Consider the following 72,089-nt stretch of genomic DNA (forward strand, 5'->3'; position numbering starts at 1 on the left):
TAATATAGTGATATTAATATAATACATATGTATTAATTACAATTTATTTTCCACAATAATACATTAGTAATTGTAACCTGGATATGTTTAAGCTTGAAGACCCCATGTCAACAACCCCTGTCCTAAAATGTAAAAGGTATTTTTTTGGTTTATACTGTGAAAAATGAATATTACAAATTGATATAAAATATTTATATATAAAAAAAGATGTAGATTTAGAAGTTATAGTATTATTGACGGTAGTGGTGCTGTGTTTTCACATTTATTGCCTGTGTTTTCACATTAACTCCCATTTTAATCTACAGTATAAGTTCAATTCAAGTTTATTTGTATAGCTCTTTTCACAATAATTGTTGGTTCATAATTTGGGTTCCAAGCAGCTTTATAAAAGTGTGCAATATTCTAGTTAATTCAATTCAACTAGTTAATATTGTGATATATTAGTGGTGTAACGGATCACAAATCTCACGGTTCGGATCACACTACGGTTTTTGAGTCACGGATCGGACTGTTTTTCAGATCAGCAAAAAGGATTAGACAAATGTCATTTGCTTTCCATTTATACAAAAATATTACTGCAAAAAGCATCGGTTTTAACAAACACTTAGAACTTGTCATTTTAATAAAAATAAAAATAAATATTCAATACGAAAAATGATCTCTGCTACTGTTGTTGATAATGCTAAATATAGATATCGAACTTGTACAACATATTATATTTATTTTCAGTTAATGATTCACCAATTCTCACACACATCTTCATGTTTCATTATAGGTTTATCATCTTTGAAAACTTATTTAGTAACATAATTTTGATGGCTGTATGTCGCCATCTATTGGTTACACAATGTAATTACTAAAACATTAATTAGCGTCAAGTTTCATTAAATGATGATTTTAATCTTTACCATAAACATCAGTGTTTATATCTGAACTATAAACTACTTCCGTCATCATTATATTTTACAGGGAAGCCAAAATGCTTTCATACATGTGATTTGAATGACGCGGGAGGCGATCTCTCTGCAATTGTTAAAAATGTTGGATTAACCTATGAATAAAAAAAAGTTATTAATCCGCGGGTCATGTGCGTTCCGAACTGCGCGTTGTGAACCGTTACACCCCTAATATATATATATATATATATATATATATATATATATATATATATATATTGCATTTCCCAGAAACCATTTCCAGTTTGAAAAGCCGTTTTAGCAAACAAACATTCAAAAGTTTGAAAGTTTTTGTGAAAGCTGTAATGTTTGTATAATGCTGCAACAATTTTAAATGTTTTAATTTTATTACAATATATTTTAAGATGCCATTTATTCCTATTATTACCTCAGTTTTATTTGTCACATTATCCTTCAGAAATCATTCCACAATTTGATGCTGAAAAAGATTATTATTATTATTATTATTATTATTATTATTATTATTATTATTATTATTATTATTATTTAATGTTGTAAACAGTTGCTGGTTCATATTTTTGTGATAACTAAATAAGCAAAAAAAAATAAATAATCAAAACACCCAAATATTTAAATGGTTTGATTTGTGTTATTGTAGCACAGTACATATTACTGAAAAATAAATAAATATAGCAGTAAATTAAGTAAATTAAGTAAAAAATTAAGTATACACACACACACAGAGAGTTAAAGTCAGAATTATTAGCCCCTCTTTAAATTTTTTTCTTTTTAAAATATTTCACAAATGATGTTTAAAAGAGCAAGGAAATTTTCACAGTATGTCTGATAATATTTTTTCTTCTCGAGAAAGTCTTGTTTGTTTTAATTCAAATAGAATAAAAGCAGTTTTAAATTTTTTAAAACCCATTTTAAGCTCAATATTATTAGCCCCTGTAAGCTATATTTCTTTTCCACTGTCTACAGAACAAACCATGATTATACAAGAACTTACCTAATTACCCTAACCTGCCTAGTTAACCTAATTAACCTAGTTAAGCCTTTAAATGTCACTTTAAGCTGTATAGAAGTGTCTTGAAAAATATCTAGTCAATTATTATTTACTGTCATCATGACAAAGATAAAATACATTTTAAAATGATTAGAAATGAGTTATTAAAACTATTATGATTAGAAATGTGTTGAAAAATCTTCTCTCCATTAAACAGAAATTGGGGTAAAAAATAAACAGGGGGGCTAATAATTTTAACTTCATCTTTATATTATTTTATTCAAATTTTAATTCTTTTTCAAATATTTCCAAAGTAATTTTTAACAGAGTAAGGCTATTTTACTATTATATTTGACCTCTGAAGAAAGTCTGATTTCTAACAATATGCTAGAAATATACATATAAAATTTTTAAAACGCATAAAAGGTCGATATTATTTGCCCCCTTAAATTATTGTTTTTTTTTTGGTTGGTTACAGAACAATTAGTGTAGTTAATCTAGTTAAGCCTTTAAATCGCACTTCAAGTTGAATGCTTGTAAAATGAACTACGTTAAGCCTTTAAATGTATCCTGACAGGCCTAGTAGAAAAATATTATGTAGTCATCATGGCCAAGCCAAAAATACTGATTAGAAATGAGTTATTAAAGCTGTTATAGTTAAAATGTTGAGTAAAATCTGTTAAAAGAGCACTCTGGGAATATTTAAAGGACAATTGAAAGTCAAATAATATAGTCTTCAGCTGTACACATGACGAAACTCTGAAGAACATAAAAGCATTTGACTCAAACAAAAGGAGTGTCAGCGGCGACGACAAACAAAGTTTTTCCATTCAGCTGGTAAAAACCTGGGAAATTCCACTCTGTGATGCCAGATCAGGGCTTTTGTTTGTTTGTGCGAACAATCCCAACCCATGTTAACCTTCCCGGAATATCCAGGGGATTTTACAGTCCTTTCGGTGCTTTCTCTTTACTCCTAAAGGTCTAAAACTGCACCTCGGGGTCCGTAAGCGTCTACAATATCTCCATCGTCCATCTCCATTTTGAGCGCATGTGGACAGTCGTATCCGTCTTGCAGTTCGTCCAGCTCATCGTCTAAAACAACGCTGCCCGCAGATGTGCTTTTAGTGTCTGTGTCAGTGTTTTCCAGATCTGTAGATCCAAAGGGCTGCTCCAGGTCATTGCTGTCCTCCAATAACAGTGCTTGTTGTTTGGGTTTGGGGTCAGCTGGCTCTATCAGGACACTACTGAACATGTTCTCCAGCTTGGGCTCCAATGGTTTGCGATTGGACGATTTCATGTCCTCCTGAAAATCAGAAAGAGGTTTGCTAAAGTCAGTGTTCCGTGTGCTGGAATGCTGCTTTCACAACAGATCTTATTACAGCCTCTGTCTAGCAAACAGAACGTTTTGTTAACCCTTTATTTAGCCACAGAAAGTTCAGATGCAAAAACCTCAAAGTGCCATCTGAAATTTCCATCAAAAATGAACATTTTTTCAGCCTCTTTTGTTTATGTTGAGATATATTGATAAAGGACTTCTTCTTTGCGATAAAAGTGATATTACTGAACATTTGCATCTGAACTCTTCATATATATATATATATATATATATATATATATATATATATATATATATATACACATATATATATATATATATATATATATATATATATATATATATATATATATATATACACATATATAAATACATATATATATATATATATATATATATATATATATATATATATATATATATATATATATATATATATATATATACATATACATATACATATACATATATAAATACATAAATATATATATATATATAAATACATAAATATATACATATATAAATACATAAATATATACATATATAAATACATACATATACATATATACATACATATACATACATGCATACATACATACACACATACATATATATATATATATATATATATATATATATATACTCACACACACACACAGTGGGGAAATAAGTATTGAAAACGTCACCCTTTTTCTCAGAAAACATTTCTAAAGGTGCTGTTGACTTGAAATTTTCCCTGTATGTTGGTAACAACCAAAGAAATACATGTATACAAAGAAAACAAATCTAGTTAGTTTACAAATGAAATTGTGTATTTAAATTAAAAGACACAGAAAAAAAAATAATGAACACATGAAGAAAAGAAGGTGTAGAAAGACATAGAAAGTCCAGACAGCAGCTGAAATCTCTTGGTAGTTTGTCAGCAACCCTCTGCCCTTCCTCAGTGAAAAGTAATATTAGCTGTGTCATTCCAACATCTACATTAGCAGGAGGGTGAAAATGAAAACAGGGTGGACATTTCAGCAAGACAATGATCCAAAACACAGCCAAGGAAACTCTCAAATGCTTTCAGAGAAAGAAAATCAAGCTGTGGAATGGCCCAGCCAATCACCTGACTTAAATCCGATTGAAAATACAAAATAAAGCTCACATTTGATAGATGAGACCCACAGAACCATCAAGATTTTTACACTCTGTTGAAGTCTGTGAGAAACTCACACATGAGCAAAGCATGTGACTTCATTCTCCATATGAGAGGCCTTTTATTTTATGTTTGGGTTTTTACTAAAATCTGATTCAATTTCATGTCAACAGCTCCTTTAGAAATATTATTCCCAGGAAAAAACATGACTTGTTCATACTTATACTTGTTCAATACTTATTTCCCCCACTGTATGTACTAGGTAAACTAACTAGCTATCCTTGCAATACTTGACAATACACACTATAAAACACTGGGTTGTAATGACCCAGTATTGGGTCAAATATGGACTGCTTAAATGCCAGTTAATAAAAAAAACCTAACTGTTGGGTTTGTCCATACTTGACCCAACATGGACGCAATCAAACTGGAGAGTATTTTGACATACAGCATAGTACTGTGACCCGCATTAAGTGGGAATGCTTTACTTGCTTATACGTATTTTTGCATATAAACACACAGCAACTCACCAGGAACGATGGAAATGCAGAGGAAGCTTTTTTCTTAATTTCTGCATTGCATTTCTTCACGAGCAGCAAAATGATGCTGGTAATGACCAGCAGCGTCACACAGACTCCCAGCAGAGAATACAGTAACACTGTGATTGGAGGATCTGTGTGGAGGAACCATGAACATCACTCGGTTATATACAGTTGAGTCAAAATGATTCACCCTCCTGTAATTGTTTTTCTTTTTCAAATTTTTACTAATTGATGTTTAGCAGAGCAAGGCATTCGTCAGTATTTGCTATAATATTTTTTCATCTGGAGAAAGTCTTCTTTGTTTTATTTTGACAAGAATAAAAGCAGTTTTAAATTTTTTAAAAAACATTTTAAGGTCAAAATTATTAGCCACCTTTAAGCTTTTTTTTTTTTTTTGGTTTTACTCTAAACTTTATCTGAAATAAACCTATGAGATGATTCAGTTGTCGTGTGATAATTAGTCACGCGATTCAATGAAGGCTGTTAAATCTTCTATTTATAATATATATATAAATAAACTTCCACGTCCACTTTATAGTTAACGCAAATTTCTAATCAGCCAATCACATGGCTGCAACTCAATGCATTTAGGCATGTAGACATGGTCAAGACTATCTGCTGCAGTTCAAGCCGAGCATCAGAATGGAGAGGAAAGGTGATTTAAGTAACTTTGAAAGTGGCATGGTTGTTGGTTCCAGACAGGCTGGTCTGAGTATTTCAGAAACTGCTGATCTACTGGGATTTTCACGCACAACCATCTCTAGAAGATTGGAATAACGTTGTCTGGTCTGATGAGTCTCGATTTCTGCTGTGACATTCAGATGGTAGAGTCAGAATGTGGTGTCAACAACATGAAAGCATGGACCATCCTGCCTTGTCAACAGTTCAGGCTGGTGGTGGTGGTGTAATGGTGTGGGGGATATTCTCTTGGCATACTTTGGGCTCATTAGTACCAATTGAGCATCGTGTCAACGCCACAGCCTACCTGAGTATTGTTGCTGACCATGTCCATCCCTTTATGACCACAGTGTACCCATCTTCTGATGGCTACTTCCAGCAGGATAACGCACCATGTCATAAAGCATGAATCATCTCAGGTGGTTTCTTGAACATGACAATGAGTTCACTGTACTCAAATGGCCTCCACAGTCCCCAGAGCTCAATCCAATAGAGCACATATATATATATATATATGTGTGTGTGTGTGTGTGCCTGTGTGTGCTTATCTGTCACAAACACATTCTTGAGTGTTTGGCGTCATCTTGTGACTGAATAATAATTATAATAAAAATAATTAGTAGGTTAGTGAAGGCTGCTTCATCTCTTATAAGTAGTTGCTTCTTTTTTCAGACTTTCATGAGTTTTATTGTGGACTGACATATATAATGGTGATGACTTTAGTTATTGTATCCTAGGATTTATTTGTATTTTAGCAGCTTGATCAACTCTGAGTTTATATCTGTAATTATCTAGCTACAAATCAGATAAAGTTCGATCCGTATTTGTTGGCATTCACATTTGCGAATACATTACGATTGGAAAAACATTGCTCTCCTGTTTGCCGGAGACTATGTCAAACAGACGCACAAACCTTCAAGGGTGGAAGCACTTGTACACAATTAAATATTACAGAAAACGTTATAAATCATAGCGATAGACATTTAAACTTCATGGAAATGTACTTACAGTCTCTTAATTCTCCTGTGTAACAGCTGCTTGTGTTATTGAGGCGTATCTGTCCAATTTCTCCCTCCAGATAAACGCAGTAAACGTCTTGGATCTCAGAAAAGTTCATGTACACCTCGCAAGTTCTGTTGTTTATATTACAGATGAAGTATTTAGGAATCTGTGAAGAAAATAAACAAACCGTTCAACAAAACTCACTGGAGTTACAGTGATTGGGCTTCAGTTGAGAATATAAATGTCATTGTTCATGAACGCTCTTACAATTAAAATCATTGAATGTTTGGGAAAAAGATTTTAGTTGCTTTTATTGATGTTTGTACTACTTTTGGATATTTGTTTTATTATTAAATAGGGAGAAAATAGCCTTCAAAAGTTCTTAGCAATGCACATTACTTATCAAAAATTGAGTTTTGACATTTACAGTAAGAAAATAAAACAATGTTATCATGGAGACACAATCTTTACTTCATTTTCTAATAATTGTTCATTACTCAATGTATTTTTACTGATTTCCTAAAATATAACCGTGCAACATTTTGTGCTCCAGGGTCTTATTTTGTTTATATATTTAAACTTTTCATTTATTTGTTTGTTAGTTGAGCAGAGTTAAAATAAGCGTCAGTACTTTATTTCAGTTCTGATTTCAACTACTGTTCAATTTAGATTTTTCTCTTTGTGGAATTTCTATTTTATTTCAGCTTACGAACATGTTTTCTGAACAATAATTTTAGTCTTAATTCACTTTTTATTCATTAAAAAAACCTTGGTTTGAAGTCAGTAATATTTATTTTTTACTTTTTAATAGTGTTTTATATATTAAAATGTATTTTATTCTGTGCTTCTATTTTAGGTGTGACTTTTTAACATTCTGTAAAGGGTCTACAGATAAAAAAAAAGCCATTCTTGGCTAATTCTAGCACATTTTACAGTAATGTTTATTCATGTGCTTTGACCCTGTAAACAAATAAACTAAACTAAAATATTTTTTTCTTTGAAAGAATTGAATTCTTTCATTTAACAAAGATAAATTGATTAAATGTGAAAGCAAAGACAATTCTATTTAAAATAAATGCTGCTTTTTATTAATTTCTTGGGAAAAATATATATGAAAGTCATATTAAACTGTAATAATATTTGCCAATATTACAGTTTTATTCTGAATTGTAGTAAAATTTCTTTAACCAAAAAAATCCACATAGTTTTTTATAGAGATTTTTATACTACAATATTTTCATGAATGATTTGATTTTGATAAGCTAAAATTTGCTTTTGAAAATGATAAGCAATTTGAACACTCGAAGCCTTGGAAAACGGTGTATCAAAGATGGGCATGGGACAATAACTGGTTTCAAGGTTTACCGTGGTTCCGAAAATTCGACGTTTTAATACCGCTAAAATGTTTTGTTATACCGTTCCCAAGGTATATGTAAGGTTTTTAATATAATTTATTTAGCCTGACATGTTTACTGTTCCAAAATATTTTTTTTATGTTATGTTTCTTAAAATAAAATTTTGTTCAATGGGCAAATGTATTTTTTTGTTTTGTTTTACCCAGACATTGACAAAAAGAGCAGTAATCACAATACTGTGAGACCGTGAAACCGTGGTATTTTTATCCAAGGTTATCATACCGTCAAAAACTTATAGCGGCCCATGCCTAATCAAAGGTCCAACTGGCTACTTTTACACAACTTAACTGTATTTTTAAAAAATAATTCAAGAGTTCACACTTAGCTGATGATTGATTATAAAGCTTGTTTGGCATGCTGTCCAGGGAGAGAGCCCTGAGCTCAGAAGATCCTCGAGCCCGGGGCTCCCTCCCATTTGAGCTCAGGTAGATCTCAAGAACTCCCCTTATTTATGGAAAATTAGGGATTGCTATGGAGAGACTGCTGATTAGGAGCTCATCTATGGTGCTAGTTTATTTTGGTCAATTCAATGTCACATGTCTTTGGACCGTGGGAGGAACCCAGGGAACCCACACGAGCACAGGGAGAACATGTAAACTCCACACAGAAAAGTCAGCTGGCCAGGTAAGGGCTTGAACCAGTGACATTCTTGCTGTGAGGCAACAGTGGTAACCACAGGGCCGCTGTGCCACCCTATTAAGGAAAAGGGGGGAGGAGTAGGGGTGGAAGGGGGGATTCTTCAAGACGATGTTAACTGAGTTAAGATAACTGGTTATTTATAGTGAGTTAGGAATCGTCTGATTGGTGAATCATGCGGGACCAGCTGTGATCAATCATAAGCACTTGATCCTCTCGAAATTAGTTTATCAATGAACTTCCCATGAAAAAACAAATCTTTGTTACAGTCAGACGCTGAAGTAACCTTTATCGTTTCTGTTGTGATAAAGTATGTCAGATGTTCAGTGGAGTTGCGCAGTGCTGGTGAGTTGCTGTACAGATGCAGAGGGTTGATGAACCGGACACGAAGTTTATTGTTTCTTGGAGAAAGTTCAACTTCTGGGAAATCCAAACGACCTGAAAACACAACAGGTCACATTCAGTTGAAGTCAGAATTATACTCCTGTATATTTTCATCCGCAATTTCTGTTTAACAGAAAGATTTTTTCAACACCTTTCTAAACATAATAGTTTTAATAACTCTTTTAGTTTAATAACTCATTTCTAATAACTGATTTCTTTTATCTTTGCCATGATGACAGTAAATAATATTACACTAGATATTTTTCAAGATACTAGTATACAGCTTAAAGTCACATTTAAAGGCTTAACTACAGTCGTGGCCAAAAGTTCTGAGAATTACATAAATATTGGATATTGGAAAAGTTGCTGCTTAAGTTTTCATAATAGCAATTTGTATATACTCCAGAATGTTATGGAGAGTGATCAGATGAATTGCATAGTCCTTCTTTGGCATGAAAATCAACTTAATCCTGAAAAAAACTTCCCATTGCTGTCGTTAAAGGACTTGCTGAGATCATTTCTGTAATCGTCTTGTTAAAGCTGCGGTCAAACTGGGATTTTCCTCCCATTGACTTCTATTCATACGCACGCGAATGCGTCAGACCGGAAACGCAGGGTCATGCGTTAAGTTTCGCAGTTCGCTGCAGTGCAAAGTTCAAGCTTGGTGAACTCTGACCTGCGAAATCGCATCACTTGACTGCGTGAGATTAATCGAGGATCAAAACAGGACCTCTCTGGACAGAAATTTAAAACATGGAGCAATCGCTCGCTTTTTTAATGTCTAAACATCTTGTTTAATCCTGCCCCTTTTCGCAGCGCCGCACGACAGAATTTCGCACACACAAACTCTGGTGTGACCGCAGCTTAACTCGGGTGAGAATGTTGACGAGCACAAGGCTGGAGATCATTATGTCAGGCTGATTGGGTTAGAATGGCAGACTTCACATGTTAAATATAGGGTGATGCTTGAAATCATTGTTCTTCCATTCTGCAAAAACAAAACATGTGCAGCCATCATTGCGTTGCATAAAAATGGCTTCACAGGCAAGGATAGTGTGGCTACTAAGATTGCACCTAAATCAACAATTTATAGGATCATTAAGAACTTCAGGGAAAAAGGTTCAATTCTTGTTAAGAAGACTTCAGGGCGTTTAAGAAAGTCCAGCAAGCACTAGGATCGTCTCCTAAAGAGGATTCAGCTGAGGGATCAGAGTGCCACCAGTGCAAAGCTTGCTCAGGAATGGCAGTAGGCACGTGTGAGCGCATCTGCACGCACAGTGATGCGAAGACTTTTAAAAGATGGCCTGGTGTCAAGAAGGGCAGTAAAGAAGCCACTTCTCTCCAAAAAAAAACATCAGGCACAGATTGATCTTCTGCAAAATTACGGCGAATGGACTGCTGAGGACTGCGGCAAAGTCATATTCTCCATTGAAGCCCCTTTCTAATTATTTGGGGCATCTGGGAAAAGGCTTGTCTGGAGAAGAAAAGGTGAGCGCTACCATCAGACCTGTGTCATGTCAACAGTAAAGCATCCTGAGACCCATCCAGCGCTACCATTCTCCTGAGGTTGCTTCTCATCCACTGGAGTGGGCTCACTCACAATTTTGCCCAAAAACACAGCCATGAATAAAGAATGGTACCAAAACACCCTCCGACAGCAACTTCTTCCAACAATCCAACAACAGTTTGGTGTAGAACAATGCATTTTCCAGCACAATGCCATAAGGCAAAAGTGATCTCTAAGTGGCTCGGGGATCAAAACGTTAAAATTTTGGGGCATGGCCTGGATACTCCCCAGATCTTAATCCCATTGAGAACTTGTGGTCAATCCTCAAGAGGAAGGTGGAAAAACAAAAACCTACTAATTCTGACAAACTTCAAGAAGTGATTATGAAAGAATGGGTTGCTATCAGTCAGGATTTGGCCCAGAAGTTGATTGAAAGCATGCCCAGTCGAATTGAAGAGGTCCTCAAAAAGAAGGGCCAACACTGCAAATACTGACTCTTTGCAGAAATGTCATGTAATTGTCGATAAAAGCCTTTGAAACGTATGAAGTGCTTGTAATTATATTTCAGTACATCACAGAAACAACTGAAACAATAATCTAAAAGCAGTTAACCAGCAAACTTTGTGAAGACTAATATTTGTGTCATTCTCAAAACGTTTGGCCACGACTGTAGGTTAATTAGGCAAGTTAGAGTAATTAGACAAGTCATCGCCAATCTCAAAAATATATAGCTTAAGGGGGCTAATAATATTGACCTTAAAATGGTTTTAAAAAAATAAAACAATTAAGACTTTCTCCAGATGAAGAAATGTTACAGGAAATGCTGTGAAAAATTCCTTGCTCTGTTAAACATCATTTGGGAAATAATTAAAAAAGAAGCAACAGGAAGGCGAATAATTTTGACTTCAGCTGTATACTGAAGATGTTTGCGATGATAGATGATCATGTAAAATACAGACTAAACTAACACTTACACTTAATTTTGCTGCTTCCATATTGATTGAAGGTGAACTGAACCGACGAGGATGGCCCTAACTTACGTCCCCTCCATACTGCCGTCACAGTCACATTATAGTTATTATACGCTGGTCGAGACAGCATACTGGATATGTTTAGAAATCGATTTTGTGTCTCTGCATGGTTCCTGGAACACAAATAAAACAAAGTATAGCTCATGACAGCTGAAACACTGATTACATACACAACTTAATGGCTTGACTGCTATTCAGACCCTCCAGGACTTCAACAATCGCTGAATTTAATGTCGCAAAATTTTGTGGAGCTCACAACTAGTTTAAATTATCGTTGATTTCCCGCATATTTTAGGCAGTCAGGGTGCTGTTCATGTTCCCGCCACACCATTAAGCGACATCGATGTAGTTTTACATTCAAAAATATGTCTCAGTGGTTAGCACTGTCACTTTTTTCAATGTGTGATCTGCGCCATGTTACGTTATCGAAACATGCACGTCCTGCTTGAGCGTAGCATTAGGCACAAGAGGTCATCAGTCGCTAAACTTCTATAAATTGTATATTATGGCTGAACAATATTGGAAAGATCTAGCATTGTGTTGTTTTGTTGTTCTGCGATAAATATTGCGATATGAATACAACTTCACCTGACGACTTGAACATCTCTATTTGGAAAAAATTGATCATTTTAGACTGTTAGGGATGATCATTGTATCTGCATAAAATCTAACAAACAATCTACTAGTATAGACAAACGCACTAAAGAAAACGTTACAATTGAAACAAACGTTTTATCGTTTTCCGCGTCTAACTGTATTCAGGTACAGCAATTGAATAATACAAACTTAAATAATTCAATAAAATTCAATCAAATAAAATGAATGGTTATTACAGTTACTAATAATACACAGGCCTCAAAAACAAATGATAATACAGACTCTATCGCAAATCCTGCCATGTGACTATTGCGTATTGCGAACGATCACATTAGGCGATATCGATGCTGAAACGATGTATTGTGCAGTCCTATTGTATATATGTATATATCGTTATAAACAGCAATTTCTCTCTCTATCGCTCGCTTTCTCACACACACAGAGCACAAGAACCGTTAAACGACACGAACGACTTAGCATTTATATTCAATATATATAAATATAAATATGCAAATACGGCATGCTTTGGGGGTAAACTCTAGCTTTTCTCTGGGTTTCCTCTATGCACATTACAGCGATCAATGATTGCTGAGGTCAAAAAATTAGTAATGGTCGGCACAACAGCCAAGTGGTTAGCGCGCTGACATATGGTGCAGTAGCACTTCAGGGCGTCCTGAGTTCGAATCCCACCTCGAGGACATTTCCCACCCCCCTCTCTCCCATTTCACTTCCTGTCGAAATATTTTCCTATCAACATAATAAACGCAAAAAGGCCAAAAAATTAATAAAAAAAAACTAAAACATTAGTAATGAATCAAGATGTGAAAATTGGGTAAATTTTCAAAGCAAAACATTAAAAGAAATAGCAAAATATTTGCCACAAATTTGCAAAAACTCACCACAAAAATCCCTTTTTTTTTTCTAAATCCTGGAGGGACTGGATATTATTCAGGTCCACCCTATTCAAATGCAATCACTCGATTGAATGGCCGTTATCAGCTAATAGATATGGGTCAGCAGAGGCCTTCTGTGCCTACTAGTAGGCTCAGAAGACTGTTATCATCCATCCACATCAGCTATACTAATAGAGAAGACTCCAGATCCAGATCAGTTTTGGCATTACTGTGTTGATTGGGTTTAGGGTTGGGGTAGGGCTAGACCAGGCATGGGCAAACTCGATCCTCGAGGGCCGGTGTCCCTGCAGAGTTTTGCTCCAACACTAATCAAACACACCTGAACACTCTAATTAGTGTCTTCAAGATCACTAGAAAGCTACAAGCAGGTGATTTTGATTAGGGTTGGTGCAAAACTATGCAGGGACACCGGCCTTCCAGGATCGAGTTTGCCTATCCCTGGGCTAGACTTTAATTAAATACAATTCATGGGAAATTCTATAAATAATTCTTGTTAACTTCCGGCCGCAGCCATATGCGATCTATAGCTGATTAACCATGTGGATGGTTGATAACAGCCTTCTGAGCCTACCGGTAGCCTACCCTACAGGCCCATATCTGATAACCACTTATAACGCCTATTCAATCAAGCGATAACATTCAAATTAGCATTTAAAAATGAGCATTTAAATACAATGATTTACCTTTGTTTCAAATGATCATTGACCTCCACCAGGAATCTCACGTCGTGTCTGCTGTCAGGATAGTCCCATCGTATCTCAACTCCATAGTTGTCGCACAGAACAAACACATTAGCCGGAGAAAGATGACTAAACGATGACTGACTCACAGCTGAAACTAAAAGAAAACCATGTTTGCTCATTATTTATGACCACCTGATTTTCTTGTATATTACATGTCTTATAATGCTTCATGAAACAATGCTCATCATTTGCATTTAATCAGTCGGAGACTTTTATTCAAAGCGACTCACAAATGAGGACAACAGAAGAAATCGAAGCAGTAACAACACAAAAAAGGAAATACAATGGCATTTTTAGATCTGTTACATGCTGGAAAGAGCCAGGTGGTGTTTAGAGATCGACTGACATTGGATTTTGCTTATACCTTACATTCATTTCTATCGATTTAGACTGGCCAATTCAAAACTAGATTAAAGACCTATCTGTTCAGTAAAGCATACACTCAGTGCACCACTTAGCGGGCTTCCACACAGATTCTGCATCTTGTTGATATACACTATGAACAGGTGCTACGCTAATTATTTTCTTTATTCTCCATTTCCTCCTGGGCATACTCTTCCCGAGGCCCTCAGACTATGCATAGTCACTGACTCGATCCAAGACCAACGACGAGATGATCCCAAGGTTTCCATATCATGGACCAGGCCGTATCCTGAGCAGCTACTGTGGTGGTCATGGAAGAGTGGAGAACATGAGACTGATTCCTGTGACGCTCCAGAGACAGACGAGTCTTCGCTGAGGCCAGCTTCCAGCCTCCGCTGCTGAGACTGCAGCTCTGCACAAGACGTTTGGCCAGCGGAGAAATTAAAACGATCGTGCCCAACTGAGCCTGGTTTCTCTCAAGGTTTTTTTTCTTCACTTCCGCCATTAGTGAAGTTTTTTTCCCTCTCGGCTGTCGCCACTGGCTTGCATGGTTCAGGATCTGTAGAGCTGCGCATCGTTGGATTTGCTCTTCAATATTTGGACTCTCAGTAGTGATTATTAAACCACACTGAACTGAGCTAAACTGAACTGAACTTAAAGACTGAAAACTGAACTACACTGTTCCTATTTACTATGATCTTTTATGTGAAGCTGCTTTGACACAATCTACATTGTATAAGCGCTATACAAATAAAGGTGAATTGAATTGAATTGGCCAGTCAACTCCATCAGAAAATGACCCTCTACATTGTTTAATAGTTCTGAAATCTTTATAATTAAAACAACATATTTATTTAAGGCTTTTAAAGGGATTATTTTCAGGTGGCTCTTCCCAGTGCTCTCATTCTCTCTCCGGGCCCTTATGATAATTAACCATGAATTAAGAGTCATCTCGATTTCCTTCTTCTCCCGCCGGCTCTTTCACTGAAACACCCACACACACACATTATCCATTAATCTATTCAACTTATGCCAGTTTCAGTGTGCTGCTGTGTAAAATGTCAACCATTAATCTGATCCTTTTAACATTTTGCACACAGTAAATTAATTCAGATGTGTTTATAGAAGCTAAGGATGTTTTAAAAACTCTAGCAGAGACCATTTACTCCGCTGTTTTTATTTTGGTTAGTTTATTTTAATGTATAATTAAACTATTAACTAAGACAATTAGCTAAATAAACAACTCATTATCTGCTTATTAATAGTTAGTAAGCTAGCTGTTTTGGTATTTGGTAAATTTAGTGATGTAAAATAAGATCATACTTAATAAATGTTAATAAACAGTTAAAGAGTTAAATCATGTCTTGATAATAGACGGGCAGTAAGTGGATAATAATAATATACAGTGGCAGTGCATCGGGAAAGTATTGATAGCGCTTCACTTTTTCCACATTTGTTTATGTTACAGCCTTATTCCAAAATGGATTAAATTAATTTATTTCCTCAACATTTTACACACAATCCCCCATAATGACAATGTGAAAAAAGATTTTTTTTAATTGTTGCAAATTTATTAAAAATAAAAAAGCTGAAAAATCACATGTACATCAGTATTCACAGCCTTTGGTCAATACTTTGTTGATGCACCTTTGGCAGCAATTACAGCCTCAAGTCTGTTTGAATATGATGCCACAAGCTTGGCACACCTGTCTTTGGGAATTTTTGCCTATTCCTCTTTGCACTACCTCTCAAGCTCTATCAGGTTGGATGGGAAGCGACGGTATACAGCTTTTTTGATTTTCAGATCACTCCAGAGATGTTCAATAGGATTTAGGTCTGGGCTCTGGCTGGGCCACTTAAGGACATTCACAGAGTTGTTGTAAAGCCACTCTATTGGTATTTTAGCTGTGTGCTTTGGGTCATTGTCCTGCTGGAACATGAGCCGTCACCCAGTCAGAGGTCAAGAGCACTCTGAAGCAGGTTTTCATTCAGGATGTCTCTGTACATTGCTGCATTCATCTTTCCCTCTATCCTGACTAGTCTTCCAGTTCCTGCTGCTAAAAAACATCCCCACAGCATGATGGTATTAGCCTGGTGATGAGCGGTGCCTGGTTTTCTCCCAACGTAACGCCTGGCAACCACTCCAAAGAGTTCAATTTGAGTCTCATCAGACCAGAGAATTCAGTTGGCCACTGGCCACTCTACCATAGAGGCCTGATTGGTGGATTGCTGCACAGATGGTTGTCCTTCTGTAAGGTTCTCCTCTCTCAACAGAAGAACACTGGAGCTCAGACATCAGACCATCAGGTTATTGATCACCTCCCTGACTAAGGCCCTTCTCCCCCGATCACTCAGCTTAGATGGCCGGCCAGCTCTAGCAAGGGTCCTGGTGGTTCCAAACATCTTCCACTTACGGATGATGGAGGCCACTGTGCTCATTAGAACTTTCAGAGCAGCAGAAATTTTTTTGTAACCTTCCCCAGCCTTGTGACAGGAGACAATCCTGTCTCGGAGGTCTACAGACAATCCCTTGGTCTTCATGCTTGGTTTGTGCTTTGACATGCACTATCAACCCTGGAACCTTATATAGACATCATGCCTTTTCAAATCATCACCAATCAACTAAATTTACCACAGGTAATTGTAATAATTATTTGAAAATATATATATAATATTCTACAACGTGACCTTGTTTTCTCAACAAAATAGTCCTATTTTTTCCTAGAAACACTGATCTCAAACATTTATTAACTTGCATATATATATATATATATATATATATATATATATATATATATATATATATATATATATATATATATATATATATATATATATTGCATAAAAGTCCTGTAATCGTGGTTTTATATGTATGTATGTATATATATATATATATATATATATATATATATATATATATATATATATATATACTGTATGTATATGTATGTATGTATATGTATATGTATGTATGTGTATGTATCTATATAGATCTGTTTTAAGTTTCAGCAGACATGTGTGTCCTGGTTTCCAGCATTTGGTGTCGGTGTTGCTGTTGGTTATAAAGAGAATTTTAACTATTTTAGTCGTTAAAACTTCTTGTTTCTGTGTAATAATTTCTGAATTTACAAGCAGTTTCTCTGTAAAAATAGTTTTAATGGAAACCTTAAACCACTTCTGTGTTCTCTGTATAGTGTGTATAAATATTTTCATGAATGATTTTGTGTGTGTGTGTGTGTGATCAGTGAAGCAACAAGGCAGTAATTGTCTGATGGGCTGCTCTTGTGTATTTTTTAGGGTGAAGCAATCAGACTCGTTTTCCCAGTTTTGATTGTTGACCAAATGCTCATCACTGAAAAGATATGCGACAGGAACCCAAACCCACACTTGTACAGTTATGCTTACAAGGACTTCCCATAGACAAACAGATTTTATACTCCGGGGTCCCACTAGGGTTGCACGGTTTACCGGTACTATGGTAGTATCGCGATACTATGGCTCCAAAAATGTTCACACGTTTGTACAACAATAGACCATTTTATTTTAATAATATATATATATTATATTAATTTATTTTAATAGTCTGTGGAGCCCTTTAAAATTACAAAACTGTGTAGAATTTGCGCCTTTTATTGCAAGTTTTCTAATGCTTCAGTTCGAACGCTTCATCTGAATCGGTTCATTTCTGTTCCTGTTAATATGATTTAGTAGCTACAACAATTATGACAATCTCTTAAAGTCTCACAAAGTGAAATTTTGAATTGCTTTGGGTTGTTACCTGATAAGACTGAAAACAAATAGATGAAAAACCCAAAATAGCAGTAGGAAACATTGAAACAATTTTTGACCACGTCATATAGCCTAATCTTGTTGGAAAATGCTCTGCTGTAACATTTCATTCAGTATAATTTGTATCTTTATTTTAATGTATTTTTTGTTGGTCAGTTATCTACAAAATAAACAAAAAGAATGACTAAATTTTAGGTGAAGGGAGGTGCAAATAATACTTTTTTGGTCTTAAGGGAATTATGAATTACATTACATTTAAAGTAGGCCTATTATAACATAAAATATAGTATTTCTGACTATTTTATTTATAAATTGAGTTATGAATTACAGTATCGCAATACTACTTGGTATCATGATACTTCAGCTGGTATAGTATTGTAAGATTAATTAATAGTATCGTGACAACACTAGTTCCCACTCTTTCATGGACACCAAATTCAAGGACTTTTTAAGTCACTAATATTTTAAATTGAGCAGCTTTGCAATTTACACCTCTATATATAACACCATGAAAGTCCTTCCTGTACTGAATTTCACTTACACTTAATATTTACATTAAAATGTCAAAATGATGATAATATTAATGTCATTTTCAAAAATGCTGACCGTTTTGAACAACCATTTTAAAGCCATGTTCAAAGAACTTTAATACAATTAGTTGAATTAAATACTGGTAATATTGAATTCTGGTTTCTGATCAAATATTAAAGGTGCAGTATGTAGGTTTTTGACTCATCTGAAGCATAAAAATACCATACTATGTTTGCAGATATTTAAGAAACATTCTTATTTGTCTGAAAAACAATGCTGAAGTCAGATATTCTGCTTTGGAAATGTGAGGCTGTCTTTGTTTTGGTTCTTTTAACCCACCAAATGCCACTTTAGCCTATTATATTTTAGTACCCCGCGTGCCTGAATGGAAAACCGCATATTTAATTCATTCATTCATTCAATAAGGAAGGCACTCAAAGTATGTTTCAAACTGAAATGCCACCTCTAGTGGACAGTAATAGCCCTGAAATGAGACACAGATTCAGAGTATTAATTAGCAAATAATATAAATCTTACGAACGTAAACATTAAGTGAGCAGGTTACACATTGTAACCCCATGTATTAAAAACACGTTACGTGACAAGTTTGCAATGGCTGTTTGCACCAGACAACACCACAGAAATTAAATACAGCCATTCAGAAGCACATAATAGTGTACTTACTGCACTCCAACAAAAATGTAAGCTTTATAATCTAATTAATACATATTAAACCTCTTTAACATTATTAAATATAGATGCTGAATCACTCATATGTGTTGGTTTGCACTGAGTCACAGCTCTGAAGTTCAATTTCAAATGGTTTATTTTATTTTTAAGATCTGAGGTGAACTATCTGCTGCTGCTTTCAGTAGTATGGCAATAAATGTCATGTAAACTGGCATTCAAACTCACATTATTAGCATTTAACACTAAAAAAGGACATAAGATGTACCAGAGGTAAAAAACAATCCAGTTTATCCTGTTGTTCAGCTTCAAGAAATAGAAGCCGTTTCTAAAATATAAGTTTCAGGTGTTGGTTACGACAAAAACTCCATTTAATATGGAAAATATTCCTTCTATCACGTGCCGTTGCTTTTATTTAGAACACGCTTTAAATCAGCCTTTAGACTCGATAGTTAGGCACACTTCTGTTGATGTCGTCAATCTAGCAGCCTGCACTTGTGTGTGTCTTGAACCAGGCGTGCAATACCTAGTTCAACCACAGGGTGTCAAACTTACACACTGCACCTTTAAAGCTGCCTTTCTACAGCACACGCCATTTGGACACGACTGTCTGAGTACGCCCCCTTGTGGCAGTCGCACCGAATTTTCAGATTTGTCGCGCACTATGGGAGAGCTGATTCTCTTGGTGTCCGAAACAAAGTGCAAAAAGAGCCTTTATTCTCTGTGCGTTCACCATTGTTGAATGAATGAATACTAGAAACTCATAGACTACAAAAAAAAAAATCCTATTTCTCATCTTGTGCACGTGGACCTGTTTGGACAACACTGGAATACATCACATTCAGTCAGCTGGTCGCATACGGTCTAGTTGCAAGAGTTCAAATATTTCAACGTATCCGCAGCTCAAATCGGATCCGAATGTTCCACATACAGGATGATCAGAACTCCACGCAGCTCCCGGACTACTGTCTATTGGAAATGAATGACTTCAGGGAAAAGTAGACTTAAGTATTGATAAAATGTGTTATTTGACTCAGTTCACGTATAAGATTTATACAGTATGTAAGATTTTTAAATGAAGAATTTCTTCATTTTTTTGTTCACTTTTTGAAAGCAGTACAGTACAATTGTTGAAAAAAACACCATAAACTTTAAATTCAAGCACTTCCAAGGACCTATGCTTGTTTTTAAGTACATTCCAGGCCTTGAATTCATGTCTGAAATTCAATTTTAAGAAGCGTGGGAACCTTGTATACTGGACACTGAAAAGTGATTCATTGGATTTACTCAATTCTTTGAGGTAAACGGTTGCAAACACTTTATAAGGGCAGAATTTTAACAAATTAAATGTAGTAATGTTCAACTTAAATTCTTTGTATAAATTCAGTCCATATTATTTGTTTGTGACCGCTTACCTTAAATTTTTTTTAGTAAATCCAATGAATCACTTTTCAGTGTACACAGTTTCCCTAAACCCAACTCGGAAACCATCAGCATCGTTTAAAAATACTTAATTATATGTGATTTTTGACTTATTTTCATCATTTGGACCAAATAATGTCTCCACAAAGTTAAAATTGACCGGTTTTGTTATACTTTGTGAGCACATTTGGTCCCCGCAATGTAAGGAATACAAGTACACACACACACCTTTCACCACTGATGTTATTTTCTGAGAAATCTGAGTAACAATAGAAAACTCCCCTGTTGTGTCAATCTCAGGCAACATGTAAAGCAATGCCAACAGATTTTAACTTCCTCAAAACCTCTTCTGAGAACTGCAGTCCAACAGGCTCCTTCTCGAAAGCCATGTTGAAATGAGCTCATATTACAACATTTAAAGAAAAATTAACGACCGACCGAGCCATTGCACTACAGTACATGCAAGCTTTAATAGGGTTGAATTTGGTTATAATTGAGTTATGACTGAAATAAGACCTCGGTGTGCACCAGAATCAACTAAATCTAAATACTTCACCATTAAAGCCTCGAATTAATCACATCAGCAACTTCTAATCATGTTCATTTATTTACTTTGATTAGATAAGTCTGCTTGGATATTCTTGAACTTTAACCTGTTTTATATGGATTTGGTCATTAATTATAGCACATGACTGAGCTTTTCGATAAATCACACTTTATTTTTAAACTATGAATGGCAGGTATTTGTGCAATGTGAATGACTGGACTGACAAAGATGTGTTGGCCTTGACACACCTGCTTTTAGGAGTAATCTCAGGTGTTTGTGCATTAAATCTAGCACCGCAGAAGGCCTTTGGACCGCACAATCACATAAAACTGCACTTTTACTACTATCAAGTTAAACTATGTCGTAAAAACACCTCAGGAGTCAAAGAGCTAGAGAAGATTTGCAAATGGGGTTTTCCATTGATGATTGGGAAACTGGAAAAATAGATCACACAAAAAACAACAAACACATATAATATAATATAATATAATATAATATAATATAATATAATATAATATAATATAATATTCATTCATTCTTTTTTGTCTTGGTCCCTTTATTAATCAGGGGTCATCACAGCAGAATGAACCGCCAACTTATCCAGAATATGTTTTATGCAGCGGATGCTCTTCCAGCTACAGCCCATCTCTGGGAAATAATATAATATAATATAATATATATATATATATATATATATATATATATATATATATATATATATATATATATATATATATATATATATATAACATTTAGTTTCACTGCATTCACTGTATATTATGTGTTTGAGTCAAATTTTAGTATTTGATTTATTTCATAAAGGTCTAATAACATTTTAAATGTATATTTCAAACAAAATATAGTCATTTTGAGCATTTTTTCCTTCAACAACATGAAAAATCGACATATTTTCATTCATCGTGACTTAATATCAGTGAATCAAGGTCAAGTATATAAGCTTTACAATATAAACATAATACAATGATTAATTGTATGTTTTATTGCTGGTTTTTATTATAAACATCATTATTAATACTGAAGAATCGTTTAAAATGTATTACTTAAATGTCAAACAAACAATAATTCAAGCTGACTATAAAAGAACTATATTAATAGGCTACTTTAGTATTAATTTGTATTAATTAATATAAAAAACATATGTTGATATATAACTGAAAAAGGTATCCTTACAATACAAATACAATACAATTTTTTATTAGTTTTTTTTTCCTGCTGGCTTATATTATTAACATCATTAATAATTAAGAATCGTTTAAAATGTATTATTTAAATATCAAACAAACAATAATTCAAGCCGACTATAAAAGTACTTTCTTAACAGGTTAATTTAGTATTAATTTGTATTAATTAATATTATTTACTGCATATATATAATTTTTAAAAGTAGCATATTAATTAAAACTAAATCGCCTTACCTTTTGAGGCGGACCTCGGGATAAAGACCAAGACGATGAGACAGATCAATATCCGCATTATTCCCACAGAGTTTGAATCCAAAATTCACATATTAAATATCTAAGTAAAAAAGGGCCAATCCAGTCGAAATCCTTTCTTCACGACTAAGTAAATCCCATTTTGAGGTCTGTGCGGTTACGAGAAGATCAACAGCGATGTCATTCGTAGGAAGTTCTTCTCGGAAATGACGTGTTTTTTGTCGCGCTCGCCTCAGGCGCAACTGAGGTGTTTACCTGTAAATGCACAGGTAACTATAAACTCCCACATTCACTCTCTTCCACTGAGCCTTTTAATGGACTTTTCAATAACCTCAGGTGAGTTCATTACAGTTATGAATCAGAATCCAGAGTCCACATTTAGACAGGACGGAGCAGGTTCATTCGTATTAAAAACAGAAACGGTTTAACCTTTGTTTAATGTAATTTAAGACAAGGCAAGTTCACATTTCACACACAACCGACATTCAAAGTGTATTACATATATACAAAATAAAAGAAAACAGAAAATACAAGTATAAAGTACTAAAAGGCCATTCTCAAATGAAAAATATAATTATTTATAAAGTTTGTTGACTGTATATGTTATAGTATTTACAACTCTTTGTTAATGAATGCTACATTATAGCTATCTATTATTGGTAAACTGTACTAAACACTGTAGTATACTTTAATTTAAAGTAAATGTGGTGTATTGTTGTATAAAGTACCCTAAGGTTGTATAAAAAACAGTGTTGGGTCATTTGTTTATATTGCTATACTTGTTATTATAGTCTACTATTATTGCAACTATAGGATTACCACATCAGATTAATTAAAATTCTTTACATGTACTTATCATATTTCAAAAACACTAAAGTGTTTATTTACTTTAGTATTTTATCATGTGGGTATTTCAGGATTCAGTTTACATGAGGTGATGCCCTCTAGTGTTAAAGTCACTGTAACATCTGCTTTACAGTAGAAACGGATCAGTGAGGTGAGAAAAATCTAAAGTGGAGCTGCTACACAACTGTTTTGGTCCCAAGTTGCCTTATTACTTTTCGAAGTGAACTATAAATGTATCAGTATGACTGATAAAATGGTTTTATTTATGGGTTGCAACCCTAGATTATCGAAAATGGACAAAATAACCAATCATTATATTATTTGGAAAGTACCACATTCACAAAACAAAATGTATGCTGACTGTACCAAACTGCAAACTCTTTTTCATTGATCTTAACTTTTTTATGATTCCCTGACTTCATTTACATTTACATTTAGTCATTTAGCAGACGCTTTTGTCCAAAGCGACTTACAAATGAGGACAAGGAAGCAATTTACACATCTATAAGAGCAGCAGTGAACAAGTGCAATAGACAAGTTTCAGGTGTGTAAAGTCTAAGAAGCAAAGCATTAGTAAATTTCTTTTTTTTTTTTTTTTTTTAGGAGAGAGAGTACAGACTTCAATACAGAGTAATTCTAAAGCTCTTAAGACATGCTGAAAAAAATACCTAATGATTATTTTCTGTTGTTAATTCTATTGTATAGTTTATGTATAACTACACTTTCAGAAATGAAGATACGCGAGCTGTCACTGGGCCGGTACCTTTTCAAAAGGTACACATTTGTACTTAAAGGGTCCATTTTGGTACCTCAAAAGTATAAATTAGTACCTAAAAAATTTAAGAGGAACACTTTTGTACTTTGTAGGTACTAATATGTACCCTTGAATTAATAATATGGACCTTTTAGGTACAAATTTGTACCTTTTGAAAAGGTACCACCCCAGTGACAGCTCATTATTTCTTGCACATGACCACACAGAACAAAATTGTTGGCATCCAAAGACTTGTAGCCCTTTAACTTCTCTCTTGTAAAAGTTTCAATGAGATAGTTGTTTATTTCGGGCTGGATGCTTGGCCATTTCATCTTATCAATATACATTGGGAGGGTGCTATCGCAAATGGACCTGTCAGACGAACGGCGCTCACATTAAGGTTAATTTTGCAAAATAACTGTGATTACAAGCTGTTATAATACGCTGAAAGCATTTTGTAAATAATTTATATAATATGTAATCAATATAACTTATTTCTAATACAAACTCTGAATCTCATCAGATGTCATTCCCTCACTGTAAATGCTAGCGCTCTCAGCATTTACAGTGAGTATTTACAAATGCTAGTGTTTTTCTCCAACCTCGCTGCGCGCACAGTAATTTGTCAATACCGTATCTATGTAATATGCAGGGTGTGAATTACAGGAGTGTTTGGTTGGGATTGACCCCCCTATTAAACACGTAATGCCAAATTAACGCCCCGATGGACATCGGAAACAAGATGTATGGGGGTCAGCACTTTAGTAGTGAGAAACAGTTTTCTCTGATCTGTATCTTTAATAATAATATTAATAATTAAAATGATAAATAATATAAAAATATTATTTAGGCCATCCCTATAACGATTCATACCATTGGGAATGGATAATCGCGCCAATCAATCTATGCAAAAAAAAATACATTCAACAGTCTGAAACCTGAAACCAGCAGATCTAGATCACCAATAGACACAGTGTTCACAAGACGCTTTTCTTGTAGAACAGGTCTTTACATAAAACTTAGAAGTAAAGCTAAACTAGACGAACAGTTAGGAGAGTTGGCCTACACTACAGTAACTGAAGTAGCTAATCAGAGGTTACTGTAGGTAAGAATATGTTAAATATCACTCAAAACACTGAAAACTTAAATACATTTTATTAATAAATTAGATGTAATTTAAGTAGATAGAAACATTTGATTCACTGAAGCATGCTTTATACAAACCAATATTACAATGTAAAAATTGTCAATGTAAAGCTACTCAATCTGGCCAACACCAATCACCAACACCTATCACCAGCAATCCATCTCAATACAACTTTTAACAAATCTCTGTTAATAAATAATACTAATAGCTCATTTAATAGCTTCAAATAACATTTGTTTAAAGTTCTATGTGTATTTATAGACCTTATGTGGCGAGGACACTGACCTGGACAGACTTTTATGCATATATTTAGTTTATTAGTTTTTAAAGAATTGTTTTTTTTTTTAAGACAAGTTATGTTTAAAATATAGCATGTATACAACTTGCTTGTTTTGACACATTTAAAATATGTGGCTAAAAAAATAACTATTTAAAGAGTTTTTAAATTGAACCGATGCATAACATTTTCATTTAAAATGTCTTATTTATATGAGGCTATATGATTTTGTAGACCAGGGGTTCTCAAACTAGGTCCTGGAGGTGTGCTGCAGATTTTAACTTGCCTCAACACAATTGAATAAAAGCATATTTATACAGAGCCTAAGAGCTTGATTAGCCAACCCAGGTGTGTCTGATTGGGGTTGGAGCTAAAATCTGCAGGACACCAGACCTACAGGACCAAGATCGAGAACCACAGCTCTAGACCGAACTTATGTATTTCTTTATGCAAATACCACAGCAATAAATTACAAAAATTATGCTTAAAACTGGATTAAGACATAATGTTTTGCCAATTTCCAAAAGGTTGTCATCCTTAAAATAAGAGTATAAGACCGTCCTCATAATGGTCTTCATAATGGTCTTATTATCTCTTGGTGAAACATGCAGAAACCCTCTAAATACATTTGTAAGGATGTAATTAGTAATTAACTACTACTTTTTTTTAAGTAACTTACCCATGACTGATTGTAAAGCATAATTTTTGGGTGCCAGTTTTTTGTAGACTTTAAAGTGAACGTATGCATTTTAACTTACAAAACTATTTAAAATGCCTTATTTAAATGAGTTTATTCGATTTTTTAGACTGGTATTATGCATTTCCTCATGCAAATACCACAGCAATATATTCCAAAAATTATATTTAAAACGGGATTGGGACATAATGTTTTGCCAATTATGAAATGTTGTCATCCTCAAAATAAGAGTATAAGACTGTCCTCATAATGGTTTTAAAAGGTCTTAAAACATCTTAAATTTCACTTGGTGAAACCTACATTACGCTGTAAATACATTCTAAGGCAGTGTTTCCCAACCCTGTTCCTGGAGGCACACCAACAGAACATATTTTGGATGTCTCCCTTATCTCACCCATTCACTTCAGGTTTCGGAGTCTCTTCTAATGTTCTGGTGAGTTGATTCAGGTGTGTTGGATTAGGGAGAGCTTGAAAATGTGTACTGTTGGTGTGCCTTCAGGAACAGGGTTGGGAAACACTGCTCTAAGGGATGTAATAATATGTTATACAATAAGTATTATACAATACAATAAGTAACTTACCCAACACTGATTATAAAGTTTAATTTGTGAGTGCCAGTTTTTTGTAGACTTTGAGTTAAACAAATGTATTTAGAATTACACAACGATTTAAAATGTCTAAATGTTTATATGATTTTTCAGACTGGTATTATTGGTAGTATTTCCTCATGCAAATACCACAGCAATATATTGCAAAATTATGTTTAAAACTGGACTGAGACATAATATTATGCCAATTTCTGAAATGTCGTCATCCTCAAAATAAGAGTATAAGACTGTCCTCATAATGGTTTTAAAAGGTCTTAAAAAATCTTAAATTTCACTTGGTGAAACCTACAGAACGCTGTAAATACATTCTAAGGGATGTAATAATTAGTAATTAACTACTACTTACAATACAATAAGTAACTTACCCAACACCGATTATAAAGTTTAATTTGTGAGTGCCAGTTTTTTGTAGACTTTGAGTTGAACAAATGTATTTATTTATACACAATGATTTAAAATGTCTAAATGTTTATATGATTTTTTTAGACTGGTATTATTGGTAGTATTTCTTCATGCAAATACCACAGCAATATATTGCAAAATGATGTTTAAAACTGGATTGAGACATAATATTATGCCAATTTCTGAAATGTCGTCATCCTCAAAATAAGGATCCTCAAAATCCTCATTATGAGTCCTCATAATGGTCTTAAAAGCTCTTAAGAAATCTTAAATTTCACTTGCTGAAACCTACAGAACCCTGTAAATACATTCTAAGGGATGTAATAATTAGTAATTAACTACTACTTACAATACAATAAGTAACTTACCCAACACTGATTATAAAGTTTAATTTGTGAGCGCCAGTTTTTTGTAGACTTTGAGTTGAACAAATGTATTTATTTATACACAATGATTTAAAATGTCTAAATGTTTATATGATTTTTTTAGACTGGTATTATTGGTAGTATTTCTTCATGCAAATACAACAGCAATATATTGCAAAATGATGTTTAAAACTGGATTGAGACTTAATATTATGCCAGTTTCTAAAATGTCGTCATCCTCAAAATAAGGATCCTCAAAATCCTCATTTTGAGTCCTCATAATGGTCTTAAAAGCTCTTAAGAAATCTTAAATTTCACTTGCTGAAACCGGCAGAAACCCTCTAAATACATTTTAAGGATGTAATTAACTACTACTTTTTTGAAGTAACTTACCCAAGACTGATTCTAAAGCATAATTTGTGGGTGCCAGTTTTTTTATAGACTTTAAATTGAGCCGATGCATTTTAACTTACAAAACTATTTGGCAAACATTATGTGTCAATCCAGTTTTAAACATCAATTTTGGAATATATTGCTGAGGTATCTGCATGAATAAATGCATATCAGGTCAGTCTAAAAACACCATATAACCTCCTATGAATAAGACATCTTAAATAGTTTTGAAGTGAGTGCATGAATGCATCAGGTTCAGTGTCTGATTTATGAGTTTATATGATGTTTTATCCTGAACTCATATGTGTTTCTTCATGCCGATTCCTCAGCAATATATTTCAAAAATGATGTTTAAAGCTGGATTGGGACATAATGTTTTCCCAATTCTGAGATGTCGTCATCCTCAAATAAGCGTCTCAGCACAACATGTCAAAACTGTGCGCTAAAAGCGAGGCTGAGGCTCATCTCCGACTTTAACCTGTAATGCAGTATGTTCTGGCATCGGCGCGAGCTGTAGATCAGACATGGAGAGAGATTACTGTAGAACTGACCCTTCCCTCTGGATTTGAAGTTTTCTGCGTCACTTATATAACACACACACTAGAGCTGGATCAGTCTGGAATGGCCCAAAACTGAGGGGAAAATCACTTGAAGGTGATGTTAGATGCACGTGAGACGGGTGTGTGTTTTGTTTTTAATATCCTTAGCATATTTATAATTACAGTAATATTTCACTCTAAAAAATGCTTGGTTGTGATAACCCAAAGTTGAGTCAAATATGGACGTTGGATTAATGTTTTTTTTATTTAATTTAGATGACACTTTTTAAGTCATATTTGAAGCAATATTGAGTTACAACAACCCAATGTTGTTTTAGAGTGTTATTTTAATATTTTAGCAGATAGTTAGCAGTATGTATTTGCTTCAAAAAAAATGAACTTTTTAAGTTATGTTAGATATTAAATTTGATCTGGAGCGTTCATACCAAACTCTTTACAACAATTAAGACTAAAAAAACACTCATTTATTACATGACTTCATTCATTCATTTTCTTTTCGGCTTTGTCTCTTTATTAATCTCGCCACAGTGGAATGAACCACCAACTTATCCAGCATGTGGTTTATGCAGCGGATGCCCTTCCAGCCACAACCCAACACTGGGAAACACCCATACACTCTTGCGTTCACAAACATACACTATGGCCAATTTAGTTTATTCAATTCACCTATATCGCATGTGTTTGGACTGTGGGGGAAACCAGAGCAGCCGGAGGAAAACCACGCCAACACGGAGAGAGAACATGCCAACTACACACAGCTGGGTCTGGAACCAGCAACCTTCTTGTTGAGAGGCGACAGTGCTAACCACTGCGCGAACTTAACCAATAAATAAATAAATAAATCAGGCACTCAATGGAACTAATAAATTATAAGATTAAATGAAGATTAAGATTTATTATCATGTATTCCTGGATTAATTTAATATTAACACATTTTGTATTTATTATCCTGAATTAATAGTAGTAAAAATATCAATAAATGTGGTAAATATGTATTTACTTGTATACTTTTGAATACATGTTATATAATTAAACATTAGTTACTAGTCTTTGAATATTTATTACTAGTTAATTAATTGTTATTACTTATTTGTGTGCAAGGCTGTATTTATTTGATTAAAAACACCAATATCATCCACATATTCATCTAAAATATTATTGTATTCATTATCAACATTGATTTGCTGCTCAAGAATAATGATCAGTTTTGAAACAATCATTCATTAATTTTCCTTCTGCTTAGTCTCTATTTCAGAGGTCGCCACAGTGGAATGAACTGCCAACTATTTCATTGTACCACCAACTATTTTAGATTTTTTTTTTTGGCCTTTTTGCCTTTATTAAGCGGATAGGACAGTTTTACAGACAGGAAGCGAAGTGGGAGAGAGAGGGGGGGTAGGGACGGGAAATGTCCACGAGCCGGGATTCGAACTCGGGACGCCCTGAAGTGCTACTGCACCATATGTCAGCGCGCCAACCACTAGGCTATTGCACTGACAGTACCACCAACTATTTCGTTGTTTGGACTGTGGGGAAAACCTGAGCACCTGGAGGAAACCCATGCCAACACGGGGAGAACATGCAAACTGGCCCAGCCGGGACTCGAACCGCCGACCTTCTTGCTGTAAGGCGACAGTGCTAACCACTGAGCCTAATTTGAAACCATTTTAGCTAATTTAGCATTAGAGTGCATTATGGGACGTTGATATCTGCTGTGTTGACATTTTATGTTGAAAATTCAGGTTTAACAGTTTAACAAAGTGACTTTTATTGACATTTTTGAGATAATATAATGTTTAAGGAATAATATATGGTGAATTAAGTCTGTAGAATAACAGAAAATGTACTGGCAGTTTATTACAAGGTTATTGTAGCATAATATACAACACCAACCCATACAGTATATCACTTCAAACTATTAAAAATGTTCATAAAAGTCACTTTTTTTTTACTTTTCAATGTTAAAAGTTGTTGAACGAAAGATCAAGCTCCCATAATGCAGTTCAAAAGCATAAATAAATGAGGAAAAATAAAACATGAATCACTAAATATGGAAAACTTCTAATTTAGATGTTTTTTTTTACAGTGCAAGTTGTCAGTGAGGTATTAAGACGAAACCCTAAACTGCCAATAAAACAGACACACACTAGTAAACACATGCAAGAAGAAGCAGAAAGCAGTGAGTTAAGCCTCTCAAAGGATTACAGCTGCTGTGCTTTATGGAAGCAGATGTGGAGTGAATGTGATCAGCGAACAAACAAGGTGACAGGTGATGCTGAATATACTGTCACTAAACGACAATCGTGCACATGATTAGAAACAGACGGAAAAACTAAAACTGCGTCTCAAATCGCATACTTATGCACTATTCTATGCCATTTTGTAGTATAAATAGTGTAAGTAATGCGTTCACACTGAAAACTCTAAAAATAATAAGTGCACTTTAATTACCTGGATGATACACTCATTCAGCCGATAAAATGAAGTGTTTAATGATGGACACTTCACGCACTCAACGACCGCAGCTTTGCTCACGTAGCGGAAGGGGCGGAGCTATCAGGCGCACATGTTGGACTTTATTTATTTTGGATGGTGAAAGCAAAATTCTCCTACGAGAGTGATTATAGCGTCTCCTGATGGTGAAATCGATTATACTCATGACAGGTATTATTTGATCGTTTGGTCATTAATTTCACTGATTTGGCAACCGCCAAACGTCAAAGGAAACGGTTTGAATTTCCGCTTAGGTAAAAAAACATTAGTGTTTCATTAGGGACGACACTACTTACATATACTATGCTGTTGAGTGTGTAAGTGCATGAGTGTATAGTGTGTCATTTGAGATGCAGCTCAAGACTTTTTTTTGGGTTATTGTTTATTGAAGTAAAATGGTTTATATATTACATTTATGCAGTGCATCCTGAAAGTATTCATAGCGCTTCACTTTTTCCACATTTGTTTATGTTACAGTCTTATTCCAAAATGGATTAAATTAATTTATTTCCTCAAAATTCTACACACAATACCCCATAATGACAATGTGGAAAAAGATTTGGGGCGATGGTTCATCTTCCAGCAGGACAATGACCCAAAGCACACCGCCAAAATATCAGTGGAGTGGCTTTACAACAACTCTGTGAATGTCCTTGAGTGGCCCAGCCAGAGCCCAGACCTGAAAATGGCAGTACATCGTCGCTTCCAATCCAACCTTATAGAGCTTGAGAGGTACTGCAGAGAGGAATGGGCAAAAATTCCCAAAGACAGGTGTGCCAAGCTTGTGGCATCATATTCAAAAGGACTAGAGGCTTTAATTGCTGCCAAAGGTGCATCAACAAAGTATCGACCAAAGGCTGTAAATACTGATGTACATGTGATTTCTCAGGTTTTTTAATTTGAATAAATTTGCAACAATTTCAGAAATCTTTTTCCACATTGTCATTATGGGGTATTGTGTGTAAAATGTTGAGGAAATAAATGAATTTAATCCATTTTGGAATAAAACTGTAACATAAAACAATGTGGAAAAAGTGAAGCGCTATCAATACTTTCCTGATGCACTGTACATAAATAAATGGTACCACTTATAATAAGCTTGTATTAGTTAATGCAATATTAGTTATATATTAATTCTAATAAATAATCTACATTTTAAACATTACAGTTTTAATAGCTAATTTATTTTGTCTTTACATGATAATAGTACATTCACTGTAACGAAATGTAGGGTTGCACACAATTAATTCATCTTGTACCAACTCAAATCAATGAAGTTAGTTGGTTTTGACAAATTTAAGTGGATTGAACATAAAACAAGATGTCCCTAAAAACCTCAAGAATTGCTTATTTTAATTAAGTAGTTTAAACAAGCAGCAACATATATATATATTTGAGTGTAATATTTTACTAGATATTTTGCAAGATACTATTATTCAGCTTAAAGTGCAATTTAAAGACTTAATTAGGGTAATTAGGCAAGTCATTGGACAACAGTGGTTTGTTCTGTAGCCCAAAAAAAACAAAAAAACAATATTAACAAAGTAGTGACTTTATAGTGAAATAATTCATCAAACGCAAAAAATTATATTGACATTATCTCAGCAGATAAAAATCTGCCCCATTTACTCCAGTAATATCCTCAATACAGAGGGAAAAAACCCTTGTAGAGCTTCAAATAGCTGCAATATGTTGAGAGCTCAGCGTTTGTTCAAACCTCATGCAGAAACACAGGTCAAGGGCAAACACACACACACACACACACACACACACGCACGCATACGTTGTTTTGCTATACTTGTGAGGGCCATGACCCAGTAGCATGTTGTGAGGACCCCCCTTTCTGTTAATGCTAGGAAATAAAAAAAATAGTAGTGCCACTAGAGGGGAGCAGACAACCAGGAATCACTTTAAATCTGTAAAAACACCATGTTCACAGAAATGGTGAGGTCGGGAGAGGAGTGCGAGGACCGCACTGTTACTAGGCAGATTTCAGTTTGACGGTTATGGGTAGCGCTTATTAAAAGTGATCAGAGATGCTGATTTTAGTCCAAATAACACTTTAATCACTGAATAATTAGTTTGATTATCATTTTAATTACTCAAACGGTTCAAAATGCGGATATATTTTGTTAATAGCCTGCTGATTTCATATGATTGGATAATATAGTCTCGACTAAGGAAACTCTGCTATATCACACAATGGCCATTTCATTAGGTCGGTCATGGTCATTGACACTCATTTCTATTTTTGTGTGTCCATGAACACGAACCCTGACAACATTTGGTTGATTTAAGAAATGAACTTACTATAATGAGTGATGAAACGGATCGAGGTTGATTCCATCGACACAGATCTTTCTCTACAGAACGCACGTGAGCTGCGGGTTAACTGTAATTCATTCATCATGGAGGAATGATGTCTGTCCATCTCGCGTTCATCTGAACTGCTGCGTAAACTGAGTAAGAGAGCAAATGACGAATCCATGCGCGCCGCAGCACTTCAGGAGTATCGACTCACTGCCAACTGATGATTCACTAAATGATGATTCAGTAAACAATGATTCTTTAGTCGCGTTTGACTAAAGAAAGTCAGTCATGATGACACTTGCTCCATGCAAACACCTTATAAAGCAGGCTAATAATAATAATACTTGTTATATTTTTTTCCAGAGATTTGTCAGCTGTTTACTGTTGCATGTTTTCATATTTATTTTTTTTACAGTAGATATTGCTTTTAATGCATGTTGCATGACAGTATAGATGATAAATAACTCATAATTGTTTAAAAACAATATTTGGTTACACTTTATTTTAAGGTGTCCTTGTTACAGCATTATTATACATTTAAATACCAAGTAATAGTAATTAACTACATGCACTTACTATATAGTTACATGTAACATATATACTATATACTACATGTAACATTTGTAACAAGGACACCTTAAAATAAAGTGTTACCCAATATTAGTTTGTTAATCTGTTGATATCTTCAGGGTACTTTCAAAACAACATTTTTATTAAATTCTCTAACCTGCTTATATTATGATAAAGAATAGCTGCTGAATTAAAATCTGTGATATGAGCCGCACTGTGAGTTTTGAGCAGTTGGAACAGAAAACTGCAGTTAAAGTTTACCGCTGATGATAAATACCACTCTAATCTCAGACATGGTCTTGGTCACAGGTTTATTTTAGTTTTAGCAGTTGAGTGAAATACCAACTTAGATAAAAGTATAGAGAAACAAAAACCGGTTATTTGACAAGCACTACATTACAAGCTCCAAAATTAGAAATCAGAGAAGATGGTAATTTATTTATAACAGAAATATTTTATTTAATAAAAAATCGACACAGAATACCTGTCAAAAACAGGTTCACAAGCCCAACATCTAACAACATAGTCAGCTCTAAAAGTACACATCTGGATGGCAAAACTAAAGGAAGAAATACGTAAAGTTCTGTTTGTTGTGCAGAATAGTCAGAAAATCAGGATGAATTTAAGAGGGAGAGAGGATAGTTAAAGGTTAGTTTACTTCTTTAAAGAACAGAAATTTATCAATCAGTTTCTTCTTTTTTGATTAGATTACATTGTGAACATGATTTTTGACATCTCTCCAGCCCCTGGTTTGAAGCACTGGTTTCTTTCTGTAGGCACTTTAAAACATTTCTCTTTCCCCAGGAACTTTCATTAGTGTTATGCAGGTCCTTGCTGTCGCCAAACCACTTTTTTTCAGCATCACTCCAGGGAATGTTCGTTCTGCCTGGAAGAACCTACAGAAAAGAATCAGAAAAGCACATGATTCCATCAGTCATATGTAAACATGTATATTAAGTAAGTATGACTTTGCTGGAGGGATAATAACAATAAAATCACTATGTATACATCTATTATAGTCCTTGTGTATTGCATTAGTTTACATGTGAACTGAACAACACCTAAACTGAAGAACGTAGTAATATAGTAGTAGTAAGAGCAGTAATATCAGTGGAGGCAGTGCTAGGTATTTTAGCATCAGTGGCAGCTTTCGTAGCTTTTAGAAAATTATATGACTGAGTGTAGTAAAGATGACAGAGAGACAATCATTTCAATTTCTATGAGGGTTCATGTTTTTGCTTTATGAGCATATATTTTAAATATTGATGTAGTGTACATCACAAAAAGTCTAAATAATAGGGGATCCTAAAACTAATCCATAAAATTGATAATAGGGGTGTGACGATAACTGCAATCACCGCCTTACCGCCATAATGAGATGTCAACCGCGGTGATGTGGCTATTACCGTCATCACCGCCCATTTTAGTTTAGTATTTATTTTTGCTTGTGAATCTTTCAGGATTGTATAGAAAAACTGAATAAACTAAATAAAAGGAATAAAAGGCCTGCCCTGAGTATTTTCCACTTAAATTACAAATTTAGATTACAAAACGAAAACACTGAATCCTTTTTAAAACCAGCATAGGCTGTTTTTATTTGAAGCTTATTTTACTAAAGCAGGCCTACTAACTCAAATCAATCGCTCCACAGAAAATAAGCATTTTAACGCACCGCTGTAATTTCTATATCCCAATCCCTTTATCAACCATGTTTAATAAAAGGCATTATTTAAAGATTATAACCTGAGAATATGATTTACCTCAGCGCTGCACTTTTCTCCTTCACCCTCCGCTGAGTTCAGGTGACGGAGTGTTGTGAAGTAGTTAAACTCTCAAACTGGCACAGGAATATCAGTAATTTAATATAGGCTTTGCTAAAATGCTGGTCAAATGTAGGTCTTTTTTTACAGCTATAAACAGACGCGCATGCTGCGACCACGGTGATGAGGCAACAATCGCATATATTTTGACTTATTTAAAGGGCACCTATGGTAAAAAATCTACTTTTCAAGCTGTTTGGACAGCCATATGTGCATGTATGGTGTATAGAGCGTCATATTGGGGTGATATAAACACACCCAGGTGCTTTTTTTTCAATTAACAACATAAAAACGGTGACCAATTGGAGCGGTGTTCAAACCGACCGCAACTTTACATTGGAGCGGTCCCCCCACCCACCAAAATTGATTGACAGGCGTGTCATCATATCCTCAGTTTGTTGATTCACGTCCGCCATTTTCAGCGTGAGTCGAAGCGATATCACTAAAGGAACACGCTAGCTCTATTTTTAGATGCAAGGCTCATTGGGCTCAACACAAGATCAATATTCTCCACATTATCGCTCTAATCGGAATTATTGGTTGTATCTTTAGGTAGGTTTGCAAACATGTGTACTTCTCATTGAGTCTACCTTATACTTTAGCCGTTTGCATTTCTCACGATCCCAGAAGCTCCCTGTGATCTTAACTAGCATGCATTTTACAATTCTAATCATAGGTTTCTATCAGGGTACACTCAAGTCGACGGCTGGGTGCTGCGGACCGCTGCAGAAACCTATGTTTAGAATTCAAAAATGCGTGGCGCGACGATTCGGGGACACTTCATGTTTCTGGTGCGCCACAGAGAGTGTCTGGTGTGCCGTGTCGCGGCTTCGAGCGGCGCATCCGATGCCTCAGTCAAAGTTAATTCAGTGTGAGTGGTTATTAGTTTCTGTGTACAAGCTCGGCACTTGAAACTAGCACACAGTTGCTGTAAAAAACTGTACAAACACACAAATGATTTGTACTCTCTGCTTGGTCTGTGTCAGAGTTGTACATGTACGACTGAATGCTGGTCCTCCTCCTCTCAGTCTGCCTCTGTTGCAAACACAGAGCGGGTGAGCTCATGGCCCCGCCCCCTTGTTACGTTGGGCGGGAAGCCGAAACTAATTTACATGTGAAGCAACACACCCATAAATCAGCGAGCTGTGGACACGCCCCCAACATGACACTTTCTAACACATTATAATAAAACAATCTGAATTGTGTTTTGAACTGAACCTAAACTGGCACACTCAGAGAACCATAATATTAATATTAAATCATAAAAAGAGGTCAACTATGTGCCTTTAAAGTAGGCTATAGGCTATATAATAATTTTGTGTAAAGACATTTATAAAAATATGTAGCTAATATATCACAGGGGTTTGTTGTAGCAGCAATTAGAATGGAGCATAATTAATCCTTTTTTCCCGTGGAGCGAAACAAACACTACACAGTTGTTGTAGCGGATGGGGACGCACAGAATATACAATTCAGATATTTTTGTTGGAAGAAAAATATTCTTTGAACGAATTTTGTTTTGTACAATTGCATCTTTGTTTTTGTGGGGTAGTTATTTACAAATAAACATGAATAACTAATAAACTTTGAGGTAAAGCGATGTGGCCTCAGGGTCCGCTATATGCCGCGGCTAAAACCAAACTGGTCTGTTAAATACAATCGTAATATAAATAAAATAAAAGTGAAATATTCAGTTTGGAATATGGAATCTTGTTAACTGTATCAAAAATAAAATAGCAGCCTATATTATCACTCTTTATGACAAACATCCATTGATCGGTCAGTTTCGCTTTAGTTTAATCAGAGTTTGAACTTTCTGATATTTTAGGCAAAGTGGTCTGCATAACCAATGATTGAACTTATCCACCTGCGACCCACCCATAATTAAACATCATGTAGGCGAGCTGGCTTTTTGATTACCTGAACCGTGTATTAACGGCTGCACCAGCATAACCGAGATCTGCGTATTAATATCAGCACCAGCAGATATAAGAGAGTTTTGTTTCATAACAGCGTTTTCTGCTTCTTAAAATATCCAATATTAAGAGAGTGACTCCATAAGGTACATAACCTGCGCACACTTGATTATTACTTGAATGTGTAAAGTCATGGATGCATCTCACAGCGCAAAGCATAACTTATCCTTTAAATGTCCATGCTTAATATGTCATTGATGAGGTCTATCTATTGAAAGGGTTACCTACAATGGAGTATATATAGCTATATATGCGCTACATAGCAGGGACGTTAAGGTTGTAGGTAACCCTTTCAGTAGATAGGCCCTGAGGCACATCGCTTCACCCTCAAAGTTTATTAGTTTATTCTTGTTTATTTTGTAGATTACTGACCGACAAAAACTAAGATACAAATTGTACAAAACGAAATGCGTTAATTGTAAAAAATTATGAATTGAAACCCAACTGTGCAGTGTTTGTTTCGCTCCTCTGGAAAAAAGGATTATGCTCCACTGTAATTGCTGCTACACAACCCCTGTGATATATTGGCTACATTTTTAAAAAAAGTCTTTACACACAATTATTATAGCATATAGCCTACTTTAAATAAGTCAACATATATGCGATTGTTTGCCTCATCACCGTGGTCACAGCTCGCGCTTCTGTATAGCTTCTGTAAAAAAAGACCTCATTTGACCAGCATTTAGCAAAGCCTATATTAATATACTGATATTCCTGTGCCAGTTTGACACTGTAAATTAAACTGAGGAGAGTTAACTACTTCACAACACTCCGTCACCTGAACTCAGCACGAGGGCGAAGGAGAAAAGTGCAGCGCTGAGGTAAAATCATATTCTCAAGTCATAATCTTTAAAATAATGACTTGTATTAAAAATGTTGATAAAGGCACTGGGATATAGAAATTACAGCGTTAAAACTGCTTATTTTCAGTGGAGCGATTTTATTTATATATATATATATATATATATATATATATATATATATATATATATATATATATATATATATATATATATGTGTGTGTGTGTGCGGGTAACCGACATACCGCATGATTTCTTGCTTCAACACCGCGATAACAGAAAATCCGTTACCGTCACAGCCTTAATTGATAATCATTGATAGACATTTGTTGTCAATTAATGGCATTATCAATTAGTTGGAGTGTGACAACAAAATAACTCAAAATGCTGAAGAGTTGAGATCAACCAGCATGAGGATAAAGTGTGCATCCTAGAGACTTTAAATTAGTTAATAAGGTAACCTAAAATGTAACTGTAACCTTAAAGTTATTCTATTATTATTGAAGTATCGGATCAGGTTTCGGTAGATACTCGAAATCAAAGGACTCTGACTCGAGGGCAAAAATACCGGACGGGGACATCCCTAATCTGTATAGAAAAAGTTCATCAATTATCTGAATAACATAGCTAACAATCTTACCATTTCCATTACCAGTCTTAGACGTTCTGTTTTCTTTGGTCTGTGTGTGAGTCAGGGCTTTCTGGGTAAAGAAAAGAGACAGCTTGTGATATATAAACTAAAAACTGACTTATTAATTACTGAACTCTATAAGCCTGAAAGTCTAAGCTGTATATAATCAAACTGCAAACCATCCAAGTTGGAATAATATGCCTCGTCATGCTCACGTCTACATTTCTGCCTTCTAGATAACTCTGTAACACAAGAAAATAAACATCAGATTATCACAAGTTATATCTGTATAGAAAAAGGTCATCAATTATCTGAATAACTACATTATTCAGATCCCTTTTTTCTGTTTATGTGTTTATGAGCTTGATTGCATATATATATATATACACATACATACATATTTGATAGTTGAGAATGCGCCGCTTCACGGTGTAGAGAAACCTGCTTTCCGAGAAATAATGGCGGCGGAATAATGAAGCAAGATACTAGGGATGTGAACCTACACTGGTCCTAGGTTCAGTTCTGTTATGATTATCATGCCATTGATTTGGTTCAATTCGATGTCTCGGTGCATTGACGATGCTTTCCATACATAATTAGATTTTTTCTTCACAACACAAGATTTTTTTTTATTAAAATCTATAAATATATTAATATTTATATTTGATTTGTAATACAGTTTTGTTCTTAAATACAGCAGTCAGATATATGAACTGTACCCTTAATTTGATCTGCTCAAGAAAACACTCTTTCTGAATGTATCAAACAAAACTCCAGTACATGCACAGAAGACAGCATGAGCATTTAGAGCAAATAACCTAATGTAAACATTATCCCGCTTGCTTTTTGAGCGCTGTCAATTGAGGTCTTACACCTTTATGATTGGTCATTGCCTTCACCCGCTCAACAGAAAGGGCTGCGACCTCAACGAAAAAAAGTTCTGTTATTACCGTGAAAATTGGTTAGGCATGGATAACACGCAACTCAATACGCACAACTTTTATTATAATTTTAAATGTAAAAATAAAATGTATGTTATGCTATCATAAGTGGGGTTTTTTTCGTGAAATTGTCCGGTTGGCATTTGTAAAAAAAAAATAATAATAAAAAATTAGGCTATTAGGCCTACTTGTGATTTTATGTATCTAGTTAGCCTATTTAATAACTTGTTTTCAGGTTACATTTTCATTTGAAGGCAATAAGCTTACAAGTAAAAAACAAACAAACAAAGATATTCTAACTGTATTAAAGCCGTCAAAATAGGTCTACATTATATTTTCAAATCCACATCACGCACTATATACCTATTTCACTTTATAACACTGCAAACTTGAACTCGCAGGCTGATCATCTTTAAAGATATTTTTAAGTGTCCTAACTTGAGACTGCTGCCTCATAATGGGATGTTTCTTTACACAACCGTTAAAGTGCACTTTAGCAATGTCAAAATTAAAGCAAATATTCAAAAGGGTTCTGCGTTTTGTCAACTGTATAGCTTAATTGTAATAATAATGAATATAATAAATGATAATATTATTTATAGTGTAGACTACTGTGCAGTGTCCAACTAAACCTTTTTATTTCTAACTAAAAAACATAAAATGACTGGAAGCTGCGTCCCCTGCTGAAATTATTTAACAACAAATTTTTTTAGCGTTTCTTTCCATTTAGAGCTCAAGAGAGTTGTATTTTCAGATTTAATTAACCAAAACATGAAATGAATTAGGCTGTTGGCCTTCATGAAATCCACTAGTCCAGTTTTCTCCTGTGTGAAATTAGAGAGCACCTCCGCCGCCGCGTGCACGTTTAAAGGCATATATACCCCCCTCACCACCGGCAGTTTGTTGGTGATTTCCCACCCCGGTAGTAAAAAATCGTCACCGTCACAGCCCTTAGGTTTATTGCGCAGGTCTGTTTCAGGTTCTCAAAATAGGTTGTTTTCCTCATGACGGTCATTGCTGACCGTGACTCAGATGGAGGGCAGGAGTGGTTCTTCATAAGATTCGATACCAGAACATTAAAATATTTGTTTATGTGTTTCTAATAGTTTAAAGTGGCTAATATAAAGAAATGCCGAACAGCTTTTATAGACCTTCTAAAGCTCATAAAGTGGTAAAAGTTCAAGAAATGAAAAAAAGGTGGCGTGTGATAAACATTTACTCAACACATCTATGTGTACAAACTTTTTTTGAACGCTATAATTCGTAACAGCACCAATAAAGATTATATACAGGCCTAGCTGTGTGTATAAATATATTAATGTGTTATATAAAATCAGATACAAACACCAGCACACTTATACAATATCAAAGAAAGATAAATAACGTACTCTGCCATGTAATCGCTGTAATGAAATCTCTGGCTTGTTTTGCATTAATCCAAGTCTTTACTGGCGTTTGGCAGAATAAACACCTGTTACATTAAGGTCTATATGCACAGAAGCGGTGAATGTTTGTTAATGGTAAGTTCACTGGACAAAACTAGACGATTATTATTGTGGAGCACTTTACCTCCTTACAAAAATAAATAAATAATAATGTAGACTATGCGTCCACGCTTTTGTCTGCTTTCATCTGTTATTTTGTGATGTCTGGAAGATCCAAATGGGGAAAAACTATAGTAATTTATAATAAAAGATGTTTTTGAACCACATAGTAAAGTGTATAATGTGTAGAACTCTTATTGAACAATGAATGCTAGCGAAGGTAATGAATTCTACCAAATACTGTAGCATAGTAAACTAATAAACTGTAATACTGCTGCATTGTGATCGTGTATGATTATAGCGTTAGAGAAGAGAGCCTCTTAAATCATTAGTTTATTACTACAGTAGTCTTCCCACAGCAACAATTACTATGACAGTTTAATTAATTAAAGTATTTATTTTTCATGTGATATAATAGCTTATAGTGTCTACTGCCTCGATGACAGGCAAACATATTTTAGTTGAGTACAAAACTTGGCCCTCTTCATGATATAAGTATCATGCCCAACATATGTGCTTATTTTCTATTTATATCTTATACAGAAAGATAGAAATATGGTATAGATCACAAAAATACACTTTCCTCTATGACTCCCATTCAGTTTTTAGTTCCTGCCCTCCATCTAAATTTTGTGCGTCACCAGAACCAAATGATTGAAAACAACCTTCAGCAATGTGCCAACAATACACCTTAACACACCTCTATTTTGGACCAGAACACCCATGAGTCCACAAAGTAGCGCACATGGATTTACTATTTAAACAACGTGGTGCAAAACAGAAAGTATGGGAGTATGATAGGGCCCATAGAGTTAGAGTTAATCTGTTACCTGCTCATCATGATCATCTCTCTCAGCCTGGCCAGGGTGGTGATGCTCTCTCAGTCTCTTTCTGTCTTGAACTTTCTCTGATATCTGTATGAATATATAGTGTTAGACACTCAATAACAATCATATTGTGTCCATTACTTATCAAACACTCAGTTCACGAGTTCACACTCACAGATATTTGACTTAATAGAATATGCATATTTGGTGTGCTGTCCGGGGAGAGCGCTCGGGAAGACACCCTAACTCGTGTTATTTCCCTTATCAGGATAGAGAGAGTTAGGGTCCGAGCGCAGTGTCTAGCCCGGCTTCAGAATGCTCCCCAAAGATGCAATTTATAGAAGGACAGCAACCAGACAGACATCATGGTCTCTCCCAAATGCTAGCCTTGAAAATTTGGAGGGGTGCTGTACCGCATTGGGAAAGAGTGAAAAATGGCTCCGGTGGGTGCAGTGATGCAGATGTGACTCCTTGGGAGCTGTTAATGCTTGGCAGTGATGAAATGTAAATGTGTACTCCAGAAGGAGCCGCCACTGTTGAGGCAGTAATCTGCAGTGTTGTGATATGATTTCTATATCAATAATGATTGCGTCTCTGGTGGGTGCGGTCGCTGTACTTGCAGTGGTGCATTATAATGGTGTGCGTCTCCAGTGGGAGCTGCTACTGCACTAGCAGTGGCAACTGTCACTGCACTCGCAGTGCGTCTGCAGTGGGAGCTGTCACTGCACTCGCAGTGCGTCTCCAGTGGGAGCTGTCACTGCACTCGCAGTGCGTCTGCAGTGGAAGCTGTCACTGCACTCGCAGTGCGTCTCCAGTGGGAGCTGTCACTGCACTTGCAGTGCGTCTCCAGTGGGAGCTGTCACTGCACTCGCAGTGCATCTCCAGTGGGAGCTGTCACTGCACTCGCAGTGCGTCTCCAGTGGGAGCTGTCACTGCACTCGCAGTGCGTCTCCAGTGGGAGCTGTCACTGCACTCGCAGTGCGTCTGCAGTGGGAGCTGTTACTGCACTAGCAGTGCGTCTCCAGTGGGAGCTGTCACTGCACTAGCAGTGGTGCATAATAAGGTGTGGGATCTGTCACTGCACGCAGTGCATCTTCAGTGGGAGCTGTCACTGCACTAGCAGTGCGTCTGCAGTGGGAGCTGTTACTGCACTAGCAGTGCGTCTCCAGTGGGAGCTGTCACTGCGCTAGCAGTGGTGCATAATAAGTTGCATCTCCCGTGGGAGTGGTCACTGTGCTAACAGTGGTGCGTAATATGGTGTGCATCAGCCAAAGGAGTGGTGCGAAATATAGTGTGCATCTGCCGAAGGAGTGGTCAATGCGCTAGCAGTGGTGCGTAATAAGGTGTGCATCTGCCGAAGGAGTGGTCACTGCGCTAGCAGTGGTGCGTAATAAGGTGTGCATCTGCCGAAGGAGTGGTCACTGCGCTAACAGTGGTGCGTAATAAGGTGTGCATCTGCCGAAGGAGTGGTCACTGCGCTAACAGTGGTGCGTAATAAGGTGTGCATCAGCCGAAGGAGTGGTCACTGCGCTAACAGTGGTGCGTAATAAGGTGTGCATCAGCCAAAGGAGTGGTCACTGCGCTAACAGTGGTGCATAATATTAAGGTGTGCGTCTCCTGTAGGAGCGGTCACTGCGCTAACAGTGGTGCGTAATAAGGTGTGCATCTGCCGAAGGAGTGGTCACTGCGCTAACAGTGGTGCGTAATAAGGTGTGCATCAGCCGAAGGAGTGGTCACCTGCGCTAACAGTGGTGCGTAATAGGTGTGCATCAGCCGAAGGAGTGGTCACTGCGCTAACAGTGGTGCGTAATAAGGTGTGCATCAGCCAAAGGAGTGGTCACTGCGCTAACAGTGGTGCATAATATTAAGGTGTGCGTCTCCTGTAGGAGCGGTCGCTGCGCTAACAGTGGTGCGTAATAAGGTGTGCATCTGCCGAAGGAGTGGTCACTGCGCTAACAGTGGTGCGTAATAAGGTGTGCATCAGCCGAAAGAGTGGTCACTGCGCTAACAGTGGTGCGTAATAAGGTGTGCATCTGCCGAAGGAGTGGTCACTGCGCTAACAGTGGTGCGTAATAAGGTGTGCATCAGCCGAAGGAGTGGTCACTGCGCTAGCAGTGGTGCGTAATAAGGTGTGCATCTGCCGAAGGAGTGGTCACTGCGCTAACAGTGGTGCGTAATAAGGTGTGCATCAGCCGAAGGAGTGGTCACTGCGCTAACAGTGGTGCGTAATAAGGTGTGCATCAAGCCGAAGGAGTGGTCACTGCGCTAACAGTGGTGCGTAATAAGGTGTGCATCAGCCGAAGGAGTGGTCACTGCGCTAACAGTGGTGCATAATATTAAGGTGTGCGTCTCCTGTAGGAGTGGTCACTGCGCTAACAGTGGTGCGTAATAAGGTGTGCATCTGCCGAAGGAGTGGTCACTGCGCTAACAGTGGTGCGTAATAAGGTGTGCATCACCGAAGGAGTGGTCCTGCGCTAACAGTGGTGCGTAATAAGGTGTGCATCAGCCGAAGGAGTGGTCCACTGCGCTACAGTGGTGCGGCATAAGGTGTGCATCAGCCGAAGGAGTGGTCACTGCGCTAACAGTGGTGCGTAATAAGGTGTGCATCAGCCGAAGGAGTGGTTCACTGCGCTAACAGTGGTGCATAATATTAAGGTGTGCGTCTCCTGTAGGAGTGGGGTCACTTGCGCTAACAGTGGTGCGTAATAAGGTGTGCATCTGCCGAAGGAGTGGTCACTGCGCTAACAGTGGTGCGTAATAAGGTGTGCATCAGCCGAAGGAGTGGTCACTGCGCTAACAGTGGTGCGTAATAAGGTGTGCATCAGCCGAAGGAGTGGTCACTGCGCTAACAGTGGTGCATAATATTAAGGTGTGTGTCTCCTGTAGGAGCGGTCACTGCGCTAGCAGTGGTGCGTAATAAGGTGTGCATCTGCCGAAGGAGTGGTCACTGCGCTAACAGTGGTGCATAATATTAAGGTGTGTGTCTCCTGTAGGAGTGGTCACTGCGCTAGCAGTGGTGCATCATAATAAAGTGTCTGTCTCCTGTAGGAGCGGTCACTGACACTATCATTAACACTCTGCTAACACTCACCTGCTCATCATGATCATCTCTCTCAGCCTGGCCAGGGTGGTGATACTCTCTTAGTCTCTTTCTGTCTTGAACTTTCTCTGATATCTGTGTGAATATATAGTGTTAGACACTCAATAACAATCATATTAGAGCTGGGCGATATGGCAAAAAAATTATAACAATAATTTTTTTCATATCGGTCGATATCGATAATTATAATGATAAATGTAAAAATCTTCATATTTATCAATTTTATAAGATTTTAACCACACCAATCCCTTTGTGCAGCTGATTTAACACATTTTGTGAAATGTTTTAGCTGTCTGACAATTTAAATAAAATAATAAGCAAAAGAACAGTCTTAATTCAGCATTTACATTTACTGTGAAGTGTAAAAGTGATTACATTAATATTTATTAAGCACCAGGCTTATTAGGTTTTAATATGTTTAATTAACATGAGAAAATCAGTGGTACATGAAACTACAACAATTTGTACCTGCTTATTTCCAGAAGGTTTTCTTTGTCCCATTATCTGTAAAACAAAACAATTACCTTTCAGCAAGATCACCACACATTATTATTAAATTACCACAGTGGTATAATTTATTCATTTATTTTAAATAGTGGCCACATGAATAGAGGTAAATTTGGTTTTATATTCGCACATTCGGACTTTCCCCTTAATAATATTATTTCATTAAAGTATTATTTGCAAACTCTAAATAACAAAATCATATTAGCAGCAAATGACTATCAAAGTACAACATTGTTCACAGTCAAATAAACAGTGTTAATGTTGTTTAGAAATCACACTTACATGCTAATTCTGATTGAATATTCAAAGTAACATGGTAAACAATAAAGAGACTTCTAAATGAACGAATGTGGGAATATAAAACCAACTTTACCTCTATGCCACATGAATGCATTAAATATTGCTAGTATAATAATAAATGACTTTATGGCAAATATGAATTTGTTCCATTCAGGATATTTTTGCTAATTGCTCCTACAATTTAGCCTAAATAAATTTAAAAACAGAATAAGGCATCAACTTGATAACTTTGAAGTTTCATTGAACTTATTAATTTCACCACAATTATCATACCATTAATAGAAAATATATCCATGTTACAGTTTCATAGAAAATCACAAACAAATACTTTTGCAGAGTTTTCACAGCCAGGGTCACTTTTATGCTGCAAAAATGACTCGAATAATTAATTTGTCATCAAAATTGTTACCAAATTTCAGTATTAGTTGAAGCACATGTAAGGACCAACTAATGTTAACTAAGCTAATGCTAACGTTAGCTAAATGACGATCGGGAAGGCTAGACCAGACTATAAAACACCTCAGCCTTGTTTAAAGTTAATTAAAATGAATTAAGCCTCACCTGTAACAGTGCTGGACGTCTTTCCCGCTGTTTCCCTCCTTGGCTTCGTCTGTCTTCGAGCACATGTCTCGTGATGTGCTTTAGCAGCCTCCGTGACATGCGTTCACGTGCCATAACTCTGATCTGTGTTAATGATCGGTTCTGAATCTGTCCCGCTCTCAGGCTCCCCTCCCCCACTCGAAACTCAAGCTCCCCTCCCCCAGCGCAGCCTCAAGTTCAAAAGTTCATGCAGCAGTATCACCAATTAAGACTTCTACTCCGGTTCAGCAATATCACGACTTTTGCACTTCATTTCACTCGGCTATATGTTCATTAATTTATTAATTGAGTTGATATTGTTTTAGATTTTATATTTTATGACAATTATTTATTTATTTGTAAATAAATAATTTATCATTGCATAAATGCAGTTAAGTTACAAAATAAATTAAGGTGTACACAGTAGATAGAATACATTGGATGTTATGGAATAATATATAGGGATGTATTTACTAAAAGGGGTAAACATTTAACTGATAAAGTGGTTTTAATATCTTTTTAATTAAGCACGTTATAGGTGTTACACATCCACACACATATAGTAATGTACATACACACAGCTAAAGCATAACATTATGACCACATTCAGTTTATATCACTGTTTTACGTTATTTGTAAATTAAATTAAATGTAAGTGCACTTAAATTACTAAATAAAGTTAAGGTGTATACAGTAGATAGAATACATTGTATGAACTATTGGATAAATGATGAACATAACAAAGACAAAAAAGTCACTTAACCTAATTAAAAAAAAAAAATAATAATTTAATAACAGGAATGAACACGCAGTAACAGGAATGAATATCCAGACACTGGATGTTCAGCTTGCTCTGGTGATAACTGGGTTGTGTGGAGGGATGTTTGAGGGCTTCTTTTGTCTTTGATGTTATGGTACATCTCTCTCCACTTTTTGTGGCGTCTGCACTTTTCTCTCTTAGGTCATTGATCAGTTTCTTCCTGCCTGACTCTAGGTCCTTCCTGTATCTCTCCGACTCATTCATTCGTTCATTTTCTTCTCGGCTTAGTCCCTTTATTAATCAGGGGTCGCCACAGAGGAATGAACCGCCAACTTATCCAGCATATGTTTTATGCAGCGGATGTACTTCCAGCCGCAACCCAGCACTAGGAAACATCCATACACACTCATTCACACTCATACACTACTGCCGATTTAGCTTATTCAATTCACCTGTACTGTGTGTCTTTGAACTGTGGAGGAAACCGGAGCACCCAGAGGAAACCCACGCCAACATGGGAAGAACATGCAAACTCCACACAGAAATGCCAACTGATCCAGCCGGGGCTTAAACCAGTGGCCTTCTTGCTGTGAGGCGATCATTCTACCCACTGCACCACCGTGACACCCTTATTCAGATTCCTTCTCTAAATATTTCTGTCTCTTCTCTGGGTCTGCATCATGTTTACAATAAAGTCGTTGCTTTTCTGCAGCACTTATAGATGGATTGGCACTCTGCAAGTATATAATACATACATATGATACATGTGATACACTCACCGGCCACTTTATTAGGTATACCTCACTAGTACCAGGTTGGACCCCTTTTTTGCCTTTCAGAACTGCCTTAATTCTTCGTGGCATAGATTCAACAAGCTACTGGAAATATTCCTCAGAGATTTTGCTCCATATTAACATGATAGCATCACACAGTTGCTGCAGATTTGTCGCTGCACATCCATGATGCCAATCTCCTGTTCCACCACATCCCAAAGCTGCTCTATTGGATTGAGATCAGGTGACTGTGGAGGCCATTTGAGTACAGTGAACTCATTGTCATGTTCAAGAAACCAGTCTGAGATGATTGGTGCTTTATGACATGGTGCGTTATCCTGCTGGAAGTAGCCATCAGAAGATGGAGACACTGTGCTCATAAAGGGATGGACATGGTCAGCAACAATACTCAGGTAGGCTGTGGCGTCAACACCATGCTCAATTGGTACTAATGGACCCAAAGTGTGCCAAGAAAATCTCCCCCACACCATTACACCACCACCACCAGCCTGAACCGCTGATACAAGGCAGGATGGATCCATGCTTTCATGTTGTTGAGGCCAAATTCTGAGCCGAGCATCCGAATGTGTCAGCAGAAATGGAGACTCATCAGACCAGGCAACGTTTCTCCAATCTTCTATTGTCCAGTTTTGGTGAGCCTGTGTGAATTGTAGCCTCAGTTTCCTGTTCTTAGCTGACAGGAGCGGCACCCGGTGTGGGTCTTCTGCTGCTGTAGCCCATCCGCCTCAAGGTTGGACGTGTTGTGTGTTCAGAGATGCTCTTCTGCAGACCTCGGTTGTAACGAGTGCTTATTTGAGTTACTGTTGCCTTTCTATCAGCTGGAACCAGTCTGGCCATTCTCCTCTGACCTCTGGCATCAACAAGGCATTTGTGCCCACAGAACTGCCGCTCACTGGATATTTCCTCTTTGTCGGACCATTCTCTGTAAACCCTAGAGATGGTTGTGTGTGAAAATCCCAGTAGATCAGCAGTTTCTGAAATACTCAGAGCAGCCCTTCTGGCAGCAACAACCATGCCACGTTCAGAGTCACTTAAATCCCCTTTCTTCCCCATTCTGATGCTCGCTTTGACCTGCAGCAGATCCTCTTGACCATGTCTACATGCCTACATGCAGTGAGCTGCTGCCATGTGATTGGCTGATTAGAAATTTGCATTAATGAGCAGCTGGACAGGTGTACCTAATAAAGTGGCCAGTGAGTGTACATTTACAATATAAGTAATTGTAACTGAAACCTAAAAGATTCAAGTAAATCATCTTACATTAACAATGTTTTGCATTATTATTTATGAAACAGAGAACGCATCTCACTCCTGTTACTATTACTCAGTCCTGTTATGGCTTACAGTATATGAGTAACGGGACTGAGGGTCTGAGGGTGAGTTTTCAGCATAAAATTATCAAATTCATGCTAAATAGCCACATGGCACACATGCTAATAGCATGAGGATATGGAGCAAGTTTTAGCGGTTTATCAAAGATATGTATTTTTAAAATGAATTAATAAAATGAGAAGACTTTCCCCTTTGTTCTCCCATTGCCTTTAAAAGATCTGGGTGATGCAACTTCCTGTTGAAAATATGCCTTATGGAATGTCCCAAGTTAATCAAAGGGGTAAATGTGTTAGGGTAACAGTAATGAGTGAAAACCTGGGGACACGGCTAAAATGTGTATTTTATCAAAAATGTTCAGATTTATTATTTTTTTTAAATAGGAAATCATTGATTGGATATAAAACTGCATGTAAATGCAAAAAAAAACTAATTTGGAAGGATTTTAAACAATATATTTTAGCAAATGTTAGAAGCAGGGAGTGGTGACCTGCAGCAGCTGCTCTTTTTAGTGTTCTACATAGTTTTTAATAATGATTTTAATTATTTATTCTAAATTTTGCAGTTTGTTAAATTTGAAGACTCTTTGATTGTTACTAAAATGCATTTTTGAGTTAATTTAATGCATTTTTATATATTTAATATTCTGGGGACATAAATGTTACCCATTCAGTGGAATGTCCTGTATATTCAGTGGCCTTTCTATCAAAACCAGACGGCACGGGCCAGCGTTTACTCCCATGAGCATCAGTGAGCCTTGGCTGCCTGTGATAAGTTGCGCTTCACAACTGTTCCCTCCTTGAACAGATTTCACTAGATGAGTGAACTGACCACTGCAGAAACACCTCACAAGAGCTGTAGTTTTGGAGATGCGCTGACCCAGTCATCTTGCCATTACACTATGGCCCTTATTAAACTCACTCAAATCCTTACACTAGTCCATTTTCCTTTCTAACATATCAACTTTAAAGACAAAATGTTCTCTTGCTGCCTAATATATGCCACCTGCTAAAAGATGCCTTGAGGAAGAGATGATCAGTGTTATTCACTTCACCTGTCTGTGGTCATAATGTTGTGCTGGATCAGTGTGTACACGGTATATCACAGCCAGTCTGCTTCAACAGAACTAGCAGCCTAAACTAAGGCTCATCACCAGAGGTGGTTAGGCCTTTGCTGTAGCTGACCATCACTTGTAAAGCAGCTCGTCATTCATTTTAGAATTGCCTGAACTCTCAAGGACTCTAAATCGTCTCTTTTTCTGTCAAGTTGAGGACAGGGTTGCCAACTTTGTTGCTATGAAATATGTGACATAATTTGACTAGTGCAGCCATGCAAATTAGCATATGCACTCCATCATTGCATCATATTTACATTTACTGTTTAAAGGATACATTCTGTACTGTACATTATATAAAACATTTAAAACTAAAAGCTAAATCAGTAAAGCCTTCTCAACACCACTGCTGCTTCAATCTGTGGAGCAACCAATAAACAAGACATGGGAAATCACATACAGGACAAACCAGGCAAGCTCAACATATGGGATGTCCCGGCTAATACAGGGCGGCTGGCAACCTTAGTTGAGGACACGACAACTCTACCAGTGTTTTATAATATTATATATATATAATTGTGATTTATTATGTATTATATTACGGTTTTAGTGTTGTACTTTGTGAAATACTTTGATCAACCTTGGTTGTTTTTAAATAAGGTTGACACAGAGCTGACATCACACCTGACTGGAAGAGTGTTTGAATGCTTTAGTTTACCTTGCATTACTCTTTTTACTCTTTTCATTTCTCTCACTGGGCACACTTCACTCTCACCCTGCAGTTTTGTACATCTTTCCTCCACACCACATCTCTAGTGAACGGCTGTTCAGCACTAATGGTGTGCATGTACTCTATAAATCTATCTACTTTTGGTTATGTTAACCTGTAACAGTATAGACAGTCTATTTTGAGTAAACACTAGGAATGCCCAGCGCTTCAGAGCAGCTCACACAGAAGCAGCTCCTTCCCCCAAGCCTCCCTCTGAAACAAATGCTCCTTAAAAGCAGTATTCTACTTTCACTACTCCTATAGTGCCTATATTATTGTTTGTTTATTATATGTACTTTAATGTATTTTATTTCAACATTTATAACACCTCTACAGCATTAGGCATTTGCACAAGTGTAAATATCATCTGTTAATATGTAAATTCAACTGTAAAATATGGTGATGTACTAAGGCTGCTGGTGACTGATGGGCTAGGGTGAAAAACATTTGATAAGTTGTAGATATTATGTATTTTCAGACGTTTAGTGAGGCTCTACCTGAGTGAATGAGTGCAATGACATTCATAGATTCATGTTGAGATTAATGTTAATTAAGATCTTATTTAATTAACGATTAATATAAATTTATATAGATGAAACATGAAATTATACATTAGAAAATCGAAACTAAACGGCGAGTGAAGTAAATCGAGTCAATTTCATCACAGAATCATTAGTTGAGTTGAATTGATTTGTTTGAACAACCGATGCTTTCTAGAATGAACGGACGTCTTTACGAACGCTTAATTGATTCACTGATTCACTCGCTAGAATCATTGACGTTGATTCGCTAGAGTCATTTTAAATGAACCTTTGTTCATAAACAGGACACGGCTTTGTAAAGAGAATTTACAGAGTTTATCTTTGACTTTACTGGAAACTAAAGCGACGAAACAGCACAGTCAGCTTCTAGAGTTATAACATCAGACAAGGTAAGACACTAAACATTTCATTATTGTTCATTGAGTGTCGAGAGGTGCAGTTTTGTCACGCGATGTCATGGCGATCATATAGGAGTGCTTTCACTAATGCGGCTGATGCTCGTATGAAACTAAAGGCTTTTCAAAGGCTCCAGATAGGAATTACATTCACTTTAACATTATAAGGGTGTTATTATGGAGTCTTGATGAACATTTTAATGATGTATAATTTCATATGTAATTACATTAAATCCAGCAGTAAATTAACCAAGGTTTTAATGTAGTAAACGTGTAGTAACGTGTTTATTGGCAAATTGACTTCAGTTGGTTAATTTTCGTGAGGTAGTATTACAAACATGACATTTCAGTTTGCCAACCGGTCTCATATAGTTTAGTTTAATCGTGTTTTCAGGCATTCCTCTCCTCTTCCCCCTCCACAGTGTAGTAATGGGACTGAAATGGCCAATCACAAAAATTCCCCAGCGAGGGAGCTGTCGTCCAATAGGAAAAATCCGCTCTCACTCATGCTCCTCCTCCCGAGATTTAAGATTGCAGTACACGTGTGTGACCGATGGGGGAGCTCGCGGACACAAGGCTAAACACCAAATTTCAGTTTTACTATTGCTGTGAGGACTTTTGCTGAAATTTGCACAGCATCAAGTATAGGCCCTTTGGAGGCCATTAAAGCATTTTATTTGTGAGGACCACCTAAAATGTCCTCACAAAGAAAAATGTCCTCACAACATTGGTTGTTTCTCAATAGTTGGTCCTCACAAGTATAGCAAAACCAACACACGCACACACACACACACACACAAACACACACACACACACACACACACACAAATGCTAAATCATCAAATCCCTGGCAAATGTCTCCTCCCTCTCTTAATGCCCTTCATATTCGCATCACATGGTTCACTCTGATAAATAAAGGTTTAATCTAAAGAAATGTGATGTCAGTGAAAGCCAAAGAAGAGCCGTTTTTAAAAGCCCCATTTTATCTGAAAAGATAGAACATTCCAAACGTTTAAAGAACGCTTTCATATTCTAAAGAACCTTTTTTCTGTACAATGGAATTTTTCTGTGGCTTTTAAAGTGACAGTATGTCAGATTATTTCATTCAAATTTCCAATAACCAATAGAACAATATTATATATTTTACTGTCTCGTCCATTTAAATTATTCCAGATGTTTGAAAGAATGTTCAAATCCAAAGAAATAAGCAATTTTAACTGGTGAGGAGTGTTTACAGTGTGTTCCTGCTAATGATGTCCCACACACTCAATTTCCCATTTGGTTTGATAGAAAACGAGAAACAGCAATGACGCTTTAATGTGTTGTGTGAAATGTTTGCTAAAGCAGCGCTGCTTCTTCTCCATGTGATCATGAGATAAAGAACTGGAAGCAGTGGACTGTGGCATAATAAAAGCTCTGCTGTTTTATGCCACGTCGTGCTTGTCTCTCATCAACATTTGCTTCAGCATTTCTTTCGTTTCACTTTCACAGCTTTCAACCTTGCGGTGCGTGTCCAATACAGCGTGAAATCCATGTTCAGTGCTGCTGTCAACACTACAACGCCACTACTTTGGGGCGTGTCAAATGTTCTTACTTCAGCTGCTCTCAATGCATAATGCACTGCATGGGCATTTACTCTCAAATTCCAATTGAATGAACTGAAAGCGCTTGCTGCTGCACCAAAGTCTCTTGAAGGCAAGTCATTTCACTCGGTGGCCATCTTTGAAACACCTCTCAGGCAGTATGCTCGGGGATTCTGTTAGAATGGGGAAACATCAATATCTCCAAAACTGTTTGCCAAGCTTACTATTGAATTTCATATTAGGAATTACCAATAAATTAAACAACATCTGTCTCTTTAGTTTCATTTCTAAACGTTCAAATCACACAAAATCTGCAGAAACTCGCGTCCTGTCTGAGCTCCTCCCATAGTATTGTCAGTCTACAGCGTTCGATGATTGGCTCCTTTACTAGAAGGTGGGCTTAATTCGCCATATTGACCATTACACTTTTCCCCATTCAAAAAGATACGAGTGACATGTCTTGTGTATTCTATAGTCTTTTGTTGCACTCCCAATGTGCCCAACGGTTGAGGCACGTGCACATCGGGACGCGTTTCGTTTTGTTGGATTTGAGTTTTGTCTCAAAACACTGATGATAAGCGCGAGCTGAAAAGTGTCCCGGCGTGTACGAGCCTTTATTCTGCTTTAAAAATATAGCATGGTAATAAGTGTTGAATATTTTAGCTCAACATTATTTCTGCAGGAGTCCTGTAGGATGATGAAGACTACAACTCCCAGGATCCCACACTCAGTCACAGTGTAATAAAGTAACGCCTTTGTTTGTTGCGATTACACACCCTCTGTTATTACATACTAGAATTTCTCTGAATAAGAGTTTTGTTTGTCTTTGTTTGTTGCGATTACACACCCTCTGTTATTACATACTAGAATTTCTCTGAATAAGAGTTTTGTTTGTCTTTGTTTGTTGCGATTACACACCCTCTGTTATTACATACTAGAATTTCTCTGAATAAGAGTTTTGTTTGCCTTTGTTTGTTGTGATTACGCGCCATCTAGTGGTGAAAAATACATACAGTACCTTTAAGAGTTTCTCTAAATAAGAGTTTTGTTTGCCTTTGTTTGTTGTGATTACGCGCCATCTAGTGGTGAAAAATACATACTGTACCTTTAAGAATTTCTCTAAATAAGAGTTTTGTTTGCCTTTGTTTGTTGTGATTACGCGCCATCTAGTGGTGAAAAATACATACTGTACCTTTAAGAGTTTCTCTGAATAAGAGTTTTGTTTGTCTTTGTTTGTTGTGAATAAGCTCCCTCTAGTGGTGAAATTACATACTGTGCCTTTAAGAGTTTCACTGAATAAGAGTTTTGTGTGCCTTTGTTTGTTGTGAATACACGCCCTCTAGTGAAGAAAATTACATACTGTGCCTTTAAGAGTTTCTCTGAATAAGAGTTTTGTTTGTCTTTGTTTGTTGTGAATAAGCTCCCTCTAGTGGCGAAATGACATACTGTGCCTTTAAGCCTTTCGTTGAATAAGAGTGTTGTTTGACCTTGTTTGTTGTGAATAAGCTCCCTCTAGTGGCGAAAATTACAAACTTTGCCTTTAAGATTTTCTCTGAATAAGAGTTTTGTTTGTATTTGTTCGTTGTGAATAAGCTCCCTCTAGTGGCGAAAATTACATACTGTGCCTTTAAGAGTTTCTCTGAATAAGAGAGTTTTGTTTGCCTTTGTTTGTGGTGAATACACGCCCTCTAGTGGAGAAAATTACATACTGTGCCTTTAAGAGTTTCTCTGAATAAGAGTTTTGTTTGCCTTTGTTTGTTGTGATTACGCGCCATCTAGTGGTGAAAAATACATACTGTACCTTTAAGAATTTCTCTAAATAAGAGTTTTGTTTGCCTTTGTTTGTTGTGATTACGCGCCATCTAGTGGTGAAAAATACATACTGTACCTTTAAGAGTTTCTCTGAATAAGAGTTTTGTTTGTCTTTGTTTGTTGTGAATAAGCTCCCTCTAGTGGTGAAATTACATACTGTGCCTTTAAGAGTTTCACTGAATAAGAGTTTTGTGTGCCTTTGTTTGTTGTGAATACACGCCCTCTAGTGGAGAAAATTACATACTGTGCCTTTAAGAGTTTCTCTGAATAAGAGTTTTGTTTGTCTTTGTTTGTTGTGAATAAGCTCCCTCTAGTGGTGAAATTACATACTGTGCCTTTAAGAGTTTCACTGAATAAGAGTTTTGTGTGCCTTTGTTTGTTGTGAATACACGCCCTCTAGTGGAGAAAATTACATACTGTGCCTTTAAGAGTTTCTCTGAATAAGAGTTTTGTTTGTCTTTGTTTGTTGTGAATAAGCTCCCTCTAGTGGTGAAATTACATACTGTGCCTTTAAGAGTTTCACTGAATAAGAGTTTTGTGTGCCTTTGTTTGTTGTGAATACACGCCCTCTAGTGGAGAAAATTACATACTGTGCCTTTAAGAGTTTCTCTGAATAAGAGTTTTGTTTGTCTTTGTTTGTTGTGAATAAGCTCCCTCTAGTGGCGAAATGACATACTGTGCCTTTAAGCCTTTCGTTGAATAAGAGTGTTGTTTGACCTTGTTTGTTGTGAATAAGCTCCCTCTAGTGGCGAAAATTACAAACTTTGCCTTTAAGATTTTCTCTGAATAAGAGTGTTGTTTGACCTTGTTCGTTGTGAATAAGCTCCCTCTAGTGGCGAAAATTACATACTGTGCCTTTAAGAGTTTCTCTGAATAAGAGAGTTTTGTTTGCCTTTGTTTGTGGTGAATACACGCCCTCTAGTGGCGAAAATTACATACTGTGCCTTTAAGAGTTTCTCTGAATAAGAGAGTTTTGTTTGCCTTTGTTTGTGGTGAATACACGCCCTCTAGTGGAGAAAATTACATACTGTGCCTTTAAGAGTTTCTCTGAATAAGAGTTTTGTTTGTCTTTGTTTGTTGTGAATAAGCTCCCTCTAGTGGAGAAATTGCATACTTTGTAATAGTTTCCTTTAATAGTTTTGCTGAATCAACAAAGACCAATTTTAAATGAATGGCAACTGTGTTTCTTATTTCAGGGCATGTTGCATCAGGAGTAATGCCTGCAAACTGATGGAAAGTATCAACATGATGCAGTTTGTATCACACACACTTGCAGTGCACTAATTGCAGTGATTTTCCCTTGAGAAACTCTCCGTTTCATCCCAGCACACTCACATCTAGGCAACCAGCATCCCGAATGTGTGTCCTCGTATCACCTCCACCTGAATCCACATCAACAGGGTAATGACAATAATGTCTAAATATTTGCTGGTGAAAATCAGAGTTGTGTTTTTGCTCATGTTTGTCGTATTTATTCAGATTTATTGTGTGTGTGTGTGTGTGTGAGTGTGTGTGTGTGTGTGTGTGTGTGTGTGTGTGTGTGTGTGTGTGTGTGTGTGTGTGTGAGTGTGTGAGTGTGAGTGTGTGTGTGTGTGTGTGTGTGCGTGCGTGTGTGTGTGTGTGTGTGTGTGTGTTTACTGCATGACCTGAATTTACTAAGGGTTGGGTACATATTACACACACATACATTTGCAAACAAATTTATACCTGCACACACAGGCACATACACAAAAACAAACATTTGCACATACACAAATTTTTCAACACACAAATATTTGTAAACAAATTCATACATACACACACACAACAGACATTCGCGTGCACACATACACGCACACAGACACACACACACACACACATTTACACCACAACAGACATTCGCACACACACACACACACACACACCCACATTTATACCACAACAGACATTCGCACACACACACTCACACGCTTATTTGCACAAAAACACATACACATTCGCACACGCACACACACATTTGCACACAAATTCGCACACATACACACTTGCACACAAATTCTCACACACACACACAAATATAAGGATAGTGAAATGCTGAGGCTTGTGTTTGTGTGTTTACTTGTGTGTGTTTCAGCTGTTCTGTCCACTCCGACTGACACGTGAGTAAATAATTACAGTGGTTCAGCTCCACATGCCTTACATTTAAATCCCAAACACACACACACACACACACACGCACACACACACACACACACACACAAAAACTGTCATCTCTGAGCTCACACACTCTGCATGCTCACACAGATGAACATGTGCTCAATGGGAGACAGCTTCCTGAAATAAACACTATGTATTTTACATTTATGTTTATATACATTCGATTTTTTTGAAATATTACTATAAAATAAATATTAACATTGGAATCAAACCCATACCTAGCAAATCCAGACAAACTAAGACTATATATATATTATAATCACGCACACACATAAATGCTGAGGCAGATGTTGAGTGTAACAGCTGTCGTGTGAAAGCTCATCCCCATTGAAAGAGAGAAAATAAAGGTCTTCTGACTTTAATTAACATACAGAAATGACATAAAATGAATCAAGAGTAAGATCTGACTATTTTAGATCACCTCTAACAAATATGTTTTAAATTCAGTCATTAATATGACCTTAAACACACACACACTTATACAAATAAACACACACACATACATTTAAATTAATCTGAGTAGTAGTTTTCAGATTCACATAGTGTTGTTTTAATGGTCACACTTTATAATAAGCTTTCATTAGTTTATAACGTATGAACAATCTTGCACATTCATTCATTTTTTTAGGCTTATTCCCTTATTTATCAGGGGTCACCACATTGGAATGAACCGCCAACTATTCTGGCATATGTTTTATGCAGCGGATGCCCTTCCAGCTGCAATCCAATACTGGGAAACACCCATACACTCTCACATTCACACACACTCGTACACTACGACCAATTTAGTTTATCCAGTTCCCCTATATAGCGACTGTTAGGGAAACCGGAGCACCCACGCCAACACGGGGAGAACATGCAAAACATGCACACAGAAATGCCAACTGGCCCAGCAGGGACTCGAACCGGCGACCTTCTTGATGTGAGGCGACAGTGCTAACTACTGAGCCACCGTGCCGCAAAAATATTTCAAGTAGGTATCGCTGCAGCCAGGAGACCTCCGAGTGGGTGGGATTTTACTGCGAGTAGGCTGGGTGATCTTCAAGTGGGAGGGACTTACGCCGCAAGTGGGCTGGGTTGCTGTAGGTGTAGTAGACATTAATAAAACACAACAGTTTCCTGTGAGGTTGGGTTTAGGGTTGGGGTAGGTGTAGACATTCATAAAAGACAATAGGTTGGACTATGTGTCATATAAAAGACATTAATAAAATTAAAATCTCCAGGTTTGTACAGCCCACTTGGAGCTCAAGTCCCACCCACTTGGAGCGGGCTCTGACCTCCGTTTATACCCTTCTCAAATATCTTAATTCATTCATTTCCTTTTCAGCTTAGTCCCTTTATTAATCTGGGGTCGCCACAGCGGAATGAACCGCTAACTTATCCAGCATATGTTTTACACAGTGGATGACCTTCCAGCCGTAACCCATCACTGGTAAACATCCATACTCCATACATCCATACATCCATACACACAGACTCATACACCACGGTCAATTTTAGTTTACCCAACTCACCTGTAGCACATGTCTTTGGACTTGTGGGGGAAACCGGCGCACCCTGAGGAAACCCAAGCCAACACGGGGAGAACATGCAAACTCCACACAGAAATGCCAACTGACCCAGCTCGAACCAGCAACCTTTTTGCAGTGAGGCGAACATACTTCCGCCACCGCGTCGCTCCAAAATACATTAATTATTCCTAGAATTAATTCCTATTTTTAAGCATAATAATAATATTACAGTTTTTTTTTTACAGACGCTACGACACATTTCTCAATACTTACTGTTGGTCACTTTTGCAAAACCCTTCACACTATTCTCCTAACCGACTTTCATCTTGGAAATGCAGTTCATTTCAACTTCAATATGCACTGCAACTACCAAAACACTTTATTTAGGTCTCAAATAAACTCATTCTTCCAGAACACTAGCAAAGGTTGACAGCCGACAGACACACTTTGTCACCCACAAAACAATGAGCTAAATACACACTAACAACATGCAGCATTACACAGTGTTCTCTTGTGTAAAACAAGGACACATCTCTGTTTATAATTGCAATATATATTGTATATAACTGCAATATATGTTACTGGAATGAATCAGACATGATGCAGAATTCCTCAATATTTTGTGTCAATTATGCATTTATTTTGCACTATAGTATAACAGCCTGGATGATCCTTTTCTTCTTTGGTCTGGAGCACACGGTGTATGATGGTCCATCGAAGTCGACGGTACTTCTGGACACTGTTAACATAGGGCTTCCTTTTGGCACAGTACAGTTTTAACTGGCATTTGTGAATGTAACTACATATTGTGGTACTTGACAAAGGTTTGCCAAAGTAGTTTGAATTGAAATAGTTCTGAGCCCATGTGGTGTTAACGTTTATAGATGAATGACGATTCTTGATGCAGTGCCGCCTGAGAGATCAGAGATCATGGTTGTTCAGCTTAGGCTTGCGTCCTTGTCCTTTATGCACTGAAATTCCTCCAGATTCCTTGAATCTTTTAATTATGGTATGCACTGTTAAAGGTGAAATACCCAAATGTCTGAACATTGTTTTTAAACATTTCAATAATTTTCTCATGTATTTGTTGGCAAACTGGCGATCCTCGGCCCATTTTTGCTCCTAAAGGACTACACCTTTCTTGGATGCTGCTTTTGTACCAAATCATAATTTCAATCACCTGTTGACATCACCTGTTTCACATCACATCATTATTGAACCAGTTTACCTGATTACTAGCTTAAACTGCTCCCGTCCCAAATTTGTTTGGAATGTGTTGCAGGTCTGAATGTCAGGAAAGAATGCATATTTACAAATGAGATGAAGTTAACCAGACTAAACATGAAATATTTTGTGTCATTTATTTATTTATTTTGCACTATAGTAATTCTAAAATACAAGAATTCGTATACACACCATCCGCTGATACAGATACAATAGTAATGCTAATCTGGCTGGTTAAACTGCATTTTTAGATGTGAAATGTGTTTCAATAACATATCGCTGTTGAATTTTGCTGTCTTATTCAGTTTTGCATGATGTTATTGCTTTGAACAGAAGTTTAAGTTTTGAAAACAGTATGTAAACACGTGCAAAATGTCCTGTACGTGCAAAGAGTTTTGGCAGTTATTGTGTCTGAGTGAGAAACGAGTTCATGAAAATTGAGAGATGTAGTCATTGAATGCATTTTGTGCCAAAACAATGATAATTGATCCTGAGTTTATCCCACATAGACTTCTGTTGTGCTCACTGTGTGAAGAGATTTGCAAAAGTGATCTAAGTATTGAGAAATAGCGTCTGTAAAGAACTGTAATTGTGATTAATCACATCCAAAATGATAGTTTGTATTTGTAAATAGGCACATCAGACATGATACAGCAGGGTTAACAAAACAAAAAAAAAAGCGAATGAAATCCAGCAAAACGTGCAGATTTGCATTCTGCATTCGTGTGTTTAGTTGGAGATGTGATGAAATCCCGCTGTGTCAAATGATTGCCAGGGCATTTGAGCCGAGCTTCGGTCAATCAGAGATAAAACTCTGCAGAAGCGGCATCACGAGAGATAGTCTCATTAGGACTAAAGCTCATTACTGATATGCCGTGATCACTGTCAGTACATTTGGTTTATTAATGTCTGCACTCCGGCTCCAAAACAGCCAAATAAACACTCGCAAAACGTCACGTGAACACAGCATTTGGTTTTTAGCGTTAATGGCTTTGCTATTTAACTCTGAGCTATATTGCGTCCTCAATATTATAATGAAATGTACAGTATTGTGTGATTTGTTTATCTAGGTGTTGTGTTACCATAGCAACTGTAGAATCAGCACAACAAATTAATTCACGTACTTTACTATAGTATGATTTCAAAAACACTATAACTGCATCTCAGATGGTACACTATAGACGAATTACCGCTTTGTGAACATTCAGGATGCGCAGGCAGAGAGGTTGCAGAAAAAAAAACCAGGAGCGCTAGCATTTACAGCTGGGGAATGACATCTGATCCCTGCTGAAAAATCAACCTTAAACCAGCCTAGGTTGGTTGGCTGGTTTTAGCTGGTTGACCAGCCTGGTTTTAGAAGGGTTTTGGCCATTTCCAGGCTGTTTTCCAGCCATTTCCAGCCTAGTCTTAGCTGGTCAGGATGAAAAGTGACCAGCTAAATCCAGCTAAAACCAGCTTGACCAGCCTGGTTTAAGCTGGACATACCTGGTTTTGGCTGGGCTCCCAACCTGGCTAGGCTGGTCAAGCTGGTTTTAGTTGGTCATTTTCCAGCCTGACCAGCTAAGACCAGGCTGGAAATGGCCAAAACCCCTCTAAAACCTGGCTGGTCGACCAGCTAAAACCAGCCAACCAGCCTAGGCTGGTTTAAGCAGTTTTTTTCAGTAGGGATGCGGTACAGAGTTTGTTGTTGTATTAGAGAGATAAGTTATATTGATTACATATTATATATATTATTTACACAATGCTTTCAGCGTATTATAACAGCTCGTCACCCAGTGTTAAGCACAGTTATTCAGCAAAATTAACATTAAAGTGAGCAGCGTTTATCTGACAGCGTTTATCTGATCCATTTGCGATAGCAACCTCCCAATGGATATTGGATAAGATGAAATGGCCAAGCATCCAGCCCGAAATATACAACTATCTCATTGAAATGATTTTACAAGAGAGAAGTTTAAGGTCTACAAGTCTTTGGATGCCTACAGGTTTGTTCTGTGTGGTCATGTGCAAGAAATAATGCTCCATACTTACCAGATTCAAAACTTTGTAGTGCTAAAGACCGAGGATCTGCCTAGCCGAAGACAAGGAAAGAAGATGGAGCTATACAAGGCCTGGGTAATCATCAACAAGCAAAACAACTGCATTCTGTCAGCGAACTGCACCTGTACTGCAGGGTATGTGAACTTTCATTTTTACATTTCATTCTGAGTATTCAGTGTCCGCAGTTTAATGAACCATATTTAACTGTTTTAGCAGAAATCATTGCTACAATCAAAAATCGAGGAATGTGTATGATTCAGCATAGCGTGAACTTACCTGATTAATTAAATATGTAACGATTAATTAATTTATTGAATTATTTTATTTTTATCGTTCAACTACCTGAATACTGTTAGACTCGGAAAATGATAAAATACGGTTTATTTCAATTGTATATTTTTCTTGATTGCATTTATATACAGTATGCTTGTAGATTAGATTTATTATATTTTGTGCATGATTCCCTCATGTATAGGATCATCCCAATCAATCTAACATTATAAATTCTTTCCAAATAGAAATATTGTCATCTGGTGAAATTACCCTCAATATTTCAATATTTACTGTCAAATAACAAAATATTGCAATGTTAGATTTTTCCAATATCGTGCAGCCCTAATGTGCACCTTTAGAGAAGGTACCATCCCAGTGACAGGTTTTATTTCTGAGAGTGTATTTTGTAGATCTGCAGTGACATGAGGTTGATAAAAATGATTTTATTTCTTACTGAGAATTGACTGTTTGGACAGATGAATTTGAGCTGAACGATCCTCATATCTGGGTTTGTTGGGGACGGCTGGTACTGAACATTTCAGGTTTTAGTGTCAGCCTTGTTTTTTAATTAGAGATATGGAGCTTGTGACATTTCCGTGTAATTCAGGCCAAATCTCTGACACACATGCGAAGGTTTTCCGAAGAACTTGGCGGACAGTAATGAGAGTTTGCCGGATGTCCCGTGAAGCCGTGGATAAAGCAATCATGCAAAAAGAGGTTTAATAAAGAGACGCTTTAATCACATGACCAGACAAAACAGAGATGATGACAGCTGAACGTCAGTCCCACATTCGGTTAAAACACAGTAGCTGTTCTTACATATGAACGCATACTAATAGGAATTATAAAAGTTAAAATTTGTGTACAATTTTTAAAATGCATTTTAATGTCTTTATAAAATTATTATTACCATAGATTTAATGAATTAAAATTAATACAAAAATATTATTCATATACAAAAATGTATATATAAAAATGCATGTACTGAAATGACAACCACAATTTAATAATAGTTAAACAATAGCATAGATATGTAGGACAAATAGTATAACAAATGTATAATACTAGTAATAATATACAACCCTTAAATCAGAAAAGGTTGGGCAGTATGGAAAACGGAAATAAAAAAGATAGTAGGGATTTCCAAATTTACCTTGACTTGTATTTCATAGCAGATAAGACAACAAACATGATTTAAGGTGTTCCTCGTGATTTTTATTCATTAAATTAACATGTATTTCAATTTTGGTTCTTGCAACACATTTCAAAACAAGTTATAAGGTAAAGTATTTACCACTAATGTTGCCATTCCATTTCACAACACTTAAAAGATGTCTAGGGACTGAAGACACCAAGTTATGAAGTGTTTCAGGTGTAATTTTGTCCCATTCTTCCATCATCAAGTCTTAAGGTGAGCAACGATACGGGGTCTTCGTTGTCGCATTTTGAGCTTCAAAATGCGCCACAGATTCTCTATTAGAGACAGGTCAGGACTGCAGGCAGGCCAGTCAAGTACCTGTATCCTCTTCCTTTGTCGCCAGGTCTTTGTTATGTGCACAGAATGTGGTTTTGCATTGTCTTGTAGAAATATGCATGAGTGTCCCCGGAATAGAAGGCAGCATATTGTGCTCCAAAATCTCTGTGTACATTTCAGCATTAATGGTGCATCACAGAAGTGCAAATTATCTTTGCCAGGGGCAACGACACAACCCCACCATGACAGACCCTAGCTTTTGGTTCTTGATAACAGCCTGGATGATCCTTTTCTTCTTTGGTATGGAGCACACGCTGTATGATGGTCCATCGCAGATGCCTCCGAGCCCATAGAAGTCGACGGTACTTCTGGACACTGTTAACATAGGGCTTCCTTTTGGCACAGTACAGTTTTAACTGGCATTTGTGAATGTAACTACATATTGTGGTACTTGACAAAGGTTTGCCAAAGTAGCTTGAATTGAAAGAGTTCTGAGCTCATGTGGTGATAACGTTTATAGATGAATGACGATTCTTGATGCAGTGCCGCCTGAGGGATCAGAGATCATGGTTGTTCAGCTTAGGCTTGCGCCCTTGTCCTTTATGCACTGAAATTCCTCCAGTCCAGATTCCTTCTTTTAATTATGGTATGCACTGTTAAAGGTGAAATACCCAAATGTCTGAACATTGTTTTTAAACGTTTCAATAATTTTTTCATGTATTTGTTGACAAACCGGCGATCCTCTGCCTAACTCTGCTCCTAAAGGACTACACCTTTCTTGGATGCTGCTTTTGTACCAAATCATAATTACAGTCACCTGTTGACATTACCTGTTTCACTTCACATCATTATTTAACCAGTTTACCTGATTACCAGCTTAAACTGCTCCTGTCCCAAATTTCTTTGGAATGTGTTGCAGGTCTGAATGCCAGATTTTATTAACGTCATATTTACAAATGAGATGAAGTTAACCAGACAAAACATGAAATATTTTGTGTTCATTTTGTCTGCAATGAAATACAAGTCAAAGTAAATTTAGAAATCACTACTTTATTTTTTTTATTTGCATTTTCCATACTGTCCCAACTTTTTCTGATTTGGGGTTATATTAAACAAATAGGCAAAATACACCCCCCAAAATATCTGATACCAAACTAAAATTAGAAAATGCTTACCAATTATTAATAATAAATTATATTTAAATTAACAAATAATATAAAATGCATTAAAACTAAATGAACCTGACCTGCGGCACTATTTGCTTTAATTATTCAGCTCATGTGTTTGATGTCACCCAGCTTCGTATTTATCACTAATCCTTGTGCACGTTAGCCTTTCTCACGCACATATGCACACACACACACACACAGAATGGGGTCACGGTCTCCTCCGGTCTCAGACAGACAGAGTCTGAATTTGAGGACACACAGATCAGCGATTAAACCCCATTCAGACAGAAAAATGACCTGATCTGCTAATAAAACCAATCCCAGAATCTCCTAATGAGACATTAGCGTCATTTCATACTATCAGTGCAAGGTTTTAATGTGACCAATCAGCATTTCATGATACCAAAATGAAATGAAAGAGCTGATGCGACGAGTTCAGAGATGCTGTGATGACCTTGTCTCCATTTTAAGCCCTAATATAAAGTCTTTATTTGTGTTTTTGCTCGTCTGGCCTTATTGCTATAAGTACTGTGTTCCGTTACGCAACCACTTTTACTGAAGATTTACTGTCCTTAATTCTGCGATAATGTCTTTGTCTCTCTATGCAAGTGACCTCCCGCGCATTTTTCAAGCTGTTTTCAATTATAAAGACATTTTGAGTCAGGAGTTTCACAATATAGGCTCAAAGATGTTAACAAAGACAAATAAATAGTGTAATAAACAAAGTTTTCGATGTTTGCATGTGTTACATTAATTCATTTTCCTTCAGCTTAGTCCTTATTTTAGAGGTTTCCACAGTAGAATGAACCGCCAACTATTCCAGCCTATGTTTTACGTAGAGGACGTCCTTCCACCTGCAACCCAGTATTGGGAAACACCCATACAATCTCATTCACATGCACACTAATACACAACAGACAGTTTAGTTTATTCAATTCACCTATATCTGCATGTGTTGTGAAACCGGAGCACCCGGAGGAAACCCACTCCAACAGGAGAGAACAGGGTGTGATTTACAGGGGCACTGGGGGAGGCTGACACCCATATTTAACACTTGATCCCCCCTGAAGGACATCAAAACAGGATGTTTTAGGGGGTTTGCCCTTTAATAGTTAAGAAATAGTTTGCTCTGATCTGTATCGTAAGTAATATTAATAATTAAAATAATAGATAACTTCAATATATATTTGACCAGCCACCCCTATAATGGTTCATACCATTGTGAATGCATGATTGCGCCAAAAATATTAATTTATCAATTTGAAACCGCAGCAGTCCATTAAGCATCCATTAATAGGTGCAGGAAAGCAAACCTGTCACCGTTTATTTAACATCACAAATATCACTGAGAACCACTCTATATCCATGAAAACACTGAAAACATACTAACAATTAATAAATTTAGATGAAATTGAATTAAATACATAAATTTGGTTCACTGAAGCATAATACCGAACATAACCGAAAAAGACCACCCGATCGTCAGTGTATTATTCACACCCTGGGGGAGAACATGCAAACTCCACGCAGAAATGCCAACTGGCCCAGCCGGAATTTGAACAAGCAGCCTTCTTGCTGTGCTAACCTCTAAGCCTCTGTGCCACCTGTTAAATTAACAAACGGAAACTTATTAGCTGGTGTTACCTTTGTAAATATAGTAAAATATATTAATATTTCACACTTTTAAGCATAATAGTAATACTTGTTTTGATTTACCCGTTAAAACAATCACAATGTTCTGTCGAATTACATTTATTTCAGATGCAATCAATCATGATTAAAGCTATTAACTTCACAATACAGCAAAACAAGGACTAAATATAGCTTTTATGCAAATGCATTGTAATTTTCATGTATATATTTTTATAATGTTTAATCGTTCATCATGATTAATCGCACCCGAAGCTATTAAATTTAACAGAAAATATGTTTATTTTAACAGGTAAATAAAAACAGATTATTATTATGCTTAAAAATATGACTTGTTAATATGTTTTACTATATATAAAAAGGTAATCAAAACATATATTATTATTATTATTATTATGCTTAAAAATAGAATCATTCCTATTTTCAGGGTTCCCACACTTCTTGAAAGTACTTAGAAGTACTTGAATTTGAGACATATAGATTCAAGGATTGGAAAGTACCTAAAAACAAACATAGGTCCTTGAATTAAATTAGAAATTAAATTTGTTTATGGTTTTATTTCAACTTAAATTAAAAATCGTACATTTAAATCTTGTACAATAACACAGACATGTTATCAATATTTCAGAAACCACATTTGAATTTTAGCAGTATTGAATTCAACACGTTTTATTAAAGTTCTTTAAACATGACTTCTTAAAATGGTCAAACTTTTTGAAAATTACTCAACATAAATATTATGGTTGTTTTAAAATGAATGGTGCTTTAAAAAGGTCAGTGAAAGTCCTTGATCGGCTTTTCATGAAAGCGTGGGAACCCTGTATTTTTAAGCATAATAATATTAATTTTATTACCATTTTATGTATAGTAAAATGTATCAATTTCTAGTTTTAAGCATAATAATATTTGTTTTGATTACCCTTTATGTATAGTAAAATATATTAATAATTGCTATTTTAAGCATAATAATAATAATACTCACTTTGATCACTTTTTATATATAGAAAAATATATTATTTCTTGCAATATATTAATATATTAATTCCTGCGAGACAACATTTCGTTTCACTTTGTCCACACATGTAGCAGAATGACAGTACTGTACACTCAACTTGACTTTATTTGATTTCTGTTGTCGAGCAATTATCATATGCTGTGGTGCCTAAATTATGCTAAATTATAGTTCTAAGGCACCAAAAGACTTTCAGGAAAATACGCCAGACATCATTGTGCTAGCACAAGCCTGAACTGGTAATACAATACAGGATGGATTCATGCTTTCATGTTGCTTGAGCCAAATTTTGACCCTACCTTCTAAATAGCACATTAATCAAGACATTAATCAAGAAATGGGTAAACCAAAATCCAAGCTGATGCTAAAAGTAGGTAGACCAGAGCAATCAATATAGGTAGAATGTGTTCAAACTTGACCTGCATGGGGTGTGTTTCCAAAAACCAACTAAGGTTTCGAAAAACAACTTGGCCAACTAAGGTTGCAAGTTGCATCATTACAAACATAGTTTGTTGATTTGGCGTTTCCCAAATCCATAATTGCAACGAACGTTCCCAAACTGTGTCGCAAACTTGTATAGTTGAAGTCAGAATTATTAGCCCCTCTTTGATTTGTTTCTCCTTTTATAAATATTTTCTAAATGATGTTTAACAGAGCAAGGAAATTTTCACAGTATGTCTCATAATATTTTTTCTTTTCTGGACATTATTTGTTTTATTTTGGCTAGAATAAAATCAGTTTTACATTTTTTAAAAGCCATTTTAAGCTCAATATTATTAGCCCCTTTAAGCTTTATTTTTTCGATAGTCTACAGAACAAACCATCATTATACAATAACTTGCCTAATTACCCTAACCTGCCTAGTTAACCTAATTAACCTAGTTAAGCCTTTAAATGTCACTTTAAGCTGTATAGAAGTATCTTGAAAAATATCTAGTCAAATATTATTTACTGTCATCATGGCAAAGATAAAATAAATCAGTTATTAGAAATGAGTTATTAAAACTATTATGTTTAGAAATGTGTTGAAAAAAAAATCTTCTCTCCGTTAAACAGAAATTGGGGAATAAAATAAACAGAGTGGGCTAATAATTCAGGGGGGCTAATAATTCTGACTTCAACTGTATGCTTGCAACTACACCTCTGAAGCTGTAGTTAGAAACATAGCTCCTGGCTGTGTTCTATTCCCAGTTATCCCCACTATGCCCTATTCGTTTAGAACGTTTTGACATTTAAACTTGGAATGTTTTTTTAAAAAGCATTAAAGTCATCTCTTTCACATGGAATTTGCTTTCAAAGTATTTTTAAAGTTTAGTTTTAGCGATCTTCATGTTTACTATTGCGTTGCCTTTGCAGTGCACTGAAAACATTGATGTCATTTTGAACACAGCCGTGGCTCATGACGAAAGCTATAGGTGACCTATTATATAAAAGCGGAATTTATGTTACGTCTCCAAAGCTTGTACAAACATAGCATACATTAATGCTTTTAATTTCGTATCTGTACTGTACTGTATATGACATGGGCTTGTTGGTTAGGACATTTCTGCAGTGGTTTGCATGTGTCAAATTGTAAAAGTAGACTTTTCAAAAAATTAAAAATAAATAATATCCTACTTAATAATAATAATTAAAAATAATAATAATAATCATCATCATCTTTATTATTATTAATAATATTATTGAAGTATGATTTTCTACATTTCCTAATAAATATTACATTTCATTTTTTAATAAATAGCCTCATTATTTATTTATTTACATGATTTATATATGATATTAGAATACGTGTTATCTAAGTGGTTTTGTTTTAGAATAGACTATGGCATATTCTCATCAATATTTGTAAAGTAAACATAGGCTCTATATGTGTAATTTATATATATTTTAATTAATATGGAAAATGAGTGCATGCTTTTACCAAAACTGATATTGGATTTTTTTTTATGCGTGTGCGTGTAAAATAATAGCTAGAATTTGCACAAAGAAATTATGGGGTTCTTTTTCTAAAGAAGTAGTTACTCCACCCCTTTTAGAGCATCATTATGGGCCTTTTACGTTATAACTAACGTGGTTCAAACGATGGATCTGCGACACAGAAACTAGGGGTTTTGGGAAACACGTCTTATGTAATTAAACATTAAGCTATGACTATACATCTTTAAATATATTATCAATGTTATTTCTAGTAATAACAGCTGGCGCCCTGCCCTGCAATACCATGACGTCCCACTGGGGGCAGATTCAAAACCACTAGGATATAAAAATGATTTTTCTCAATATGTCAAGCATTCAATGGTTAATTTCCTCTAAAACTATCTGAGCTAAACGATTCCTAGAAGTTCCTCTTAAGTGCTCACGCATTTCTCTGAATGTGAATAAAATGCGCCGCCCATTTCTGCCACCACAGCAGCACTTAAACTCAATTGATTGACAGCTCCATCTTATCCATCCATCCATCGCTCTCTGCTGTTTATTAAATATAGGCCAGCTGCGCGCATCACAAATCCCCAAATGATTGCCTTTCGGGTCTTCTTTCACCCCACACCATTGGCTGACCGCTGGCCTGATTTCCACTGATCTGCATGTGCGAGCATGTGAGACAGTACTTAACACACGCAAACTCTCTCCATCACACACACACACACACTCTCAGTGCAGATAGACACAAGATGCAGCTGTTATCCCGCTGCGCTCTTTAGACAGCTGCTGCTCTCTCATCTCTCCTTCATCAGCTAAAGAGCGTCTGTCCGCGGCAGCATGCGACGATTGTTGGATAGCAGCTGGATAAAGTTTGGACCAGCTGGTAGAGATGACTGGGTTTCAGGGTCTCCACCGGCTCCAACTGCAGAACAACGGCTACAGGTTAGTGATCAATCCCATTCAAAATTAAATCATTACATATATAAACACACTGTAAAGAATCCCGGGTTCTATGCAAGTGATTTATGTTGGGACAACATAAAGGAATTAAGTTAACTTATTAGTTTTTACAAATTTAAACTCTTAAGGCCCAAGGTATTTTTTACATGCATTTTTAAAGTTCTCTTTGCTATTTGGGTGTATTAGAACCTAATTAGAATAAAAACCTAAGTATTATCTTTTGATATGATGTACTTTTAGAGAAAAATGATGTCCATATATGTGGACTCGTGGTCCGAATTTACATAAAACAACTTTTCCTGACTGTTTTGTTTATGCATATATAACATAGAATTTTTTTTTTTACATGTGTTGACTATCAGAGAGTAAAAATTATTATTTTTTTCCATTTTGGACAGTTAAAAATAGTATTTGGGACATTTCATATGCTGCAAAACAGTTGCAGGATGACACTGTATGTCTGTAACAAAATGTACGTAAAACATTCAAAGTATTTTAAAAAGCCATTTAAGAGCTAAAATGCGCTG

General features: G+C 36.3%; 1 protein-coding gene across 2 annotated transcripts; it reads right to left on the reverse strand.

Moving 5' to 3' along the window:
• Positions 1–1,166: 1,166 nt before the first annotated feature.
• ifngr1 (interferon gamma receptor 1) lies at positions 1,167–22,844 on the reverse strand. Of its 2 annotated transcripts, none has more exons than XM_056456443.1 (7): positions 22,628–22,844; positions 13,793–13,940; positions 11,542–11,711; positions 8,963–9,114; positions 6,632–6,791; positions 4,934–5,076; positions 1,167–3,229 (listed from the first exon to the last, which is right to left on the reverse strand). In XM_056456443.1, the coding sequence occupies exons 1-7, from the start codon at positions 22,683–22,685 to the stop codon at positions 2,900–2,902; spliced, it is 1,161 nt and encodes a 386-aa protein (XP_056312418.1). In that variant the 5' UTR covers positions 22,686–22,844; the 3' UTR covers positions 1,167–2,899. The 2 variants fall into 2 exon arrangements, with proteins under 2 accessions (XP_056312418.1, XP_056312416.1); XM_056456441.1 differs by having other exon boundaries at positions 13,793–13,946.
• Between the last annotated feature and the right edge of the window lie 49,245 nt (positions 22,845–72,089).

This window comes from Danio aesculapii, chromosome 1 (assembly GCF_903798145.1).
Source record: "Danio aesculapii chromosome 1, fDanAes4.1, whole genome shotgun sequence".
In the NCBI taxonomy this organism is placed as follows: Eukaryota; Metazoa; Chordata; class Actinopteri; order Cypriniformes; family Danionidae; genus Danio; species Danio aesculapii.

Excerpts from the sequence above, each read along its gene's own strand:
- ifngr1 (XM_056456441.1), bottom strand. The coding sequence starts at position 22,685 with ATGCGGATATTGATCTGTCTCATCGTCTTGGTCTTTATCCCGAGGTCC. Across the intron at positions 11,712-13,792 it reads AATGATCATTTGAAACAAAG|GAACCATGCAGAGACACAAA; the intron begins GTAAATCATTGT and ends TTTGTGTTCCAG. Across the intron at positions 6,792-8,962 it reads TCACAACAGAAACGATAAAG|ATTCCTAAATACTTCATCTG; the intron begins GTTACTTCAGCG and ends TTTTCTTCACAG.